The sequence below is a fragment of the Sceloporus undulatus genome, chromosome 4 (assembly GCF_019175285.1).
Source record: "Sceloporus undulatus isolate JIND9_A2432 ecotype Alabama chromosome 4, SceUnd_v1.1, whole genome shotgun sequence".
In the NCBI taxonomy this organism is placed as follows: Eukaryota; Metazoa; Chordata; class Lepidosauria; order Squamata; family Phrynosomatidae; genus Sceloporus; species Sceloporus undulatus.
Window position 1 is genome coordinate 32,396,570 of NC_056525.1, and position 71,744 is coordinate 32,468,313.

Below are 71,744 nucleotides of genomic sequence, written 5' to 3' on the forward strand. Positions count from 1 at the left end.
ACTCTTGTCCCACTCTTGTTCCTATCATTAATGTTATATCATGCTCTACACAAGACATGCACTTGACCTGGACTTGGAGGAGAAGAGGCATGGGTCTTCTGACAACTGCCTAGACCTGAGGTAGTATATCTGTGGCTACATGCTATATCTAATCTTTGGCCTAATTTTAGGAAGGCCTACTTTCATATGGCCTGCAGAGATGGATTGCAGAAAGAGAAACTGAGAGACAGACATGGAACTACTGTAGAAAGAATCTTACAAATACCCAGAAAACCCACAGAAAACTTGCAAATACCCTTCAATATTACAAGCTGGCTGCACCCAATACCAGCTTGTCCTGTCTAGCATCAGCTGAAAACCCAAAGGACTTTTCCCATTGGCGAATGCCCATCCTTAGATAGCCCATCTCCTACAAAGACAGCCAAGGTTCAGAGCAGGTGTGGAAATCATGCAGCCCTCCACATATTGTTCAACTACTTGTTCCAACAGTTCTAACCAGAATAACAGATAGTGAAAAGTCCTGGTGACACAGATACAGCCCACAAATGAAACAAACAAACAAATAAATAAATTTATATTTCCCCGCCTCTCCCTGCGGATTGAGGTGGGGTTACAGCCCGATAAAAACATACAAATCCAGTCAATAAAAAAGAATATATCCAATACAGTACATCATATCAACAATAATAATATCAATTAAAAGCTAACTTATCATGATGCAAAAATTTTATAACAGTAGAATTGTACAGAATCATCGTCAAGGATTGATGGATGGATATCTTAAACAGGATCAGATGGGTAGGCCTGCTGGAAGAGCTCCGTCTTGACTGCCTTCTTAAAAGCGTCAAAAGTGGTAATAAGATGGATCTCTTCTGGCAGCCCATTCCACAATTTAGGGGCGGAGGCAGTGAAAGTTTTTTGGGTGCTATCAGATCAAACTGAATACAACAACCACACAAAAACAATAATTTTAAAGGATTACAAGAATCCCATTAAGAGAAGGGAGAATAATTAAATGTAACCATTTAAACCTAGGATAAAATAATATGAGCATGAAAATAAAACTCAAAGCAATGAAATAAGTGGGATGTATTAGTCCTATAAAATATTTGAAATGATAAAATATGAGGCACCTTGGGGTATTCTTTCTTCTTTTCCAAGGCCTTCATATTCTTTTAGGTCATTCCACAAGAGCATCAGCAGTAGGTCCTGTAGTGCACTGTCAAGAAAGTGGGCTGCTCCCTCTGGCTCTGAGATGCTAGTGCCATTAGGGATGAGAGCCATCAGTAATGTTAAGCTACACAGATCCTGTGACATCATTTCTTTGTGACATCACAGCCCAGGTGCTAGTTATGACAAGGGAGCTGGGAAGTAAAGGGACTAAATAAGGGAGCAGTGCCAGCCCTACTGTTAGGCCAAGTGAGGAGGCTGCTTTAGGGGCAGGTTTAAATTGTCAGAAATGGCAGCAAATACATAATTAGTTAATCAGCAGCTGGAATCAAAGAGTTGGAAGAGACCTCAAGGGCCACCCAGTCCAACCCTCTGCCATGCAGGAATACACAATAAAAACAACAACAACAACAACAACAACAACAACACACACACACACACAAAATGGCCATCCAGACTCTATTTAAAAACCTCCAAAAAAGGGGACTCCATCACCTTCTGAGGCAGTGTTTCCATTGCTGATCAGCTCTTACTCTCAGGAAAGTCTTCCTAATGTTGAGGGGAGAGAGGCCTGGCCTGAAGACAAAGAGCCCTCCTCCTGGCCACATCTATGGAGGGGAGAGAAGGCCAGGCCGCAACAACAGGCCTCGCCTGGAAGACAACATTCCTCAATAATAATAAATATAATAATATAATAAATAATAATAATAATAATAATAAGTTTTATTTATAGACCGTATTCCGCGTTGATCATAGCGTGTACAAGTAAAAAATTGCAATGACAAATACAAAGTACAATCAAAAATTTTTAAAAAGAAAAATTGATATTAATTTAAAAAATATCAATTATTTCTTTTAAAATATTTGATTGTACTTTGTATTTGTCATGGCAATTTTTTACTTGTACACTGCTATGATCAACGCGGAATAGCGGTCATAAATAAAACTTATTATTATTATTAGTATTATTATTATTATTATTATTATTATTGAGGTGGATTCTCTTTTCCTGTAGTTTCAATCCATTGCTCCAGGTCTTAATTGCTGGAGCTGCAGAAAACAAACTTGCTCTATCTTCACTATGGCATTCCTTCAGATATTTAAACATGGCTATCATGTCCCCTCTTAACCTTCTCATCCCCAGGCTAAACATACCCAGTTCCCTAAGTCGCTCCTTATAGGGCATGGTTTTCATACCTTTCATAATTTTGGCTGTCCTCCTCTGGACATTTTGTCAGCTTGTTATTACTGTTTTACAATCAAGGATGGGGAGAGATGCTTATGGGATTTTTATTTTATTTTATTATAATAACATATACACTGGTACCCCGGGATACGAATGCGCCGCCTTACGAAATTTCCGGGTTACGAAAAAAATCCATTCAAAAAAACTGTTCCGGGTTACGAAGTTTATTTCGGGTTACGAAAATTTTTTTGGTGCTTTTCGGCGCTATTTCACATGAAATCGCGGCTTTTCCCCATTAGCGCCTATGGCTTTTTCAGCTTACGAAGTATTCCGGGTTACGAAAGCGGCGGCGGAACGAATTAATTTCGTAACCCGGGGTACCCCTGTATAACATTTATAATGACATCTATTGGAGATACTCGGTGCAGAGGAGAGCTTCTGGGGGTGGCGGCAGCAGCCTTGCCCCTCATGGCTTCATCGCCAGCCCAGCAACCTCCCTGGGGAAAGAGCCAGCCTGCCAATGAAGCCACAAGGGGTACGCTCACCCCTCAGCCACAGCAGGAGGAGGAGCTCACAAGGGTGTCACCCCTTCTGTAAAGTGTCACCTGGGGTGGCCTGCACCCACCCAGTGATGCCACTGGTCTAGCAAAACAGACTAACAACATTTAAAAAAATATGTCCAATAGGCAAAAATAAAAATGTTGTAAGGAAATCAGGTTTTTTTTTTCCATTTTTGTTTTGGCCACAAGGATCAGAAAATTCAGACTACTCTGGGTAGACAGGAGCTGTTCCAGTACAGCTGTAGGAAGAGCATGAACCTTCTGATGTTCTTTAACTTCAGTTCCCAGCAGTTCTCACCATTGTCTGTGGTGGCTACGGCTACCGGGAACTGCAATTCAACAACATCTAGAGCAGTGGTTCTCAGCCTGTGGGTCGAACAACCCTTTCAGAGGGGTCGCCTTAGACCATTGAAAAACACATACTTCCAATGGTCTTAGGAACTGAGACAGTGCTACTCAATGGTTGGGGGTTACCACAACATGAGGAACTGTATTAAAGGGTCACAGCATTAGGAAGGTTGAGAACCACTAATCTAGAGGGGTTGCACAGTTTCTAGCCCTGTTATATTGGGTGTGTGGGGATTATGATATAGGAACAATGGGGAGGAGAAAGAAGGGACCTCATTGGTACTCTGGTTTCCTAAGCACATCCTTATCCCAGCCACCCCAGAAGTGGACCTAAACATAGGCTATTCTTTTGTCTGAAACAAAGGCTCATGGTATACTCTACAAAAAAGAAAAATAATAGCATTTTAAGTTACAATGTGTTATGCAATCACCAAATCCTAACACATTGTAACTTAAAATGCTATTATTTTTCTTTTTTGTAGAGTATACCATGAGCCTTGGTTTCACACAAAAGAATAGCCCAGAAGTGTTTAGGTCCACTTCTGGGGTGGCTGGGATAAGGATGTGCTTAGAAAACCAGAGTACCAATAGTCATGCAGAGTTTTATTTTTGTTTCGTTCTTATTTATAGCATCCCTTCTGGAATTCAAAGGTATAGACACATTAGTCTGGAAAATCAGTATGCAAAAGGGTCTTGTAGCTCCTTTAGCCTCAGTACTACAAGTTCCCTTTGCATCCTTTCTGGAGTTGATCTCCTCCTTTCAGAGTATGGAGGAAGGAAAAGACAAACAACCAAGCAAATCAGACACAAACATGCACAAAATCAAATGAAGTCAGGTTTTATTTTCAAAATCAGAGCAGCTAGCCTCTGTAGGTACTTTGTGGTTCAGACTTCCTCTATGCACTTGGATGATATATAATATTTTTGTGACATTTTAGCAGTAAAATCTTGAGAGTACCTTCTGACCACGAAGGTATATATTTCAATTCAATCATTAATCAATCCCCAGTTAAAAGGCCAATCTGGAGAGGCAGAGTGAGTGACTGTTGCATATAAGAATGGATAGGGTGGAAAGGGAGGAGGTGATCAAACAGGAAGAGTCTTTGTTATATAAATTGATTGTATGATTAAAAACATTATTAAGTAGGCCAATGAGTAGACCTCAGCTGAAAATGCAGGGTACTTTTTTGTGTTTTGTCAGCAGGTGGCAATGTTGCACAGTTCAATGCCCTCACTGGAATCACTGGTAGGGAAGGGAAGAGAGGACCACATGGTTGTTTCTGTTTCCACAAAGTTGTCAATCAAAAGTAGTCCTTTTACTATCTGCTTTCAGTGTAGTGATCAATTTCTTTGTTAAAATAACAACTGTAATACCTCCCTGCCATTTATGCTCAAAGGACATTTGCAGAGCAATCATCGATATTTACTCAGACGTGAGTCTCACTGAGTTCAAGAGGATTCACTCCCAAGGTGGTTTTTATTGGTTTTATTTATTTATGCATTTATTTGCTTACTTATATATTTATACCCAGGTGGCCATTTTACTAAATACTCAAGGCAGCTTACAAATTACAGTGGACCCTTGACTTACGCGGGGGATCCATTCCGGACCACCCCGCGTAAGCTAAAAAACGCATATGCTCAAGCCCCATTCACTTGTGTTGATTTTCAGACACTTTGGGGTTAATAACCAATAACGCAACATTAACCCGAACAGAAACTCGACAAAGCCTGCTCCTTTTTACTTTTGGGATTTTCCAAAAGTAAAAAGGAGCGGGTTTTGTCTACTTTCCATTTGGGTTAATGTTGCGTTAATATTTAGTAACCCTTATGTTGTGTGAAAATTAACCCAGTTTTGTGGGTTTTGTCAACTTTCTGTTTGGATCAGCCCCTGACGTAATCTGAAAATCTACTCACTTATGTGGTTTTTTCCAGTGTAAATTTAGTTTTTGCACAGAATCTGTCCCACATGATAAACATAATAATAATAATAATAATAATAATAATAATAATAATAATAATAATTTATATTTCCTGCCTCTCCCTGCAGATCAAAAAGGGTAATTATTATGAGGGCACATTTGGCCATCATTGATTTCCACCAATAGCAATACATATGCCACTAGGAACACACACACACACACCAAAGCTGGGTGTGAGGATAACATTGGGGTCCCATTGTTTATCCCTCATCAACTGGTCTTCAAGGGCTCACTGCCTCTGAACCCCAAAGTCCCACACAGCCATTATAAGCCAGTTCCACTGATAGATATTACTAGGTTTGTCCTCCATGAATTTCTCTAATGTCCCTTGAAATGCTACCTAAGCCAGGAGCCTCCACTCCTTCATGTGGCAGCAAATTCTTCCAAAAATGTGTTTGTGTGTCACATGAAAACTCACTTTCTTTTTTCTTGCCTGTATCTACTGGCTAGAATCAGCTCGGGGCATTTTGCTGCCTGAGACAAAGGACAAAAAGGTGCCCTGCCCCACTCCATGTTCAGAAGCTGATTGGACAAGTAGTTGAATCCTCATCCTACTGGTAAGAGAACCCTAGTCTTTTACCAACCAAGGACTTTAAGGCCAGTTTAAGGGGTTCTGGTCAAGCCATATGGCATGCCACTGCTCCTTCTTCCAGGAGAGGGAATGGCTGGGGTGGAGTAGTGGAGCAGTGGAGTCTGAAGCACTCTCAATCCCCTTTTGTGTGTGCTGTTTGCCTTCAAGTAGTTTCTGAGGGGATTTGCCATTGCCATCCTCTGAAGCTGACTTGAGTTTTCATGGCCAAGATGGGATTCAAACTCTAATCTCCAGAGTCACTGTCCAATGCTCAAACCACTACACCACACTGGCTCTCATCTAGGGCTTTAGATTGTTCGCCATATGCAAGTTTTATTGTTTTGATGATTATGTAAAGCGCTATGTAACACTTATGGTGCGATATAAATAAACTTTAATAAAAAGAGCCAGAGTGGTGTAGTGGTTTGGGCATCAGACTACGACTCTAGAGACCAGGGTTTAAATCCCTGCTCAGCCATGAACATGTCATTGGTTGACCTTGGGTTAGTCACATGCCCTCAAAGAAAGGCAAAGGCAAACTCCCTCTGAACAGATCTTGCCAAGAATAAGAGAAGAGTTGACTTAGAGTCATCATAAATCATAAATTACTTGAAGGCACACAACAACGATGGGAACTCTCTGTGGCTTTGTAAAACTCCATCATTTCTCTCCTTAGTTATCTTCTCTCCTCACCAAAACTAAAAAGCCCTCCACATTTTACCATTGCTACACAAGAAAAGTGCTCCACCCTTCGGGCATTTGGGTTGTTTTTTCCTAACACTATTTCTAATTTTTATGATATCCTTTTTGAGCTGGGATGATCAAGATCAAAAACTATGGTTTGGGCTTCCAAATATGGGTATACAGTAAGTTTATTTAGAGGTAACATAGGCCTGGTACAGACTGCTGGAAAGTGGCAGTCTGGAGCTGATTTTAGGGCTCAGGATTGCGGAGCAACCGCATGGTTCTGAGCCCTAGTGCACGGAGGCGGTGCAGCACCATAACAGCAGCCTCCCATCCACATGGTGCACTCATGGCATCTGCTGCATGCACCAAAAAGAACCCGCTTTTAGTGGGTTCTTTTTGGTGTGGAGGGAGGGTACATGGTTTGGCTGCTGTGGTGTCCTTCAGAAGCAAAAATGGGTGGCTCCAGCCTGCCCTTTCAGAGCAGTCTGTCAAGCTCCATAAATTGCTTTATCTTTCAGTCTCTTTCCTACTGTCTCCAACATTTCCCTTGTTGCTATGCCTTGTGCTGTTGTTTTTATTATGCTATCCACCACAGCCCCATGAGTTATTTAGATATTCTCACGCAATTCAAATCCCCTCAGTGAATATCCTTGTCACTGAGATTTAATGGGGATAATGGGTTCTCATGACTAAAACCACAATGGCACAGATAGGCTAGACAACTTTACATGTGCACTTCTTTCACTGGAGGGATATGTACAAAATCATTACCATGCTTCACATCAGCATTTGTTTTGTCCTTTTAACCATAGCACAAAGAGAAAAGGAAACTATCCAGAGCCTGTATTGTGATGACACCTTTATAAGGACAACTATAAAAACACAAAAAGGTGTACATGCTTTCAAGATCTTTGGATCTCTTCATCAGGCAGGATGTTACTGAAAAGAAAACTGGCAAGAAGATGTATTCAACTGTAATGAGGACGGTACAGCAGACTCAAATGGGGTTAATCCAAGTGATATGGGGTTCATCCAAGTGATATGAACTAGTCTGATTTTATCCAGACTAGCAGCTATGCTTGCTGGGAAAAGGGAAAGCAATAATGTTTGATTCTCCATTTTGAAAACACAAAATTCTGGTATACTGTAAGTTCTAGTTTTACATTTACAGGAGATGATAGGAAATTACCTAAACTAGAGTCTATCTCATACCATATTTTATCATTGTCTGCGTGTTGGACTACCACTATGGAAACCAGGGTTCGATTTCCAGCTCAGCCATGAATCCCACTGGGGACCTTGGGCAAGTCACATGCTCTCAGCCTAAGGGGAGGGTAATGGCAAACCTCCTCTGAAGAACTGTTGCCAAGAAAAACCCATGATAGGTTCGCCTTAGGATCGCCATCAGTCAGAAATTGCTTGAAAGCACACAACACACATAGATGCACACTGCAGTGCTACAAATGATCATATTGCAGTATTCACCTTTATCTCGTGTCTATTTTTACAGCACCTACCTGGCTTTCAACTGCATTGATTAAATCTTGTCCCATAAGTAACCAAGTCCAGTGGACCTTTCTGGCTAACTAGATGAAGATGAAGATGTGAAGATGAAGAGGACAATGAGCAACATTGTCTACTTTGCAGCAAGCAACATCTTCATCCCTACTTGTCATTGTGCACATTGACGAAGACATGTTCACTTGACATAATTTCTGCTGTTTTAGGCACCAGCCAAAGTGAATCCTATTCTGCTTTTGCTTAACAGTGTTCCAAATTCTTTATGACTACAGGCCCCGGAATCTCCCTGTCAGCATGGACATAATGTTACTGCTTTTATTGACTCCTGAAAACTGCTAGGAAGGTATTCACATTGGACTCAAGATAAAAGCCTAAAAACTGGAAGTAGACAGAATGCAGCCCCCCAGACATCCATACTGCAACATCCCTGGACTGCACAGCCAATGATAAGAAATAATGGGAACAGCATTCCAGCATCATTTCAAGGGCTGCACTCTGCCCATCCCTATAATAATTTGAGCAAAGGAATCAGATAGGACAAGGGGGTTGCTCAAGGTTTCCCTTACTGACTATTTTTATTCCCCAAATCACATGCATCCTCCCACGAATTCCATTCTCCTTAGTTTGTTTATACTTTGTCCTTCTCCTTCTTCTCCTCCTCCTTTGTTTCAAGTCATCTTTGATTTATAGTGACCCTGTGAATGAAAGACCTCATAAAGCCCCAGTTATCTACAATTCTGCTCAGGTCTTGCAGACTTAGTGCTGTGGCTTCCTTGGCTGAATTTCTCCATCTGGCATTTATCAAACGGGGTTTTTCCAGCTCAGATTCAGGGCGAATGTGAATCAAGAGATGCAAATTTGATGTTAAAGTATTTTCACACCTGGTTCCGTTCAATGGGAGCTCTTTGTGCGGGGCTTCCATGGGGCTTCCGAACTGAACCCTTACTGGCTCCTCATTTTGGGGAGTCTGCTAAAAAGTGAGTTGACGGAATTCGCATTGAGGCTCAGTTCAAATTCACTGCTGATTGGGCTGGTGTGGAATTCCAATTTGCTTGTGCTCTGGAACACCACCGCAAAACCCCTGGGCTGCAAATTTCCCATTATGCTGTGCTGCAATTTTGCACCATTTGCTTCCGGTGCTCCCCCCTGAATGAATGCCTTCACATTTTAACATGGACAGGAGACATGCTGGCGAGGAGGGGGGATATTGGGGGGGAGAGGGGGGGAAAGAGAGTGGGGTTAGTAAAGTTTCTAAAGGACTCTTTGGGGGTGGGGGCAGGACGTCCTCCAAAGTGGGGCCAAGGTGGAGGCAGGATTTACTTCCAAGTGGAACTGCAGTTTCTACACTGATTATTTTGCAGTGAAAGAAATTTATTATTATTATTAATAATAATAAAATTCTTTCACTGCAAAATAATAATAACAATAACAATAATGTTGCCAGTGGGTGATACATTGGGATGAAGCAGGGGGCATTTAGAGATAGGTGACATTCCCTATCATTCACGTGAGCCTAGGGATGGAGAGTAGGTCCAGATGACAGATCTGAAGGGAAAGAAACAGGAGGCTGGAGGGAGAGATGGAACTCCCAGAATTCCATAGCCTTGAGCCAAGGACCCCACAACAAACTCCAAGTCCCATAATAATAATAATAATAATAATAATAATAATAATGTATTTTTAAAATAATAATAATTTATTATTTTAAAATAATAATAATAATAATAATAATAATAATAATAATAATTTAAGTTATTAGTTTGCTGAGGCACTAGAGCTCTCTGGCAGAGAAGGCTCAATGTCTCAGGACACTACAGTTCCCAGAATTCCATAGCACTGAGCCAGGACAGTTAAAGTGGAGTTAAACCAGATTATCTCCCCAGAGATAATCCCTAAGAGAAGGCAACTGTTACAAAGGGAAGGAGAGATGTAGATGAGGAGAATGACAAGAGGACAGATGTCGATGTGGCTGAAATGGATGGGGGCTCTGACACGGAGGACTCCTTTGAACTTGGCTGCCAGGGATGGGAAAATAGAAGGGAGGAAGAAAGGTGAAGCTGTCATTCACGTGAAAGTGGAGCCAGGCTCCCTTCTTCACCCCGGAAGTGCAAAGGTTCAGGATGCCTTCAGAGCCCCACTGAGCATGTGCAAGGGTCCCAATTCGAATCGATGAATCCGCATGGTATGTACCGGTGTGGTAATACAATTTGCACTCACTCCGCTTTGCTTGAATCCACATCAAGTGACTTGCCTTGGATTCGATTCCCCCTCAATTCAGAAGGGCAACCAGGTGTGATAAAACAGTCACGTTATAACGTCAATTCACATCATTCGACCCGCAGTCACCCCTGATCTTAGCTTCAATAACCTCAGTGTGATAAACGCCTCTGTAATATTGCTTTTTCTTTCTACTACTGCCTTTCATTTTACTAACTGTGATCTCTTTTGTTTAATGATCTGTCCAATGTATGATAGTCATTTTGACTTCTAGTTCAGGCTTGATTTGGCCTCCGATTAGTACCATTTATTCCTGGAAGTCCATAGTTTCTATAGAATTCTGCTCCAGCAGCGAATTTCACATGAATTGATCCTTCTCCTGTCAGCTTTCTTCTCTGTCCAGCTTTCATGTTGTTGCTGACAGCATGGAAAAGTGTTAACCCAACTTTCCTCAGCTTGACACCATCCAGATGTGCTGAACAGCTATTCCTATCACATCATCTTCCACCCCCACTGGGCTGGCTGGATGAGCATGATGGCAGATATACTCTAACACATTTGGAGAGAGCCAGGTTTACTACTGCTTTCTTTCAAGGGGAGTAATAGTACCACTCTGTTCTGTTGTAGACAGATCTCACCTGGAATATTGTGTTCACTGTTCAAGAAGGATATTGACAAGTGTCCAGAGGAGGGTGGCAAAATAGTGAAAATAATAATAATATTTATATCCCACTTAATCAAAAAAAGTCTGGAAACCATGCCCTATGAGGATGTTATGTTAGGGTATGTTAGGCCTGGGGAAAAGAAGGTTAGAAGGTGACATGATAGCCATGTTTAAATATTTGAAAGGATGTCATATTGAAGATGGCTGCAAGCTTGTTTTCTACTGCTCCAGACACTATGGTCGTTATCACATGACTGAAATTGGAAGTATAATCCAATCATGGGTATTCACGTTATTGCACTAAAGGTTATGAGACGCATTCAATGGCATTCCAAACACGCTCCAAACTCAATCATGCATCAATCCACACTTAAGTAAATTTGGTGAACTAGGAAATTCACAAATCCTATTCCCAGGCTACTTTGCATTCAGTGCGATGTAGTTTTGTGTGATATACTATACATGTCTGCTGTGGCCCTGGTATTCCCCCACCCCCCGCCCCACATCAATTCCCATGATCCTCTGTTTTGTTTTGGCTTCTGGGGCTCCTAGGTCTTCCTTGGCAGCCGGGAGGAAAAGCAGCTGTTTTTGACAGGAACGAGTGGCTCTCCATGAAGCGTCCTGCAAGCTCTCTCTTCCCAAAACGGGGGGCTTGGGGCTTGCCCTGCTTCTGGCCCCTTGTGCCCCTCAGGGACCTTTTTGCCACCCTCCCTCCAGGGCCAGGGAGGCTTCAAAAAGAGAGAAACCCCTCCCCTTTTGTATAAGCCCCAAAGAGTTCTTCTTCTTCCCCCATTCCTCCTCCTTTGGGGGAGGATGGAGTGGGGCAGCCTGGGGAATGGGGGGTCTTCTCAGGGGCATCGCTCTGGGCTCACAACCAACTCCAACTCCCAGAATTCCATAGCCTTGAACTACAAAGAGTTAAAGTGGTGCAACACTGGGTTATTTCTCCAGTGTGGATGTAGCCTTAGTCGCCAGCTCTGGTTCCTGCCCAGCTTCTCCTCCCCTTTCCCCCTTCTCCTTTGACTCATGCAAGATGGCAGCCCCATTGCCTTCAATGGGACCCCCAAATGAAAAGAGGACCCAGGCCCCCCACAACTTCACTGCAGCAAAGCTCTCCCAAATGAGAGGGACTCCTTCATTCTCCCCATAGCTGGAGACTTAAAGGCACACACACAACCATCTGGAGTCCCCCAGCCCGCTTTTTGGGTTTTTTTTGGCAGGTTTATTCAGATGGGGTTTGCCATTGCCATTTTCTGAGGAGGCTGAGAGAGTGTGACTTGCACCAGGTCACACAGTGGGATTCCATCCCTCCTTCTAAAGTCATAGTCCAATGCTCAAACCAAGTATAAGGTTGCTTTGGACTGATTTTGAGTTGGTGAATTGCCTAAATAATGTGAAATGAGGGGTAATGAATGCACAAATAAAGTGCATTGCCTAAATAACGTAAAATAAAGGGTTATGAATGAGTAAATAAGTAACATGAAATAAGGGTAATGAATAAGCAAGTAATGTGAATTGCATAATACCGTGAAATAAAGGGTAATGAATGAACAAATAACGTGAAACAAGGCAAAATCACAGGAACCGGAGGCAAGCCCCGCCGGAAGTGTTAAAAGGTCACGATCTGATTCTGCCCTCACTGCACATGTGCAGGGATGCTAATTCGAACTCTAGACTACAAAGGGTATGTACTCATATAACTTCTTTTGCATTCGCACTACTTTGGCTTTGGGGTGAGCGCTGTGTTCTTCTGTGCATTTGACAACCATTCGCATAATAGTGTTCATTTTCTAATTGGTCCTACTTTCTTTTTTCCCCCAAAATTGGGAGACATTCCTCCTGTCTGATATCATCCCATGATATGGAGCAATGGATTCAAGCTACAGGAAAAGAGATTCCACCTAAACACTAGAAAGAACTTTCTGATAGTAAGAGATGTTCAACAGTAGAATATGCTGCCTCAGAATGTGGTGGAGTCTCCTTCTTTGAAGGCTTTTCATCTGTTGGGAGTGCTTTGATTGTGAGTTCCTGCATGGCCGGGGAGTTGGAGTGAATGGCCTTTGTGGTCTCTTCCAACTCTATGATTCTATTCTATGATTCCTCCCACCTTGTTCTTCCTGCTTCTACACTGAGAATATATTTCTCCCCATTTGGTGTGTGTGTGTGTGTGTTTAGATAGGCATTCATCTACATATAGAATGTTTTCTCCCAAGGCAAAAGACCAGCCAGGCAGATCCTTTTTGCTGTTCCCTTTTCTGCCTTCACATTCTCCATAGATAGGGACATATATCTTTAGGCAGCTGGCCAGGGTTGCTACTCCCACACACACACCAAATCTACAGATAGAAAAATCACTAGTTTATCAAGCAAATTACATTAAAAGCATTGCCTGAATGAAATGGTGCAAATCAGTACCTTCAAGTCACCTGTCACCCTATGGCAACCCCATAAATTTCATAAGGTTTTCTTAGACAAGGAATACTCAGGGGTAGTTTTGCCATTTCCTTCCTCTGAAATATATCCTACATCACTTGATATGTATCGGTGGTCACCCGTCTAAGTACTAACCATAGCTGATCCTGTTTAGCTTCAAAGAACAGACAGGATATGGTGCCTTTGGTAAACAATAATCATTGTGAAATATCCAGCTGAAAGATCTTGATAGTGTGTTCAGAAACAGAAAGGTCAGAAAAGGAAAGAACCACCAGAGTAATTCACCTGGCCAAACAAGTTAACAATAAAATTACTGTAAATCATTAGGAAAACTGTATGTTTACAGTCATAATGAAACCATTTATCTTTACAAATCAGATTACTATCGGTAGAGGCATCAGCACTTGACCAATATAAAAAAAAATGTTTACATCAGCCTTTCAATTTCTTTGATAAAAAGCCACTCCAGGAAAAATCTAGTTTTGATTTGACCTTTGGAACCTGCAGTGGGGGCTGATGCTAACTGCTTTTCTTTCTTTAAAATGTTCCTTCTTGGCTAAGAGGAAGATTCTTGGCACGCTTCTCTGCAGGATTTCAAAAACAATCTCTCTGATTGCTTTGCATGTAAATTCAGTAAGACCAAAATAGGCCCAAACTGGATCAATCAGGAGATCCTCCTTCCTTCCTTAGATAGCTCTGCCCAGCCCTCTCACCACTGTATTGTCTGGATGTACTCATGGTTTCTCAGCATCTCCATTTTGTTCACTATGCTATAGACATATGTATACCATTGTGACACAGAGCCCTGCCAGTTAAGGCCAGTCTCTTATATCTCATCTTCGCTCAAGCTCCCCAAAGCCAAGAAATTGAGAGCTATATGACTGATGCCTAAGCAATGTGCCTTATGATCCAGGACAATGTTGTGCAATAAAACAAACTCTGGCGGGATACACACCGCCATATAGTACGTATTGTATACGTACTAGGGTTAGGAAGGGGCGGTGCTTCCGCAGCCCCCTAACCCTAGTACGTATACAATATGTACAAGATGGCGCCGGCCCTTCTACATGGCCGGCGCCATCTTTACATACTGGACGCATAGCGTCCAGACGTGTCGCAGCGCTAATGACGTAGCGAATGCGCCCTTGGCGCTTCGCTACGTCATCCGTGCACCGCAGAAAGAAGCTCCGAAATGGAGCTTCTTTTTTGCTCCGCGCGGGAGCCGCGCGGTTTGGATGCTGCAGCTCCCTCGCGGAGCAAATGGCGCCGGCAGGGGAACGCCACAAAGCGGCGGTTTGTATCCCGCCTCTGCTTGCTTAGAACTTACCTTCCATAATTCCTCATTTTCCTTGGATTTTCAGGCCCAAATTCAGATATATTGGATCAGCAAAGGCATATAAAGTTTTACTCATATGTAGAGGAGACCCACTGAAATCAATAAGACTTCATTGAGGAGTAGCCTACCCCATTGATTTCAGTGGTAACCTCCAATTATGACTGACTTGGAATGGATCCAACTCAGTGTCTCTAGATTATGGTGATGAATAAGGAGGAAGGAACAAGTCCACTGACACACAGAAGTTCAAAATCAGAGAGGCAGCATGAATTGAAAGTGACAGATAAGATGATAAGACAAGCAGGGCAGCTCGGGAAATATGCAGCCAAATAAGCAGGAGAAAGCTAGAAGAACTGTGGCCCCTCCAGCTATTGTTGAACACTAGCTGCCATCGCCTCATCCAGCATGACCAAGTCAGGGATGATAGGAGTTAGAATCCAGGTACATCTGAAGAGCCACAACTCACCGTGAGGTTCCCAGCCCCAGAGCAATGAAGCATCCATAACCTGATCTATCTGTCTGTGTGTGTTTGCATGAATGAGTGTGTGTGTGTAGCCAAGGGTCCGTTTAGGGGAATTTTATTATTGTTGTTATTAGCTCAAATATTGCAAGAGGAGGGCCTGCTACGACGGCCCTTGCAGAATCGTCTTCCGTTGTGTATACGGAGTAGACCAGGGGATCCCAATAAATGGAGCTGAGACAGACTTCTAGAATTAATAACCAATTTATTTATAATGGGGGAAAACACATACGATTTACTAGCATACACACACACATACAATGCTCAGGAAAAGCATAGGTTAGCATGGAATAAGATTTTAGGCATCACTGGGGTGATACATACCAGAATGTAGACTCCCTCCAGGAATCCAAATGGAATATGATGAGGATGGCATGAGGCTCAGCCATGGAATGACTGGCCAGGAGTCAGGGGCCAGGAGTCAGGTCAGGGTTCAAGGGGACACAGCTTCCCCCTGAAATCCAGACTGGCCCAGTGAACAGGCAAATCTGGGAGTATTTATAGACAAAATCTTGCTTCTGGCAAAGGTGCTTGATGGTGAGAACAAAGATGTTTAATTACTTTCTTTTCACCTGGATGTCCCTGTCTGATTGTCTTAGTGGTCTTAAGCTGCTCGAACAACAGATCCTGGGAGGGGGCAAGAGCCTCAGGCAAGGCAAACATTTGCTCTTCCTGGTCATATGATAATCCTCTTATGCGACTCCCTAGATATGATGATGTGGGTGCCCCTCAGGGGTGTGTGTCCTCATGCCTTGCTGGCAATGGTGGACAGGCTGTTAGAGTTCATCTAGGGGTCATTAAGGGCTATCATTTATACCAACATTTATATGGAGCAGCATGGGTAACACGCGCACACACACACACACACACACAAAGAGAGAGATCTCACAACAATGTATTGTTGGTTGAAATTTCATTTCCACTCCTCCACCACCTTCACTGAGACGAGGCTGGCATCTAAACTCAGAGGAGTCAGAGAAACCTGTGACATTGTCTCTTCTGAGAAAAATGTCCTAGCATTTTGACCCTGAAAGCTCTAGTTCCACTACAACACTTCTTGGGGGAAATGTTCTGCTACAGCACACCTCAGATTCTGGCAGCTTTCCCCTGTGTTGATATTGATCTTCTTCTTTTCTGACCTATTACTTACCCCCCAAGACCCTTTGTTCTGCTGCAGTTCCTCCTTTTTGTCTTTCCATTGCTTTGTGCTTTCTCCCTCTGGCCTCAGGTAGCCCTTAAAAAGCCAGCAGTGATTTATTCGAGCAGAAAAAAACTTGCTTTGGTTATGGAACAGCTGCAGCAATGGCTGGGGTTTATATAGTAAGATATGGAGTGCCATTGGCCTTCCACAGACACCTGCTTTTCTGGCTCAGTCCTTCAGTTTTCTAGCTGGCTTGTGTAACTTGCATCTCCCATTTCCTGATTAGCTGTATTGGCAGCATAAGAAGTGAGCAGCCAATGCCTGATTTTTGGCTGGAGTCCCACAGGGTGAAAGTGATGTGTGAATACATGCCAGACATTCAAAGTGACAACAGTATGGAAAGAGAGGAGGCAGAAAATGCGGAGAGCAAGATCAGGACAACATCAGCAACAGAAGTGTGCTAACCCAAGATATTTTGCTTTGTGGGGTGAAGGACAAGATAGTGCCCCCTCTTCATTTCTTATTTCTTATGTAATAAAAATAAAAATAATGCTTATTTATAACACCCTTACCACCAAAAGGTGGTACATCAAAACATATAGAATAAAAAGCGAACAATAAAACACTATAAAACACTATAAAATTCTAAAATACTAAAATAATATAATATGCTAAAACAAAACAAACAAAATTTTCCTCAGTCACTGCTCATCTCGGCCATGCTCAGCAACTTAATCCAGCAAGTCAAAGAGGAAGGTCTTCAACCCTTTACAAAAGTAGATCAGGTCCTCCTCCAGCTGGAGGTGCAAAGGAAAGCTGTTCCAAAAACATGGGGCCAGATCCTGAAAGGTTCACAGCCTTGACAGAGCTGTACGTTTTGGCGGGACAGCCAATAATCCTTTGTGTGAAGATCTTAAATTCATAGATGGTACATACCATGCTAGCCAAGCTGCCAAATATGGGGAGGAGGTTAAACCGCAGGGTCTTAAATACTGGGACCAAAAGCTTATAATGAGCCCTGGCCTGAACTAGAAGCCATTGCAGGGATCTACAAGAGGAAGAGACATGTGAGTATTTGGGGAGATTTAAAACAACCTGGATAGCACTGTTCTGGATTAAAACCAGAGGAGTAAGAAAGCAGGAAGGCGACCCTGCTGGTATGCTATTACAATAGTCCAGGCATGAAATAACCAAGGCCTGGACAAGCAAATGGGCAGTCTCGACAGTCAAAATCGACTGATCCTACAGATGTTCAGAAGATGGAAGTCACATGCCATAGCAGTTGCCCCAATAAAGGGGGATAGGGAGAAACAATCATGTAAATTGTACCTCCAGTTAATAAGGGAATATCTTCAACTGCACAATGGGCAGCATTCCTGTTTAGAGGATTCACAACAGGCCATATGCATGTGCAGATCTCTACAACATTTTGTGTCAGTTGCCTTCCTCTATCTAGTGGTATAACCAGCCCTAGTATTATGTGCCTCTCTCACACCTGGAGGTGGGCATGGTTACCCCATCCCCTTTCTGTTCTACAGCTTTGTTTGCTATTTAGTATTAAGATGATGGAAAGGGATGGAGCAGAGCCTGGAGAAGTTACTTTTTTATACCACAACTCCCTGAACAGTATCATGTTGTTCTCCCATATTTTGAGTTGTAGTCCAAAAAAGTAACTTTTTCTGGGAAATGTCTGGATGCAGTGCGTGTGTGTGTGTGTCTGTGTGTGTGTGTCTGTGTGTGTGTGTGAAAAATCTGCCTAGTCCTTTCATACTCAAGCTGAGCTAGCGCTAAGACAAATGGGGGATATTTTTATCTATTTTTTAAATAAAAAATACGTGATCTGAATGAGAAAGGAAGCACACTAAATGTGAAATCAGTTTCTCAATCCCTTTTAGCTGAATTTAGCTGTTGAGCTTTCATCTCATCAGGGGAGAAGAAGAGAGGGAAGTACTTCCATGGGCATGGTGGGGATCCAAGCATTCACTTCTCTTTATCTTTCCTCTCCCACACTTACACTCCCTCCCCAATTCCATCAGGCAGTCTAGTTTTGCTTTGGGGACACAGTGGAGGAGCATAAGCAGTGGTTTCTTGGCAGCTGTTAAGTCCATCTTTCCACTGGCTTTCCCAGTGAAACAGCCACAAACCCACTTGAACAACAGAGGTAGAAATGATAGGCATGGTGCAGGCAGAAGAAGGGCAGGAGTGAGTGGGTGGATTTATATTCTGCAACTGCTCTCTAGAATCAACATAAATCTTGGGATTATTATTATTATTATTATTATTATTATTATTATTATTATTATTATTAACCTTGATTTATGAAGCGCTGTAAATTTACACAGCGCTGTACATGAAATCTTTTTAGTTAGACGGTTGTTGCTTAGTGCCTTCAAGTTGTTTCTGATTTATGACTAACCTAAAGGGAACCTATCATGGGGTTTTCTCAGCAAGTTTCATTCAGAGGGGGTTTGCCATTGCCGTCCTCTGAAGCTGAGAAAGTGTGAGTTGCCCAAAGTCACCCAGTCAGTTCACATGGCTGAGTCCAGATAGGAACCCAGTTTTAGGTGAATAGACTGAGGCTTAAAAACCAACCAGGGATTGGGATCACAACCTGTTCTGTATGGGGTTGCTCTACCTCTGAAAGATCAGGTTTGTAGCTTGGGGATGTTTGTGGACCCAACACTGTTCCTGGAAAAGTGACCAGGAGCATCTTTGCCCAGCTTCAGTTGGTGTGCCAACTGCACCCTTTGTTGGGAAGACAGAACTGCACCCAGTGGTTCATGCCTTAGTTACCTCTCCATTAGAACACTGCAATACATTCTATGTAGGACTGTCCTTGAAAAGTGTTTCAAAGGTGCATCTAGTGCAACATACAGCAGACAGACTGGTGTCAGTGCCCTTTGTGTGTGTGTACATGCCTACAAGTTGCCTGTTGATGTATGGTGACCCCATGAATGTCACCATATAACACCAGCCCTACAAGAACTGCACTGCCTTCCAATTTGCTTCCAAGCTCAATTTAAGATGCTGGCTTTGACATTGTTGTTGTTCTGTGCCTCTAAGTTGTTTTAGACTTATGGCAACCCTAAGGCAACCCTATTATGCGGTTTTCTGCAGCTGAGAATGTGTGACTTGCCCAAGATCACTCAGTGGGTTTTCATGGCTTTCCACCTAAGTCCACCCTTCAATATTCCTTTTCTGTTTCTGTTGACAGCGTCTCTATTCGACTGGTCTAGGAAGCCTGCAGTCTTGGTTTCATTTTTTATTCTTCTCTGTCTGTCCCACAGATCCAGGCCACAGCCAAGGCCTGTAGATTCTGTCTTTACAATATTGCTAAAATCCGTCCATTTCTCTCGACATCCACTGCCAAGACCCTGGTCCACGCTCTAGTGGTCTCCCGACTAGATTATTGTAACCTCCTTCTGGCAGGACTTCCTCTCTCTCACCTCCATCCTTTAATTTCTGTCCAGCATTCATCTGCATGCATTATTACATCTGCTCGCCGCTTTGACCATGTTTCTCCTTTATTATCATCCCTTCACTGGCTCCCTTCCCCTTCCATATTCAGTATAAGCTTTTGTTGTTGACTTTTAAAGCCCTGCATGGGCTGGCCCCTCCTTATTTATCTGAACTTCTTTCTCCTCACATTCCCACTCATACCCTCTGTTCTAGTAGTCAGGGTCTGCTGTCCCAGCCTAGGATCTCCAATGCCCATCCCAGATTCGTCCCTTCTCAATTGCTGCCCCTCACTCCTGGAATCTCCTTCCCCCACGAACACGGGTCATCATTTCTTTGACCAGTTTTAAAACTGAGTTGAAGACCATACTGTTCAAGGAAGCGTTCCAAGGCATTGTGTGATTATTTATCTGATATTTGATTTGATATTTGATATTGATGTTTTTAATTGTTGCCTGATTATTTTATCTAATTCTATCTTGTACCATTACCTATTGTTTTATATGTATTTTGTAGAATGTATGCCATTGGCAAGTTTCATTTTCATCAATTTTATTATTTGTATGTACAGCGCTGTGTAAATCTACAGCACTATATAAATAAACAACAATAATAATAATAATAATAATAATAATAATAATAATAATAATAATGGCTGAGCTGAGAATCAAAGCCGGGTCTTCAGTGTTGTAGTCCAATGCTCAAACCACTATGCCATGCTGACTTCCAAGCCTTGAGATGCTCGTTCTGAATTCCGGGGAGTGTTTGCAATTGCAGCTTCCATTTTCACAGAGGCTTCTTCTCACAATGCATCACATATAACTCATGGCAGTCCTTTCCAATACATTTCAGAAGCATTTTATGTCTTGTGTTTTCTCTAGGAGAGCAGACTTGGTTCTCCTCTCTCTTGCATTTTAATCTCACAACATCCCTGTGAGGTAGGTCAGGCTCAGAGATGTTGGCTAAGCCGACTCAGCAACATTATGACTGAGTGAGAATAAGAACCTGGGTCTTCTCATTCCTGGTCTGACGTTACCACCACTATGTGGCATTGGCTCCCAATAGCTTTGGCCATTTGGCCTGGAATCAGAATACCCCAAGAAGTGATCCCACTTTTTGCAAGGGAAGGAGTAAATGAATGACTGTCAGGGACAAGGCTTGCTTGGTAGTGGCACCTTCACTATGGAACTCCCTTTCCCCAAACATGTTTATCTTCTGCCAACTTTAGCACAGGAAGTATGGAGGCCTGAGCCTTCCCATGCTGTCCAATGCCACCCTCAGCAGATGGTATCTAGTGGCATAATGCCTCTGGATAAGCAGATTCCATGGAGCCATGAGGAATAAAAGCCATTGATAGACTTATCCTTTATGCATTTGTCTAATCCCTTTTGAAAACCAGCTAAATTAGTGGCCATAACTAACCACATATCCTGTGGCACAAAATCCTATAAATTAATTATGCACAGTGTGCAAAAGCACTTCAGAAGAGTTAATAATAGAACAAAGCTGATCAAATCATTTCATAATAAATGCATTTTGGGAATAGGATGTCTACTATGGGAGTTCTCTGCACAGGAGAGGCATTAGATGGTAGATTATATAACAATAGATTCCCAGTGTTCTGAACAGCTGAAAATTTTGGCTGTAATATATAAACTGCTTAGAATCTTGCTTACAGTATCACCCTAATGCCCTGTACATTTTGAGCCACACTAAGAATTCATCATCAGTGTCATAATCACATTGGCAAAGTGACCTTGGTTTTGCCATTTCTACTGCAGTATGTGCCCTCCATGCCTGAGTGCCCTCTGTAATGAGGTGTGAAGGTAAAAGGTTAGCCCCTCTCTTCAACTCTTTTACAAATGCAGAAGAGATTACGGCATGGATTCCTTCTTTGCTGTGTTAACAGCTTTTTCCCAGTCTTGCTGGATCTATGAACAGATTGAATAAAAGAACAGAGGTTTACATATGCTGCATGCATCTATATCTATACTGCATGCTGAAAAAAAGGAAGTGAGGGCGAGGAACTAGTTTCAATTTGAGGTGAATAGAGGTCCTTTTCACATTGGGATTTTTTGAGCTCAGAAGTAGGGTGAGTGTGCATTGGCCGATGTGTATTCAAGTTATATCGCACTGTATTTTCACACCTGGTTGCTTTCCATGGGGACCCCTTGTGTCCTCCTTCTGCAGGGGTTCTCAATTGAAGCCAGCTGGCTCCTCGTTTTGGCAAGTCCACCAAATTAGTGGATTGACGGGATCCACATTGATGGTCAGTTCAAAACCTCTGCTGTTTGGGCTGGTGTGTAAATCCAATCTGCTGATCCTCCTGAAGACCAGCACAAGACCACCGGGTTACAAATTTCCCATGATGCTGCTCTGGAATTTCCTCTCAGTGGCCCTTTCTGCTTTCAGGAGAACCGCCGGGGCTGGGGAGCGATTTTTCCATTGGCCAAGATAAGGCTGAAATCTTTTGGGGGGGGGGGGGGGGAATAAGCATTTCGCGTTTTTATTATGTTATTATTGTCGCTTTATAACTCGAGCGCATATATATATATATATATATATATATGCGCTCTTTTCTGTTGTGTGCATGTGTGTGTGTGTGTGTGTGTGTGTGTGCAGCAATTCTCACGATATAATGCGCAAAACAGTGACCTCCTTCTTCACCCCGGAAGTTTAAAAGGCTGCGACCCGTTCAGAGCCCCACAGAGCATGTGCAAGGCTGCCGATGCGAATCGGTCAATACACATTGTATTGGGCTGGTGTGGTAATCCAATCTGCACTTGCCTCACTTTGCCTGAATACGCATCACGCTAATTACCCCCGATTCAGACCAACTCCGCAACCCCTCGATTTGGAAGGCAACCCAGGTGTGAAAATACAGCGCAATATAACGTGAATACGCATCAGCCAATGCGCACTCACCCTACTTCTGAGCTCAGTGTAAAAAGGCCCTTAGGCTTAATCCAGACAAGACAGAAGTTCAACTGGTCAGCTGGAAAACCAACCAGGGAGTGGGATCACAGCCTGTTTTGGATGTGGTTGCTCTACTTCTGAATGATCAAGTTTATAGCTTGGAGTGTTTTTTTTGGACCCAGCACTGCTCCTGGAAAATTAGGTTGCTGCAGTGACCAGGAGCATCTTTGCCCAGCTTCGGTTGGTGTGCAAGCTGCACCCTTTGTTGAGGAAGACAGAACTACCCCCAATGGCTCATACCTTAGTTACCTTTCCATTAGACTACTGCAATATGCTCTATGTGGGGCTGCCCTTGAAAAGTGTTTAAGCTGCCCCTAGTGCAAAATGCAGCAGCCAAACTGGTGTCAGCTGTGCCCTTTGTGTGTGTATACATGCCTACATGTTGCCTCTTGATGTATAGCGACCCCATGAATTTCATCATATAACACTAATCCTACAAGAACTATACTGGCTTACAATTTGCTTTTGAGCTCAATTTAAAATACTAGCCTTGTTGTTGTTGTTGTTGTTGTTGTTGTTGTTGTTGTTGTATGCCTCCAAGTTGTTTCAGACTTATGGTGACCCTGAGGCACCAAGGGGTTTTCTGAGGCCTAGAGTGTGTGACTTGTCCAAGATCACTCAGTGGGTTTCCATGGCTCTGCAAGGAATCAAATCCTGGTCTGCAGAGTTCTAGCCCAGTTCTCAAACCACTATACCATGCTAGCTGTCTATGAAGCCCTAAATGGCATGAAGCCAAGATTTCTGAAAGATTGCCTCCTTTCATATGGGCCTGCCAGACATTTGAGATCTTCAGAGGAAGCCCTGTTGTATACCCCAACACTCTTGCAGTTAGGTTGGTGGGTGCACACAAGAGGGCTTTCTCTGTTGTAGAGCCTTATTTGTGGAACTCCCTACCCAAGGAAGTTAGGCTGGCCCCATCTCTTTTAGCTTCTGACAAGCAGCCAAAACAGTACGGTACTGCATGACAGAGATTATCGCAATGGGGTTAAAACGTTCCCCAGTGCATTCTAACGGGGGCGAGCATGGAGCGTGATGGGAACCCGAAGGGGCCCAGAATTCTAGTTTACTGCACAGTGGAACGCCGCTACTGCCACCGAGCGTTCCCATCGGGTTCCCATCAGATTCCAGGGGACACCATTTCTGGGAACAGTTTCAAAGCGTCCCCAGAAATGGTGTCCCCTGGAGCCCGATGGGAACGCACGGCAGCGTTCCACTGTGCAGTAAACTAGCGTTCTGGGCCCCACTGGGTTCCCATCACACTCCGTGCTCACCCCCATTAGAACGCACTGGGGAACATTTTAACCCCAGTGCGATAATCTTCATTGTGTCTTGAAATTATTATTTTAACTGTTTCAAAACTGTTTCAAAAATTCCAAGATTGTTTTTAGACTGGTTTTAGGAGTTTTGTAAATAGCATTTTAATGTGTTTTTAAAACATTTCTATCTCAGAGTTGTTTTAATTGGCTTTTATTTGTTCATTGCCTTGGGAGCACTTGTAGGCTGGGTGGCGATAGAGAACTAACTAACTAAATAGTCCATTTACTTTCATTTCTCTGTTGGTGCATTAGAGGCTGTTTTATTTATACTATATAATCTTATATTTATTCTGTTTTATCCTTTTCCAAATAATAATAAGCAGAGCTTTGGTGAGATATTTTGCTGCTTAAAGCAAAGGAGCAGATCTTTACAATTCCCATGTGCACATATGGAGCAGACTGGCAGTTGAAACTTGATTCATCAGTCATTGTGAGATAGATTGGAAAGGTAAGCACTCACTGTATACCATTCAGTGCTCACTCTGAAGATCTTACTGCTTTGTTGTTGTTGTTGTGTGCTTCAAGTCGTTTCTGACTTATGGTGACCCTGAGGCAAACCTATCACAGGGTTTTCTTGGCAAGATTTGTTCAGAGGGGGTTTGGGCTTGCCTTCCTCTGAGATGTGACTTGCCCAAGATCACCCAGTAGGTTAGAGCAGTCAGGATTCAAACCCGGGTCTCTCAGTGTCCTGGTTCAACAGTCAAACCACTACACCACACTGGCTCTCTTACTGCTTTAGCTATGCATAAATCTGTATTTTACAGATATCCTAGAAAACATATTTTTGGAACTGTGGCCAGCTTATACCAATGTATATGCCTACTTCAATTTGCATGTTAAAAGTCTGGTTACAAGGAATAGAAACAGAAAGGAGAAGCAGGGAACAGAGAGAACTTGGAATATGTTGTACTTTCCCTTCCCTTCCCGTCTGTTTCTTTTCTTTGTAATCATACTTTAAAAATGCATTTATGATTTATGAGTAAAATTAGTGCAAAAAAAGAGAGCGTTGCTAAGAATTCTGTATGTTGTGAAATGAAGGAGGTCAACCAGGGGGGGGGGCACTATGAGTTACCGCAAAGGGTGACACCAACCCAAAGGACACCAGGGCACTATGGAATGTAGGACAGTCAAGGAAAATGGAGGACCACAAAAAAAGCTAAATGCACCCATATAAATAGAAATCCATGCTGCCATCTACCACCCTGGCCCAATTTAGGAAGGACCTCAAAACCTTCCTATTCAAGCAGGCATTCCCCGATTAAATATCCTGTGGGCCTCCCTCCTCTTCCGTGGCCATGAGGTTGGGCTAAGGGGCTTTTATTGTTGTTTTTTTAGATTATTGTTGTTGTTGTGTATATGTTTTTAACCTTTGTATTCTCCTTGCACTTGCTGCATCATTGTAAGCCGCCCTGATCGTTTGGAAGGGCGGGATACAAATAAAGATTTTATTATTTATTATTTATTATTATTAGTTCTGCTCAAAATGGAGGGCCTTTTGAATTTCCTCCTGGACAGAAGGTTGAAATGGAGAACATGTCTGGAAAAAGAAGGAGCTTTGAGGAGGGAGCAAACTTGTTTTGTGCTTCTCCAGAGAACAGGATCTGGAACAATGGATGCAAGCTCCAGGAACAGAGATTCCACCTCAACATTAGGAGGAACTTCCATCCTGACAGTAAGGGCTGTTCGACAGTGGAACACACTCCTTCCTTGGAGTGTAGTGGAGTCTCCCTCCTTGGAGGTCTTTAAACAGAGGCTGGATGGCCATCTGTCGGAGATGTTTTGATGGAGAGTTCCTGCATGGTAGAATGGGGTTGGACTGGGAGGCCCTTAGGGTCTATTCCAAGTCTACAATTCTGTGATCTCTTGATAAATTTTCCATTTATTTTTTGAAATAAAAATAAACATCCAGCTTCTGCCCAAAGGCAGGTGTTTGAGGAGCAGTGGTGTCACACACAGAGACACACACACTCAGCCCTTGAGGGTGTCACCCTGGTGTGGTCCGCACCCTCCTCCTTCTCCTCCTCCTCCTGCTCAGCCCTGGAGCTTGGCAGTGGTACAGCCTTTCCTCCCCTGCGGTTCCAGCACTTGGTACAGCTTTGCTTTTGCTTGGACTCCTCTGCCATCTGAGCCAGAAGAGAGACAGGCAGAGAGGGAGAGGCATCTCCTGGCCAGCCTGGGCTCTGGACCACTCCCTGGGCAGAAGAAGAAGATGGGGAGAAGGAGGGCTGCTGGCCTCTGAGGGGCTGATCCTTCGGGACAGAGGAAGACTCCCCTCTGGAGGCCATGTCCAGCCCTGCTGAAGCTCATGGTCACAGCAGGAGGCTGCCCTGTAAGTCTCCCCTTTGGTCAGGGATTGAGATCAGGGGAAGGGGGACCAGATCTGGATCTACTCCCGGGAGGGGGGGGTTAAAACCAGGCACATCCTCCTTTTCCAGGACCAGTCCTCTATTTTCAGCCTCCTGTCCAGGAGGAATCCCATCACCTTCTGAGTACCCCTAAGCAGCATGGGTTTGCCTGTATGATGTGAAGGTTTCCAGTTTTTAAAAAAATCTTGGCTCATATCCTCCCTTTTTCTGGAATGTCCTACAATTTTGCAGTGCCCCTGCCCTCCTTTGCAGTTAGGGCAGCTAGTCACTCTCGTCTCCATGGAAAAAAAAGGAAGGTAAGATCAGTAGAATCAGTTGATTTGTGGACGGATCGATTTGATTTCTATGTTATATAAGAAAAAGGAAATAAGAATGTGCATGAAAAAATAGTCACTCTGGTGCACAGCGAGCAGACGTCGTCCTTTTCCAGGACAGGTCCTACCTTCCAACCTTCTGCCCAGGAGGAATTCCATAATACTCTCCATTTGGAGTTGGGACATCTTAGGCGTCCTCCTTTTCCAGGACCTGCCCTCCATTTCAACCTCCTAGCCAGGAGGGATTCCATCATGTCCTCCATTTGGAGCAGGACTCAGAAGCATGGATATCTGTTTCTATTATGAGGATTTTGGAGCTTTTCTTTGCCCGTGTCATCCCTTTTTTCTGGAATGTCCTATCTTTCCGAGGTGCCTTGCCCTCCTTTGCAGGTAGGACATGTATCCTCTGTTTTCCAAGACCTGCCATCCATTTCAGTCTCCTGTCCAGGAGGGATTCCAAAAGGTCCTCCATTTGAAACAGGAGTAAGAAGCATGGATTTCTATTTCTATGAGGATTTGCAGCTTTTCTTTGGTCATGTTCCCCCCGTTTCTTGAATGTCCTACATTTTGCGGTGCTTGACCTCCTTGAAAGTGAGAACATCTGGTCACCCTGGCTCAGGGTAGCCACACGTCCTCCTTTTCCAGGACTTGTCCTACATTTCAACCACCTGTCCAGGAGGAAGTCCATAAGGTCTTCCATTTGGAGCAGGGCTAGGAAGAATGTATTTGCATTGATATGAGAGTTTTGAGGTTTCATGTGGTCATCTCCTATATTTTTCTTGTATGTCCTACATTTTGCAGGGCCTTGTCCTCCTTTGTGGTTAGGACATCTTGTCACCCTGTCCTAACTGCAAAAGAGGACAAGGCACTGCAAAATGTAGGGAATACTAAGAAAAATGGAGGACCTGACCAAAGAAAAGCTCAAAACACTCATAGAAATATAAATCATGCATCTTAGTGAGTCTTAAAATGGAGAACATTATGAATTTCCTCCTGGACAGAAGTTTGGAAGGTGGGACATGTCCTGGAAAAGGAGGGCATTTGCTTGCTCTGGACCAGAGTGACTAGATGTCCTAACCGCAAAAGTGGGCAAGGCACCCCGAAATGTAGGACATTCCAGAAAAAGGGAGAAAAGCTACAAACACTCATGGAAACGAAAATTCATGCTTCTTATTGATACTCAAAATAGAGGGCATTATAGGGATACCTCCTGGACAGGAGATTGGACTGCAGGACATGTCCTGGAAAAGGAGGACATCTCATCACCCTGGTTGGGACTCAAGAACAGCTGTTTGGATGGTGGGAGGGGGATAGGGCACAAACCTGCTTGTGTTTCCCCCTCCCTTCTTCCCTCCCTCCCTTCCTCAGTTTATTTCTGTGAAATGGGTTGAAGCGTTTACATTATCCACATCCACCAACTGATTGAGGAGGGGAGGCCCACGCGACTCTCAGGAGCACCACAACATGTAGGGCATTCTAGAACAATGTAGGAGATAACTAAATAAAAGCTAAAACACTCACAGAAATACAAATTAATGCTTCTGAGACATGCACAGAATGGAGGACCTTTTGGAATTCCTCTTGGACAGAAGGCTGAAATGTAGGATATGTCCTGGAAGAGGAGGAGGTCTGATCACCTGGAGAGGGAGCATCTTTCTAACCCCTCTCTGGATTTTCCCTCCTGCCCCATCTATGGATTGAACAGAACAGATGGGCCCTCCCAACACTCAGGTCCCACCTTGGACACTTGTGAGGGGCCTTTGCATCTGATTAGAATTCAAGTCATGCCAGCATCTCTCCATTGAAAACACACACACAGAGACAGACAACTGTATTATTTTAATCCCAGTCTAAATCATCACCTTCCTGATCTTGCTGAGGAGAAACATGGGCGAAGCAGCTGGAATATGGCGCTCACTTCAGCTACTGTGTAGAAGCTGCTCTAGGCAGAGCTCAGAGGCTTCACACCTCTTTGTAATGAGCAACAGCTGGGAACCATCCTCACCATTGTCTTGTAACTGGAGTCACCCCATTAGTATTGAATGTCATGCAAACAGCAGCCCACAGCATTCTTTTCTCTTGTCAAGTTGAACTGACTCAGAGGCCTGAATTCATGATCTCTCTCTCTCTCTTTTAAAAACATCTATTTTGTATGGCTTTACCTTACAAGCACACACCTGTCAGCTTTGCACTTCATTCCTTTTGTGTGTTGTGTATGTTCAGGTCATTTGTGACTTATGGCGACCCTACCCGACCCTATCATGGGGTTTTCTTGACAAGATTTGTTCAGAGGAGGTGTGCCACTGCCTTCCCCTAAGGCTGAGAAAGCGTGACTTGCCCAAGGCCACCCAGCAGGTTTCATGACCAAGCTGGGAATCGAACCCTGGCCTTCAGAGTCACAGTCCAGCATTCATATCACTACCCCACCTTTCTGTAATTAAATCTCGGTAAATCTCAGCAATTTCGCACCCCTCGTATATGTCTGTGAAGACTTACAGAGAAGCCTCTGCCTGCACCTGCATCTGTACAGTTTTGTCATTTCTTGGCAACATCCAGGGGACCAGCCCAAGATATTTTGACACCTGAGGCAAAAGACAAAATGGCACTCCTTCACCAATATAAAGATGCTAAATGATCTCTTGTTTAAATATTATTTCAACATTTGTGGGGAGATTGTGTTTTCTTTCCATCGTATTTGAGACAGCAGACTTGTTTTTGGGAGGCGGTGGCAGACTCATCCCTGTGGCAGATATATCTGTGTTTTCCAAGAAAAGAAAATAACTGCATACTTAGGAATCATGGAATCTTAGAGCTGTAAGAGACCAGAAGGTCCAACCCTTTGTTTGGTAGGAATTCACAACTAAAACATCCCATCCAAATTGTTTAAAGACCTCCAAAGATGGAGAGTCTGCCACCTTCCAAGGCTATTTATTCCACTGTTGAACAACTCTTGCAGGAGGAAAAGTGTGTGTGTGTTCCTGTCCCACCCACCATGTCCTACTTGAGGCATTTCAGTCACTTTGGCTAATGATAAGGCTGGCCATCACTGCCCTGTCACCATTAAAGCACATTTTGAAAGCATTTCCTTCCAGCAAGGGAAGGTCTATAGCTCTGACAATGTGGGAGAAGGTGGACCTTGGGATGTATGTATGTCTGGATTCACATGCACCAAGCTGTAGATCGCTATTTCCTTTAGGACAGTTCTTGAATCTTGATGAGGGAAAGGCAAGGAGGTTCTAAACAAGCTACACAAGTCCTACTCTCCATTTTAGCCAAACCATACTTTCTTCTACAACCCATCCCAGCACAAGACATGTTAGTGCCTGAAGCATGAACAAAATGGAATCTCCTCCATTCCAGGTAGAGAAGCCAGTGAGACCAGCAATTTACTCTTAATGTCAACACTCGCAGTGGGATAATATCTTCCACCACCTCAACTGGGGACAGCATGCTTGTGGAACAGGACATGTGGCACATACACCTCTGTCTTCCAAGAGAGGGAACTGGCCAGGGGGCTCCCACTACCACCTGATGCAGTTACCTTACTCTTCCTAATTTCAGAAATTTCAGCAGCTCAAAAAACAAAGGTTAAGGAGGTAGGCCCGTTCTGTTCTTGTTCTGCCTAATCCCCATAATTTATCTACATGTCTTTTCCCCTCCCAGCTTCCTCAAGATGACAAGAATTTTATGTTGCTCGGCTCTTGGTCTGTACAGAAGCTGTTGCCAGGGTCTGTTCTGGAGTGGTGCGGATTCCATTACCATCACCAAATAAATCCATTAACACTTAAATAAATACATATAAGTAAGTGGTGATGACAAGATGCTTGCCCACCCCCATGAAGAGATGACAGGTGGAATGAATGCTTTTCCATTTGCCTTGTGGACACTCTTTCTTCTGAACCATCACCTTTGCTTCATGTGCATTCTTTTATCAGTTCTGCCATATTCATATGGCTACCAGTGGCTGCATCCACACTGCAGAAATAATCCGCTTTAACTGGCTTGGCTCAATGCTATGGAATTCTGGGATTTCTGCTCTGGGGCCACCACCAGGTCCAGTTCCCAAAATTCCATAGCTTGAGCCAAATCAGTTAAGGCGGTGTCAAACCCAGATTATTTCTGCAGTGTGGATACAGTCATTCACACTGCACACAACATTTTGCTCATTGTCAACTTCCTTTGCCACAAGGAACCCATGCAATGCCTGTCTTCGTAAGTATGATATATTTCATTTCCTTCATTGATGCATCCCCCACATACACACTATCCCTGATACTAAATATTTTTGATATTTTTCCCCCAGGAAGAATATATCTGAATTGTCTATTTAACTGTTCGTAAAATCCAAAGATGCATTTAACAGCATTCTAGTTTGGCACTAGTCCACTGTGGCTGTTAAAGTAATATCTGAGAGATGAGCAGCCATTCTTTATTAACTGAAGTGGGATGGAATCTATGCTGACAGTTCTCTCTGTTCAGGTTTAAAGCCCTTTTCTTGAAGAATAGGTTATAAAGAGTAATACGGTAGCACTGATCCTGAGGAATCTAGTCTGTATTGTTCCTTAGAGAAACATGGCTGAGCAACAGTCTTCCTAAAAACTCTCCTCCTCCTCCTCCTCGGGAATGATGGAGAAGCAGATCATTAGATACAAAAGCCTCCAAGAATGAACTGGCCTGAAACCAGAGAGAGAGAGAATTCATCAAAAAGACTCCCATCGAAACGCTTCCCGCAGCCTTCCTTTGGGATATGAGGCTGCAGCAAAAGCATAAAATAATCCAAACCACCGTGAAAGGAACTGCATGAGGCATAGAAGCCAAGAGAGGCAGTGGTTTTGGCAGAGAGTTGGAAGGAAAAAGAACGGGGTGAGGAGGTGGCACCCTGTGACCCTCTCTCTGTCACAAATTCATAATAAAAGCTAGGCTAGCCAATCCTCAAATCCCTTGAGTCTCAGAGCTAAAAATATTTCCCCCCTCTCCCCAGCTCTCTCTCCCCAACAGAGACTACATCATAAGACCCTGCTATTTACAGGGCCAGGAGTTACTTTATATAGAATGACGAGTAGGATAAAACCACGAGCGCATTAGCAAGGATGAGGCGTGAGGGCAAGAGTCTCCCAGAACATCAAGGACAACAAACCAGGTCAGAGTCTGTGTGTTACGTTTTGTCCAGGCAGAGCAGAGTCATCACTATCCCTGCCTAGTTCAACCGTAAAAGGGCCGTGCTTCTCCCATGAACAATAAATCCATAAGGAATATTCAGGCCTTAGATGTGGATTAGAATTCCTTTTTGAACAAATTCCTTTTTGGGAGATATTTCCAGTATCTTGTTTCTCTCTTGAAGGTCTCCTACAGGGCACCGGAACAGCCTTACAGTGGATTAAACCAGTAGTCTAAATACAGTACTTAAAGAAAAAGGGTATCTGAGCCTAGATGGAAGCCGTGCCCTTTGGTGAGGAAAACTGTGCCATTTACTGTAAGTCCAAGTGCATATTTCAGGCAATGATGGGAGTGCATTCTGCATATTATCCGAGGAACTGGTCTTTCCAACTACCATCCAAGTGCAGAATAAAATCAAATGATATAAATTATGAACCCTGTGATGAAATTAACAACTGGAATTAAATGAGTTAAATAAACCTAGCCGAAGCTTTATAAGATGCTCCTCCAAGTGACAAATAACATTTGTACTGCTTAGATCAGGATTTCTCAGGCAGTGTTCCCTGAAACCTTAAGGTTCCTTGAGAGGTCACTAGGGCTTCTTCAAGAGATCGTAATTAAAACATATAAAAACTTTTCTTTGTTTCTTCTTCTTATTTTAAAAATAACTTGAAAATATTTTAATGTCTTGGACAGTTTTGGGAGCCTGAGGTAGGCCATAGCAATATTTCCACAGTTGCATGCTGGATCTTCAGTGTGTGGTTTAGCTCTTGCACCTCCTGATGAACAGCATAGATAGCCTAAATTTATGCAAAAGAAGAAGTCTGTGCAACACTTATATGTTACAGAATTTCTCTCTCCTTAGTACAGAATTTGCATATTGAACTCTTTTGCTTGTGCAGAACCATGGGAATACCACTTTCACAGTCTTTGGAAGGCAGAGATCCTAATCTCTGTATGATATTGTAGTATTAGAAGCTAAGAATATGAACTAAAAGCCTAAATTTCACCTTGGCTATGAACATGAAAAGTGACCATTAAACAAACTACTGTTGTTTCCATCAGTAGTATGGGAATAATAATCTATTTATAGGATAATTGTAAAGATTACTAAAGTGGAGTGTGTGGAGGTTTGTTTGTGTTTATTTATTTTTTAAAAAATTCCTTCAGAACTTGAAATCCACTGGCACACCTTTCTTAACCAGGTGTCCTCTGGATGCATTACAACTCCCAGTATCACTATCTATAATAGTTGGGGCTAGAAATGATGGGAGTTGTAGTTTAGGATATCTAGAGATTCTTAAATTGAGGAAGGCTTCATCAATGTATCACTAGACTCAGAACTGCAATCCTGTAAGGTTCATTCTGGCAATGTTGTTTTGGATGCTGTTATATCTACTGGTGCGAAAGGAAATCACGATTGTGCAATTTTCACGGGATAATTGGTGTTTAAACCCCCGATTTTCCCTATGTGATAAGGTCAGCAAATGGGTTTCCACAGCTGAGCAGGGATCTGAAGTGCCATTATGAGCAGCAAAGAGCATAAACAGTTTTGTTTTATGATGCTCCAAAAGGTTGCTCTGGCAACAGTAATGGAGCCTGAGAAATAGTTTGCTTTTGCACACATGCAACCATTTTGTTTTATACTGTGGCTGGGTGGGCAGCCTATGAACCATAGGCTAGATAGCCAAATGTGGTTCATCATTTTTCCTAACCAACCACAGAATCTGCAGCCATTGCAGCACCCAAAGTGTTATACCTCTGTTCTCTGTATCTGCACTTGGAACTCTTTCTTAGCCCCCAGGGCTCCTTCAGCATCGTTTGCCCTTTAAGCAGTTGGGAGCTTTAAGAGACCTTAAAAAGCCTTGAAAATGAAGAAAAGCCTTACCCTTCTTCTCTTGGATTTCTGCCTACATTAACAAGCCTCCCCCTCTGCCTCATTCTTTCATTCACACTGCCTGGTGCACAGAGGGTGTTTGTATTCAGGATCCAGCAGGACAAGGAAGAAATGACAAATGCTACCACTCCCAGCGGAAATGCAACCAGACAATCCTGTCAACCCTTGGCCAAAATAGGGCATTACTTACTGGTGTTAATGCTACACAAAGAATCTAGGCATCTCACTCACCCCCCTTGAACTCTGGGTTAATCCTGTTCTTTGTTCTTAGTACACTACTTCTGTACAGGTCTTCCCAACCCTCATTTCTGTTGTTGACTATTTTCTTCAGGAAGGGGAAGGGGGGAAATGTAGGGCTATAAGGCCCTGTGCTCAGGGTTACTTTTGAAAATAAAAAGTCATGATATCTCAAAAGAACCTCCTCCTTCAGAAGCACTAGGCTGCTGAAGATCAGTTCCTTTGCGGACAATAGCATTGGAAGGTGCATTTGCGTGGCCCTCTGTATGAAAGAAGAGCCTGACCTTTATAAGGCTAAGTATAATTTAGCAGAGTTTGGAAACATTTCTCTTGTCTGAGCTACCAGAATCTCCAGCCACCATGGGTAGTGGTCATGCTGGCTGAGGGAGTCTGGGATTTGTAGTACAAAAAGGAACATTTCTGAACTTTTGAATTTAGCATTCATATCAGGGATAAGGGATTTTGAGGGCTGAATCTGTACACTACTGGAAAGCCATCTTCATCCCTTTTACGATTTATATAGAACTTTTAATCTCTGTAAAGTGTCTTGCATAGATGGGCTTAGTGATTTTTACAACCTATAACCAACCAAGAGTGAATGGACATTTGAACTTGGCCCCAGGTGACTTCTAATCTTTGTTGCAAACCTTCCGTGTGTCATCATCTTCCTTTATAGGCCTTACCACGATATAGGCCTTATCCTAGTAAGTCATTGTTACTACTACTTTACAGATGGGAAACCAAGAGAAAAAATATTTTGTAGAACACAACCTATGCCTTAAGTGGGATTTGAACTTGTGTATCTAGCTCCATCCCTCTGTTCACTGAACCTTCCACAAGACAATATGCCATTTTGTTCTGCCTGGAATGTTAATGTAAAAAAAGCTGGTGATTCCATTTGTTTGGTGTATTTTAAATTGTGGGGAGTGTACCAAGCAGGGAAATGATGAAACCATCTTGAATGACTTATTATTAGTGATACATGATTGCCAGATAACAATAGCCAGATAACAAATTCAACGGCCTGTTACAGACTGCCAAAATAAAGCTGCTTCGGGTCTCTTTGGAGGCATGCTCTTTAAAAGATGCATGCATCCTAAGAATTCGGAAGCTGCACCAAAGCTGCACTCCAGTGCTTAGGAATAGAGTGTGGCTTTGGCGCGACCTCCAGACTCTTAGGACCCATGCATCATTTAAATAGCATACCTTCAAAGAGACCCGAAGTAGCTTTATTTTGGCAGTCTGTAACAGGCCCAAGAAAAACAACAAAGAGCTTTGTGAGGCCTTAAAAGGCCATCAGGTACTATTATACCATAAGCTTTTGTGGACAGTAGCCAACTTGATCAAATAAATTAACAACTTCCAGTTTTTAAAGGTTTGGGTCACCAGGGAGATCTGCATTCATAGTAAGAGTTCAATTCAGGGCTGGGGAACTCATGGCCTTCCTGCTGTTAATGAAGCCCTACTTCTGATTACCGCTGGCCAGGATGGGTGGGGCTGAGTGGAAATGCAGTCCAACAAAATATTGGAATGTCCTAACTGCTGTGGAGCCCAGTTATCTAACACTGGAGCTGGGAGGAGGTGCAGGCAATGGTTACTGTCCATTGTTGTTATGGTTGTGGTTAGTAGATTAGAAAAGGGCCAAAGAATCCTGGGATCAAATCTCCACTCCGCCATGAAACCCATCGAATGACCCCAGGCCAGTCCCACCATCCATCACCCTAGTCCACCTCACAGGACTGTTGTGAAGATAAAAGAAGCAAGGAGAAGATAAAAGAAGCAAGGATGTTGTAGTTGTGTTTCTTCCAGTTGTTTCTCACTTACAACAACCCTAAGACGGGGTTTCCTTGGTCAGATTTGTTCAGAGGGGATTTGCCATTGACCTCCTCTGAGGGTGAGAAAATGTAACTTGTAAGTCACTCTGTGGGTTTCCATGATTGACAAAGGCTTTGAATCCTGGTCTCCAGCATCATAGTCCAACACTCAAAGCACTGCACATACTGGCTCTCAATGGAATGGTAGGATTAAAATTGAATGAAACAAACAAGAAGCTGTGTATAGCACACATACACCCAGGAGTAAGATTATTTATTAAAAATGGTTGACACTGACCTTTCTGTTATCTGAGTTTGGTGCCCTTCTTCCCTTGAAAACAGGTGAAGCAGTTGTTCATGTCACCAGCTTTCATCTTTGTCCCCTTTGTAAATTTTTTGCAGGCAAACAATGAATCGAGGAATTAGAATCCAAAGGCCTCATTTCCAACCCTAGCCCTTGCAATTTCCTTGCTTACATTCAGACCCACACTTCAGTGTGTAATGGCTAATGAGTTAGGAGCAAAAGCTGGAAGGATTAACAGGCAGTAGGGAGCTTGGTGGCCATTTGATGCTCTTGGAATCCAAGTGGCTGCATGGTGGGATGTCAGCTCAAGGGAGAAGTGGTACTGCATTTCCCCCAGCTGTGTCAATGTACATGGGGCTGGGGCCCCATTGGTTGGAAGCCATGGGAAAGAAAATCCTAAGCAGCAGGTATTTCTGTCCCCTCCCCGCCTCTCCTTAAAGACAGATTTTAGCACACAAGGACCAGCATTGTACAGGAATGCGTAACAGTCGTGGGGAACATGCCATCCCAATGAGGCAATCGTAGCACCCGGTAGTGCAAGCGTAAGACCATAAGTCACACGGGGAGAAGGGGAATGGTACGCTCTCTTCTTTTCTGTTCCTGTCTCAGCAAAGATGAAATGTGCATCTACAGCCTCTGTGCTTCCCATCTGGCCCAAGATAAATGGCAAGGGTAGTAAACAAAAAAGAAGGGAAGTAGGAAGTGAGACGACACTGTCTCTGACCCTCACTGCAGTCATGGGGTAACTGGGACCCGTTGTCAGCTGTTCATCTAACCCTATGGTTATTTGCATGGGTTACATAATAGCAATTCAGTACTTATGGCCAGCTGCCCAGATGGCTAATGAAATCTCATCAGGGGAATTTATCAGCAGGCCAGTTAATTTATCTGGGGAAAAAATCCCAACACATCTTTTTGATTTCGGCTCCTAACATAAGATGTTTTGTGCAAGCTTTGGCATGTACTGACACAAACACGGTACCAACCAGTCCCATCTCTCTTTTTCCAGATGCCTCCCCTTTTCTATGGCCTGGAGTCTTGGTATGTTTCCTCAGTGGTTGGATTTGGTCTGCTAAGGACAAGGGACAGAAGGAGCAGCTCTGAGCTGTGTTGTGTGCTAATATAGGATTATCTAATCATGGAATAAGAGTTGGGATTAATTGCAGGTGCCAGGGTTGAAGTGTGTCTGGAAGCAATTGCTTCTGAGCTGAAACCCAGACTTTTAATCCTAGATTTGGAAAAAGGGTTAATATAAGTGGCTGTGGTTATTCAGCAGCGAAAGAGCAGTACTCTTAGGTTGCATTCCCACTTGCCTATAAAGCGGATCATGAAGCGAATTAAGAGGTGTCATTACCACTGATGCCCGAATTAGTTCCTCAATGCCCCGGAATCGTTTCCACTGTGATTTGATTCAAAATCGAATTATATTGTATAATTCAAATTAGACGCCTATAAACCGGTTTAAAAAAATTGTAGGTTATAACGTGGGTTATTTTTGAAAGCGGGGTACGATTCACGGTATCCAAATGGGAACGAAAGGGTGTCTGATTCGGGAACCTGGAGATGGGAAGAGCAGCGCTCAAGGGGCTGGCCAGGGAGTGTCACCCTTTTGTTCTCTTTCTGCATTGCCAGCGCCATTTTCTTCAATTCGCATAGACTTTCCCCTGGTGGATTGCAACCTCCCCTCTGCTCCACATTCATAGACCGAAGTGTGAGGAGGCCCATTGAACACCATTTTAAACTGTTCTTTTTTCACCTCTGCCTACCTGAGCGCCAGAGCAGCAGATGGGCTTTGCAGGACATGCCTGCTTGATCGCCCCCCCCAGACAGCCCAGGGAGCAATGGGGAAGGCAAAGTGATTTTGGGGAATGGAAAGCCTGGACGTCCAGGGTTCTGAGGGGGGGGGGATCGAGCCTTATCTTCTCTCTTTCCCAAAGATTCTCTCTCCAATAATAAAGCCCACTGCCTTCTCCTCCTTGATCCGATTTGCCAAGCCTCCTTCTAGTATGGGGAGACACAACAGAAGAGCCTTGGATGCAGCCAATTTTCATTGGCTGCCCTAAAAATAAAAATAAAAAACCTAGACTTGTGACGTCTGAAGCCTATGCACTTGACTGACAGCTTATGGACACAAATGGGAACGAGGAGCAAGTTAATCCGCTTTAAAATAAAGCGATTTAAAATAAATGGGAACGAAAACAGGGTCTAAATGAATTGAGGTAATTTGCCCCTTTTGGTAATGGAAACGATGGAAAAAATTCGAATTATTCCCGGAACATAATCCGAATCAGAATCGCACCAATATAATCCGTTTTATCTGCCAAGTGGGAACGCCCCTTACTGTACTTGTTGCAGGGATGAACCTGAGCATTTGATGTGCTAGGCTACTGTCCCATCTGAAACAACCTGTGGTGGATGATATCCAGCAATGTGTATGAAATCATGGGGGCTACTTCAGCAATGAACTCGGAGCTATTTTTAAAAAGTAATTAGTTAGAGTCACACACAGCCCCAGTTTCTAAATTCATGGGGTTGCCATGAATGATAACAGGTGGCTTGAAGGTGTGCACCTGAGTTACAGAATTATGGCAACATTTCTCTTCATGTTATTCAAAACATCCTTTTTATATTGTAGCTCACCTCAGTCCGTAGGGAGAGGTGGGCTAAAAATAAATATTATTATTATTAATAATAAATAAAATTAAAAGAAAGTAGATAGCTATAACTCTTTTTTTTACAATATCAGAATGCTGCAAGTTATCAGACTATTCCAGAAACATGTTTAAGTGTGAGGCCACAGTTACTCTGTAATTTTCAAAATAACTACAAATATAGTTACAGTTAAAAGAAGTGAAGTTTATCCCAAGTTACATTTCAGTTGTAACATAGGTGTGTTATTCCTTAGTAATTTCAAAGAATGAGCGAGCAAGATATAATGATTTGAGAATCCCTGCTCAGCTGAGCAAATCCACTGTGTGATCTTGGGCAAGGCACATACTCTCAGATTTAAAGGAAGGCATTGACAAACCTCCTCAGCCAAGCAAACCCTATTATAGAATCGTTATAAGTTGGAGTTGGCTTGGAAGCACATTAACAAGAAATTTCAGGAAAAAAATTATTTATGAGGAAGTAATAAAACAATCTAAGATATGCAGACGATGCCATACTACTAGCTGAAAACAACAAAGACTTGGAACAGTTATTAAAGAAAGTAAAAGAAGAAAGTACCAAGATGGGCTTAATGTTGAACATTAAGAAAACAAAAATAATCACAATGGAAAATTTACATAAATTCCATTTAGATGACAAAGAAACAGAAATAGTAAAAAAAAAAGTTCCCCTACCTTGCTAAATCATTCATCAGAACAGAGTTTGCAGTCAAGAAATTAGAAGACGACTGCCTGGGCAGGGCAACTATGCAGGAAGTAAACAAGATCATAAAGTGTAAAGACATAAAACTGAACAGTGAAGTTAGGATAGTTCAAGCAATTGTATTGCCCAGCATGTAAGGATGTGAGAGTTGGATGAAGAGGAAAGCTGACAAAAGGTGGATCAATTAACTGGAGATGTGATTCAGGAGAAGAGTACTGATGATACTGACAAATGGGTCCTAGAATGGATCAGGCCTGAACTTTCAGAGGGAGCCAAGATTACCAAATTGAGACTGTCATACTTCAGACATATCATGAGAAGGAATAACTCAGTAGAAAAGGCAAAAATGCTAGGAAAGGTGGAGGGCAGTAAAAAGAAAGGGTGTCCACATATCAGATGGATAGACTCAAAGAAGCCACAGTCCTGGGCCTGCAGGACCTGTGTAGAGCAGATAAGGACAGAGGTGTCTCACAGAGTCGCTATCAGTCAAAGTCAACTTGGGGGCAATTGGAAACAATTTTTTGTAATACATTACTTCCAACCTCTGTTGTGTCAGCCCTCCTTATCCATGGATTTCCACAGATCCAATCCATTCAATCCACTGCTTGAAAATATATATATATATATTAAAAAATCCACAAAGCAAACCTTGATTTTGCCATTTTGTATAAGGGACACCATTTTACTATCCCATAGTATATAATGGGACCTGATTTTTGTATCCATGGGGTGTTCTGGAAGCAAACCCTAGCAGATATCTAGGAACCATTGTATTTTTAAAACCATTCTGCATATTAATATAAAAACTTCAGTTTATATGCATAGATGTACAGGCATACGTAGAACACATTGCTCTAGTTTAAATGGTAATATAGTACATTGCAAGCAACCCAGCTGGAGATATCCAGATCCCTGTCTCCCTTCTTATGGTTTTGTTTTTTATCTTTGAAAGGCTCTCTGCTCTGAGAGGAGCTTAAATAGATTTAGAGAATACCTTCAAAGGGATCATTGTCCTTTGCAAAGTAGTGTGATGTGACCCAGTAACCTTCTGTGAGAGTGTGGCATATCCACATAGGTAATGTCAAATAAATAAAGAAAAAATAAGTATGGTTCTGAGACTAGGCAGCAGTTAGAATAAACAGAGTGGTTTTAAAATTAAGACATAATAAGAGTTTTGGGGAAAATGCTAGGCAGACAAACATTATCTTGGCATGCCCTGCTTTCAGAAAGGATTAGGAAAAAAAAGTCTCAGGAATTGTTAATTTCAGAATGGAGTATCTTTTTAATGGAATACTGTGTAGTTGTTGTCATTTATATTTTAAAAGGCAAGTTTCTAGTCCTTTCCACTACAAAGTTAATCTTACATCTGAAAGGTAGTGATGTCTGGTGATGTTTCTGAAGCCATGGATGTGGTCTATATTTTTTGGTTGTCTGGTGGGGAGGCTTTGGTGCCTTCATCTCACTTTGGGCCCATTCAGACTACCATTTAACCCGGTTCAGGATTCGAAATTTGCATGTGAAGTTCGTATTGGGCCCAATTCTTTCACAATCCATGTCGAGGCTTACACAAGGAAATGCCCCTTACCCCGAGGTATCCAGAATCAGGCTAAAATCTGTCTTTTCTGAAAAGACCTGGGTTCCGCAAAATATGAACTTGCCCTCAATCATGATCGGGGCAAATTCAGGAAGGGATTAGGGTCGGAGGGCAGGCAGAGGTCAGAGCATTCCCTCCCCTCATCTGAGGGGAGGGGGAGGAAGAGTAGGAGGAGGAAAGAGCTGAAAGACTGGAGGCTGAGAGGAGGCAAAAGGGGAAATTAGGGTGACTTTTGGGCTGCAAAGGGATGTAAGAAGGAGGACGGGGGGAAGTGGAGAAAGTGATGGAGGAGGAGGAGGAGGGAGGAGCCATGGGAAGAAGGGAGCCATGGAGGGCATTCTCTAATGGAGCAGGAGGAGGAGGATGAAGGAGCCAGGGCAGCTTGGGAGGGGAGGGGAGGGTCGGAAGGAAAGAGGAGGAGGAGGAATGCCAAGGGAAATGGGGCTGCGGGGCCAAGCCGGAGGAGGGATGCAGGGAAATCAGGCTGTAAAATCAGGCTTTTATTTTTGACAATTTATGCGCATGATTTTTTGGGTGACATGTGCTTGCTTGTGCTTTATTTCCTCTTGCTCCTGGATTGTTATTATTATTATTAGTGTATGAGGATGCTACAGTCAGAATGCCTGTGCTGCATTTCCCTTTTATTCCCAATTGATTCCATGGGTCAGTTGGAACTGACAGGTCACTCTCTCTCAGTCTCAGTGGAAGGCAATGGCAAAGCTCCTCTAGCAGGAGGAAAAGGGTCAGGTCAGGTCAGGTCAAAGGCAGGGCATGAACGGAGCTCCCATCAGGCACCTTCCCCCTTTTTTTATTTTTTAAAATTATTTTTGACAAAATATGCACATGTTTTTTTTTCTTGAGGCAGATATATAGATAGATAGAACATGGCTAGCTGCTTGTTCACTTTCCCTTCTATTTGCTGGCTTCCAGCAAAGGGGAAATGTTGCAAATGGGCTAGACTTTTTTCCTTTGCGAATCAATCCTACAATTCGAATGTTACATTTGTTGCTCTTGTAAATTTGGCAAAATAATACATGCTTTTGCTACTGTCTCTTCAGGGGTAGCCCTGAATTGCTTTTAAAAGCAAAAAAGAATGCATGACAATCGCATCCTTTTCTGGCATTTCCGAGCTGAGGAATTTAATATTATTGTTGTTGTTATTATTATTATTATTATTATTACATGTGTAAGAGGCATTCTGGGGTGGCAAGGAGTGGGGGATACAGGATGCATTAACTTGCATTTTGGGGTTGAAAATGGGGCCAAGGGCAGATCATAACCTGCACTGACCCAAATGCCCACAACACACACACACACACACACAAAAGAGATTTTAAATTTTGACAAAATGTGCGCACTTTGGGGCATTTTGTGCATGGCTCTTTAAAAAAAAGGATGGGGGAAGCACACTTCCGATGCCCCTGCAAATGTCACCTATGATGATCGCTTGATTGACAGCAGGCGCCTTCAAGTTAAACCCGATACGGTATTCGGGTTAAAATGCCCCTCAAATCTAGTGGGCACTTGCTAACGGAGAGATTCGGGGGAGGGGCATCTGGATCTACCCAGTTCCACCCACGTTAAATGGGCCAGTGGGAATGGAGCCTTTGTTTCTTTCCTCACAGCTGGTGGAAATGGAGTAAATTTTGCAAAATCTATGTGCCTTGTGCATTGCACAATCTAGCTTTTCTAGGGAAGAATTTCGGTTACCTTGGCTCAGATTATTTTTTCAAGAAAAAAAGAGAATATGCACCCAGCTGGGAAAAATTATAGGACTCCTCCCTGTCTGTCTCTCTCTCTCTCTCTTTTGGTCCAAACCATGAAACTACTCTGGAACTAGATCTCTGTGGGAAGTGAAAGGTTTTTTTAAAAAAATTATTATTATCTTTATCAACAGTTTTGGGACTAAAGCCACAAAAGAGACCTTGCTGGTTTTCATCATTTGATGGTTTTGTAAAATCAAACAACCCTACCAGTAATGTTTAGACTAGGGAAGCAGGACTGTTATCGAAGCAATCTAAATCCCCTTCGTCAACTTCTTTCATCATTTGTTTGCTCCTGCTTTTAATTGCTGGGCACTTTCTGTGAGAAAACTGGGCTAGGCAGCTGACTGGTCTGGCCTGTTAGTAATGGATTCCAGTGATCATCGGGGCTTTGCTGGAATGAAGAGAATCAGCGCTGGTTGGAGAGGCAGGAAACCATATCAGCTCACTACACTGAGCAATCCTGTCCATCATTGGTTGGAAGTAGAAATATAGGAGGAAGCCTTTACATTAGCTTGTTATTTTGTCACTTTAATTATTTTAGAACAGTTAATAATGCCAATTATTAAAATAATGATAACATTGAAAAAAAACCAATAACATGAAAAAACAATGAAGGAAGTAATTAAAAACTATTCATTAAAACCCAGTAATAATTGGCAATGCTAACCATCAGGAAGATAATCAGGAAAATGCTCAGGTGTGGCAAAAATGCCAAACATGGGGGCTGCTGCCACACTGAAGAATTAATGCAGTTTGGCACTGCATTAACTGCCATAGCTGCATCCTGTGGTATACTAGGATTTGTAGTTTGTTGTGACACCAGAACCCTTTGACAGAGACGGCTAAATACCACACAAAACTACAAATCCCAGAATTCCATAGCATTGAGCCATGGCAGTTGAAGTGGTGTCAAACTGCATTAATTCTGCAGTGTAGATGCACCCTGGGATCCTGCTTGATGGGAGATAATTCCACATGATAGATGATCCACTAGAGAAAGCTTTGCTTTGTACTGCAGCCACATGAATTTCACTAGTCCCAGGGGTGGGAGATCTTTGGCCTTACAGATATTTTGGACCATAGCCTGCTTATTCCTTGCCATTAGCCACACTACTATGGTTTTGGGGAGCTGAAATTTAAATTCCAACATGGAGGGGGGCAGAAAGAGTTCTCTTCCTCTGATTTAACCTATATTCCAAGAGTAAGTAGACTTCAGATTTGTAAGAACTACTTTTCTTTTCAATTAGCACTTTGAGATCCATAAACCAGAACCTGTTACCAAAGATAATTAAAACATTCTGAGTTCTTTTAAAAACCAAAACTTAATGAAACCCTGTTCTTCCACACACAAATCCATGCTTGGTAACCTAAGTATCATAAGTCAACAGGGAACTTGAAGGAACACACACACATACAGCCATGTTGTATACAGCCGTGTTGTAGAATCAATATGTAGAGAGATCCTGTAGCAGCTTTGACACTAAATGCATCTGAGGAAGTCTAAAAAAACTCATGCTGCTAACTTCTTTCTTTCAGTTACAGTAGTCTCAAAGGAGCTACAAGATCTCTCTACATACATAAACACAGAGTTTGGCAGGACAGGGGGCAGGAGAGGAGGTTCATTGTATTGCTGCTATTGTTAAACATTTGGAAGCCATAAATCACCATAAGGTTTATTAATACAGCCATATCTACCTTCTTCCAATCCTTAGTCTGTTTGGATTATTAGATGACCTGCTGTGTCTTGGAAATAAGTTTTTCCATCACTTGATATTTTTATAGTGAAGATACCAGAGACTAAGCTTGGGACCTTCTCCATGCAATTCATGCATTCTCTTACTGACCACACCATCATTATGTCCCATAATTTCTTGATTTGAAATATGCTGGATGTATTGCATGATATATGATTGCACATTATTACCAGAGCTTGGGAAAGTTCTTTTTTTGAACTACAGTTCCATGCCTCCTGGGGAATTCTAGGAGCGGCAATCCAAAAGAGTAAATTCCTGTTACTAGCTCTAGGAAACTAGAGTCTGAGAAAATAAGCAAGAGAGATTAAATTCTTTCTGTATCACATTTGTTCCACATGGTAGATGCTCTGCTGTTTCCACGGATTCATTATCCATGGATTCAGTCATCCACAGCTTGAAAATATTCAATAACAAATATAATTCCAAAAAGTAAATCTTGAGTTTTTTGTGGGTTTTTGGGGCTATATGGCCATGTTCTAGAAAAGTTTCTTCCTGATGTTTCGCCAGCATCTGTGGCTGGCATCTTCAGCGAATGAAGAGAAAACTCTTCTAGAACATGGCCACATAGCACGAAAACCCCACAAAAAACTATAGATGCTGGCCCTGAAAGCCTTTGAATCAACAGTAAATCTTGATTTTGCCATTTTGTATAAGGGACACCATTTTACAATGCCTTTTTATTTAATTGGACTAGAGTATTCACATATTTTGGTTTCCAAGGAGGGTCCTGGAACCAAATGCCATTTTTCCTTGTCCTCCTTGTTCACTTCATTCTTCTTGTTCCATTTTGCATTTTGAATTTAACTCATCCCCCTCCTGCTCACATATACCAGCTTTTTGCTTCTCTGCTCCATCTAATTTAGTACATATCTCGGTTTAAAATTTAGTACATGCCTCAGTTTTAAAAGTGGATGCATCCGTAAGCATTACCTCTTGAATAGAAAATATAGTACTAAAGGCAGAAATAACATGGAATGAATAGGGATAGGTTCCTGCACTACAAGGAAGAAGAGCAGTTCAGCATGTTTCAGCACAGTTTTTCTTCAAAAGTAACATTATACACATATAAAAGGAACAACTAGGTCAGGTAAGCCTTGCAGAAGTAAATATAAACATTTTGACCCTTCTAAAGACTGCTTGAAAGTTTCTTGCAAAATGCATCCAGGGATGGCTTCTTTCACCAGTCTCTTATTTTTCATATGGTTTCTGTGTATGGCCATACTTATACATCTCTGATTTTTAACATGCTGGAGGGAGTTTCTGAGGAAGGCATATCCACTCTTCCCTTTCCTCTGTTTTGCTGTTCACATGTTTATTAAGGGATTCTGTTGGCACCTGCTGTTTATCTTGTCTGTTGTAGGCAGGCACATGTGGCTGCAGTAAAATCAGACAGTGCAGAATCTCATTCTTTCCCAGCTCAGACTTTTTGTATGGTTTACTGTACCTGACACTAAAAGTCTGTTTTTCTGCAGCCCTCCTTCACTATCTACCCAGTGCTGATAATGCTGAAAAAAAATTCCAGCTAAATAGAGGATGAGGAAGAAAAGGTGGGAGCTGAACAGATGTAAAAACACTTTGTGAAAAAGCTTCTGTGTCAGAAGCTTTGTTAAGTGAGTTATGCCTCTATATATGGGAGACAACATGGTTTGAGCATTGGACTATGACTCTGGGTTCAAATTGTCATTCAGCCATAGAAAGTCACTGAGTGACCTTAGGCAAGTGACACTCTCTGAGCTTCAGAGGAAAGCAAGGACAAATCCCCTCTGAAAGTAATCTTGCCAAGAAAACCTGGAGATAGGTCACCTTAAGCCGGAAATTATTTGAAGGCACACAACAATGGCATGCTTGTATGTACCCTTGGTGTAGTTTCTGATATAGGAAAGTTGTATGATTGTTAGCTGACAGACTTGTATTAAGATAGCACAAGCCCTATCTGAGTCCAGTGGCTCAGTTAAGTAGCTGCTACATGATCTCCTGGATTCATTATGGAACCTGGAGTGAATAACTTGGTCCCAATAGAAAGACTCTGCTTTATCTATAATCTTGACTCTTGACTCCATGGCAGAAGGTTACCTTGAAGCAACAGACCAGCCTGCTCAGCTTGACACAGAAACAATTAGAATTTTCCCTGTTTGTTTGGTTTCCTTGGTTATGGCACTGCCCAGCTCAGTAATCACATTTTCCTTATACTAATTTCATTACTGAGTGGGAGGTGGTGAGGTGCTTTTGATGCCTAGAGCGCATTGTATTGTTTGTGGTCCAGGGGCTACTCTGTCTTGTTCCTCATTCTCCTCTGTTGCTTTGATCATTGCCTGGGGATCCACCTCCACTTCTGTCCCCATCCTATTCATTACAAACTGGGCTTGCCGTGCTTCCTGATGAAAACAGGTACTTTTCCATATTATGGCAATCTTGCAGTTCTGCCTTGTAGAAGGAATTTAAAAAATGCTTTAGAAAAGCAGGCAGAAACTTGGTTATCTATTTGCTTGTTCAAATGAGTGGACGGACTGTAGGACTTGAGGCAAATATGAATGGATTATTTTTCATTAAAAACCTAGGAAACAAGGAGACATGCCGGTCTTTCTATTTTATCCTAGGTATCCAAGGGTGGATCTCCATTTCCTTTGAAACTAAGTTGCTTAGTTTATTAATTATTTATTATAGTCAATTCCCAGAACATTTCAAAACTTTTCATCACTACTTAGAGCCATAGATGTTTATCACACTATGCTCTTAAAGAGCTACTATTCCAGTGTGACTCCTCTAGCAGCCTCCTGTTGCATGCTGGGATTGGCAGTTTTAAGGAGCTGAACTTCTCTGTCTGAGAATTCTAAATACCCCTCCTTAAAACTGCCAATCCCAGCATGCAACAGGAGGCAGCTAGAGGAGTCACACTGGAATAGTACCTCTTTAAGAGCTCGTCTGATAAACACCTTACATTGGTGGCAATAAGTTGTCTCTGGTGCTATGTCATAGTGAAAAGCTTTTCTGCACAGCTCAAGCTCCTGTGTAAGCTCAATTTGCTTACGGAGGAGATGACTCTTTGTTTTGATCAAGCAGTTTCATTCAGCATCTTAAGCCAAGCAGAATCTGAGTTGCTAGTTCCAAGCAGAACTCCTTAGAATAAATATCTCAGCAATGCTGCAAATTAATTAACAGAAACTTTGCTGAAGCAGAACGGAGATCAAAGGACTTGGAAAGAGATCTCATCAGATATCTGGCAATATTTAACTCTTCTGCTCAGCCTTGAAGCATGGCATGATTAAATGTTTTAATATTTCTTTACTTGTCTCTTTTTGGCATGCACTTCAGCATTGGAATGCAAATATTAAAATATCTACTACCGTTGTTTGCTTTTAGTTTCATGGGTTGGTCAATAGAGGTAGAAGGTGAGGCACTCATATTATGAGGGAAGAGATTAAATTTCTCTCACCTCTGGTAGGAAGGAGGTGCACTGTGCCAGTGGCATGACAGGGAGATGAGGGTGAATCTTATTGTCTGTTGATTCACAGGATGGCTTAGATGGGTGGACAACTGCAGCAAAACTCAGTTTCCACTGCCGCACACTCATAGCAGGCCACACCACTGCATTTTGGACACCCCCCCCTCAACAACAACAAAAACCCTGATGAAAATTACAGTCAGAGGTCATTCTCAGCAACTACACCAAGGGTATATATAAGCATGCTATTTCTGGGTTCATCCAGGCAATCTTTGAGGCTTTGAAGTAGAGTATGAAAAATATTTCTCATTTCTGGAGCCTTCTTAAATCAGAGACAGATCCTTTTCTGCTGATTAATCAACACTCCCCCCATCATCACCACCACAAATTTGGGTTTTTGGGAGCTTTGAGGGATCAGATAGCTAAGGGCCACAAAAGTGTGTTGCAAGCTACATCCAGCCTATATGCCATACTTTTCCTAGCCATCATCAGAGTGCCTCTAACACTGCTATAATCTTCTGTCTGCTCTATATGCTGCTTATACTATTTGTTCAAGAATGGAGGGTATCATTCTATTACATCTGTACCCGAGTAATCTTGTTCTGGATATGGACAATATGGATAGCTGCTGTCTGGACAAGCTATTATTGCTGCTTTGAAGAAACAATGGCATGATGAGGAAATCCTTGGATGCTTTCAGGAGGGCAGTTAAGACGGATCTCTTCCGGCAAGCTTACTGACCTGACCTAGTATAAAAAATATAATTCCACTTTTGACCAAGATTGTATATCTCTATTCCTCCCTTGCTTTCTGACAGAACCTGTTTTAAAGAAATTATTTGTAAATTGTTATTGTATTTTACTGTTGTGAATTGTATATTTTATCGGCTTGTAATCCAGCCTCGATCCATCTGGGAGAGGTGGGAAAATATGAATAAAATTTCTCTTTTTATTTTATTATGATACTTCCTTACAGATGGGAGAAAGCAATAGCATTTACATTTCTATACCACTTCATAGTGAACTCAGGACTCTCTAGGTGGTTTACAATCTGTAAGCCAATTCACCCCAACAAGCTGGGTACTCATTTTACTGACCTATGAAAGGATGGAAGTCTGACTCAACCTGGATCCCTCTGGGACTGAACTCAAAATGCTGTGGTTGCAGTACTGGCATTTAACCTCATTTAACCCCAAACATTTTAAAAAATCTATTAAAAGCACAACATAACAAAAAAGAAAAAAAGCACAACACATCACATTAAAAAACAATAACCACCTGCCACATGAGACAAGAGCTAAAGGTCTGGCTAAATAAAAAAAGTATTTCTCTGCTGGCTGAAAGAGCAGTGAAGGGGACAATTGAATCTCCTGTGGGAAGGATTTCCATAACCTAGGAGTAATAATATAATAATAATAATAATTTATTTATATCCCACTCCTCTACGTAATGCAATCGGGGTGGCTTACAACATTAAAATTGTACATTCCCAAGACCATCCATTCCCACCTCCCTTAAAACACAATTAAACAATATCAGAATTATAACTTACTTAATATTTTTTATCATAACAAAAGAAAACAGTGGTTGTTGTGAGGTCAAATCCAAGCTGGAATCCCTAGTTCAGTGGCCAGGGATTTACTCAGGAGTAGCCAGCAAGAAGGCTCTTTTCCATGTCCTTACCAGATGTGCCTTACCAAACATCCCTTTGAGAGAGAAAGCCCTCTCTCAATGATCTCAATGAGTTGTGCCAACTCATATAAGGAGATACAGTCTTTCAGAGAAGCTGAAAAGATGCTGATTCTGATTTCCTCTGTTCTCTGCCTAAACTTTTCTTTTCTCTGGTTCCTTTTGTAGCCGACATGGAAAATGGGCAGCGGGGACTCGATGCAGAGCAGCTGCAGCAACAACAGCTCAAACTACGTGAGAGGCAGAGATTCTTTGAGGAGGTTTTCCAGCATGATGTCGATTTCTTCTTCCCAGTATCCCATCTGCAGATAGAACACAGGAGACGTAAGTGATGCTAAAGGTACTATAGACCAAAGTGTATAAAGGTTACTCTTTTTTTGGACTACAGTCAGTTCTCCGTATCCATGGATTCTTTATCCACAGATTCAACCATCTACTGGTTGAAAATATTTTTTTTAAAAAAAAATTAATTCCAAAAAGAAAACCTTGATTTTGCTTTTTAATATAAGGGACATCATTTCACTACACCACTGTATTTAATGGGACTTTAGCATCCACAGATTTTGTCATCCACGGAGGGTTCTGGAACCAAGCCCCAGCAGATATCAAGATCCCATTGTACAAGTTTCAGAACTCATTACTCAGCATACCTGTTGGCAGATTCTGGGAGTTGTAATTAAAAAAAGTAACTGTCTCAGGCTCTGAAATACACAGTGCATGAGACTATGGGAAAGTTTTGTTCCACTTGCATGGCGGTTCTGTATTACTTTTGCATGCTTTTGAGGTTTTGTTTGTTTAGGAAATAGACACATGATAATCCAATTCTAGATTGGCAAGGGTAAATATTTATCACATGGACATCTGGTGTTGTATATTCTAGTAGGTAATGAATATTCATCTTGCTGCATGCCATTTGATGGTTTTCCTGTCTTTGCCAGCTCCCTTGGGCAGCATTTCCTCCATGGAGGTGAATGTGGACATGCTGGAACAGATGGAAATGATGGACCTCTCTGACCAAGACACTGTGGATGTGTTCCTTAGCTGTGGGACAGAGGACAACAACAATGTACCCACTCTTTTGCCAGGTATGAGCAATTCCCATATCCATTCCCATCAGCTTCTAGATACATCCAGATCTTTGTGGAACTTTGTGCAGTATAGCTCTTTATGAAAGAAAAGAGCTAGAAATCCCAACCAGGACTTGGCTAGACAGAAACTGAACACCTTTACTACTAGAATTACTGCCAAATGCCACCTTTAATTTCTATGCTTGTGATAGATCCTACCTGCATTCAGATTTTCTTCTCCAGCAATGAGCAAAGGCTAGAAACACAGGTAACCAAAATGTGCCTAATTTTAGATTATGACTGATGTGTTGCATGGATCAGATCCTCAAGTCTGTGGCACTGGTCTTTCTTCCATTTGTGTGACAGAGAAAAACAAAACCCCATGAAGAGCTTTATGTCTGGAACTGATGCTTGTATCTATGTATTGTATCCCTAGGTTTTCATCTGCACAAAAGACTATTTTGCTTGACAGCAAACTATGAATGCTCTATTCTGCTTTGTAGTGAAATGCTATGGCACAAAAAGAGTCAGACATTGATATTTCAAGTGAGATTGTTGTTGCCTCTTAGATGGATACGTAATGTAGGCAGAATAATCCTCGCTTGCAAGGCATATTATCAAATGACCAAGCAGAAGACAGAAGCCTTTATGAGTTGCATGTTAAAATGAAATCAATTGATTGGCTTTTGATATATAAGTTCTCATGTCTGGCTGAGAAATCCAAATGCCTGAAATCAATTACTTTAAACCCAGAAGCCATCACATGTCACTGTGTTAATTTAAAAACCAGCACATGATCAACTCACACTCTGCTACTAATACATAGCAATGCCACTTTCCCCTCCCTTTTCCTGTTGTTTTATCTCCATGCCTCACTTTATTTGGCTTGGATCACTTTGTGTTGCCTATCACTAGTCCTGTTCTCCCCAGTCCTTTTTTCCCTTTTCCAAATCCTTTCCATCCTAAGTTTGTTAAAAGTAACTCTTGTTCATTTCTGATGCTCTCCACACTGATTTGAACATATCTGAACAAGAACTGATGACAGACTAAGCACCAAATGTGATTGACTATTTCATCAGTGGATCATTCTGGTTGTTTATTCCAAACTTGGGTGTTGCAGATATTCCCATGGATCATTTTGTTTAATTAATTAATTAATTAAAAAGTAACATTTCAGGGCTATAGCTGCCAGAATGTCCAAGCCAGAATGGCCACATTATGGCTGGTGGATTATAGTGTTTTGCATGTCAGGTCTGCTTGTTCTTATGTACTTGAGCAGTGGGGAGCTATGTGTTAATGAATGGGTTTAAGGAACCATCACTTATACTCTTCTGAGCAAGTGAAAATGCCAGACTGGATGCAGTGGCCAGCGAAGAAGGGGAAGCATGGTTCCCATGCCATTGGCTCACCATTTGGTCTCTTAACAAAACATATTAATATTCTGAACAGTGGTGCAGTGGTATATTTTGAAGTGCAAGCACTCACCATGAAATTCTACATTGTCATAATGCAAGAAGAATCCAAAAATGAAAGATGTTTTCATCCATACCTTCAGACTAGTTCTTGTACTATTTCATCACCATGAACAGGTATTTTGTAAGCCTAATGGATCTTAGATGTACATTCAAGACCAAGCCACTGCCAAGATACATTACATTATAACAGTGATAGGTCACATTAGTGTATTGTTGGGGCAAATTCCATCTTCCTTTCATCATTACCCCCATTTAACATGAGGATTGCAACCAATTTCAGAGGGAACATAAAAGTCTGAAGGGAGAGATTTTTAATTATTATACAGTACTTATATTTATTTATATCCTGCGTTTTCCCCAAGCTTAGAACTTAAAGTGCCATGCAACAATTAGATAGCTAAAAAATCACCTCATTATAAATAAAGTTTAATAATAATAATAATACAAAAATTTAAAATGTAATTAATAAACTTAAAACTGAGCATAAGCATTACAATTAAAACCAAACATAAGCATTAAGAAGAAAACAACAAATAGAAAGTAGAGTACATTATGGAAGGCTCTTCCCCCTTCAACAATCAGTCTTCAAAGACCTGCCAGAATAAGTCTTTACCTGACACAAAAATAATGTCTTCATCTGCCACCTGCCCCCTCTCCAAACTGAATCCAGCCAAATCCCCCCTCTCTTTCTTCCTCCTCATCACATTGGGTTTGGGACTTTAACCTGAAGACCTCATGAAATTAGGACTAGGGCCACAGGTTGCCCATCTCTGGTGCACTGGGACCTCCTCTTGTCTCAGTATTTAATAGGTTTGTCATGGTCTCTGTGACTCAAATATGCCTGTGCAGTGCATCTTTAGAATCTTCTACAATAGCTAGGAAAGCTTTTTTGTGGAATATGCGCTACACAGATGCAGGATAACCCAATTGTGTGCGTTCAAAGATGACCAGTCAAAGAACTACGGTGAACAGGTATGCAACCTGCCCTTCCCTTCTTTGGAACCAGGAGTCTAGTTGCAGGGAACTGTAAGTGATGTTTCTTGCAACTTAGGCAGGAGGGGCACCATGATTGTTTCTGGAAAGGAGAGGAAATGCATTACCCACGTTTTAAAGAAAACACAGATTTGCATGTGCTAGTTTGCATGCCTGTGAAGAAATGCAACATATCTCACCATAGCAGAGCCCTGTGTGCCTTCTCAGTCTGATGTGCTAAGTGTGAATGGACAAATGCAAAGCTCTGTTTATCCTTCTTATAATGGAAATCACATGGAGTTTGCTGCCTAGCAACTATAAGCATATTACTAGACAGTGCTAGACAGTGATGCTTTCTTGTTACCTCCCCTTCTCCTCTCGAATAAACAGTGATGTAGAACATGGGGTGTTATTTTTATGAAGTTGTACATTAGCACTATCTGTTACTTTTTAATGAAGTAATGTGTTGCTAACACATATCTTTTCCATTTTTTACATAAATATATTTTTTAAAATAGAAAATTGGAATTCCCTCCCAAGTTTTTGAAGGAATGTGTTAATGTTACTTATTACACCTAAAATGGAAATAGAAAAGAAATAAAAATGCTATATATTATTACATTTTAGGTATGTATGTATGTATGTATGTACTGAATTTATATCCTGCCTTTTCCCCAAAATGGGATTCAAGGTGGCTTTGTGGTTCTTGTTGTTGTTGTTGTTGTTGTTGTGTGCCTTCAAGTCAACTCTGACTTATAGCTACCCTATCATTTTTAGAGTCTTTTTTGGCAAGATTTATTCAGAGGAGGTTTCGGATTGCCTTCCCAGTCTGAAAGAATGTGACTTGCACTAAGTAGCGAATTGAACCCTCATCGTCTTTTTCTTACTCTTCTCCCATAGTGCATTGTGTATAAATTTGTTAGTTGTAACACCTCCCTTCTAAACTCTGTAGAAATATATAGGACTTTCAGAAAAGGAGCAGCAATTAACTTTGATAGTGAGCATGGTGTAAGAGCTAGAGTGCTGGACTGAAACACTAGAGACTGCAGGTTTTAGCTTCTACATATCTATTAAATTCAGTGAAAGACCTTACTTAGGCCAACTACTCAGATGATGTTGTTGTCAGGATAAAGTGGGGAAGGAGAGCTAAGTAGAATGCCTGGTGCTCATTGAAGGGGGCTTCTAAATGTAACACATGAAATTAAAATAATTGTTGTAACAAAAAAGAGGAACAAAGAGTAGCCCTTCTGAGCCTCTCCTGGCCAGTGGTGAGTCCCCAGTTACCTGGCTACTGGTGATGGGCTTATAGCAAACAGTGTTCACTAGATTTCTTTTGTCTAACATTTTTGTGCCACTAATAATGCCGGGAAAACCCCGTGATATGTTGTTGTTGTTGTTGTTGTTTATATAGTGCTGTAGATTTGCACAGCGCTGTACATAATACAATAAATATATAAGAGTAAACCTGCCTATGGCGTACAATCTAAGAAATATTAGGATAATAAGTTTGCCTTAAGTCAGAAACTACTTGAGGGCACCCAACACACACATACATTACCAGATATTAGCAAGTGATAATGCTTAATTCCTGTGCCATGAAGAGTATAATCACCTTATGTCATACCAAACAAGCTCTAGTGTTTGGTACAAAAACAGGTGTTAGATTATTCTGTTCAATCATATCAGCAAGGTACTGGATTTTGTCTCCCTTTCCCTGAATTTACTAGTCTGTAAATATCAACTCTGTTTACTTCAAATCAAACTTATTCTTCAATAAGGAGAGACTCAGGTCATGTCTTCCATCACTTTGTGAACTCAGTTAATGTTACTGCATGGCATATGACTATCACTGCACAATGTTGGGCCAAACTGGGAAGAAAAGGCTAGAAATTCCACCCACTGAGTTAAAGGCACCACCTTTCGCACCACCCCAACCAAGAGAAAGGATGTTTGATCCCATAAAAAGAAAGCATTAAAATAACAATGAAATGCAAAGAAACAAAAGTACCATTCCATCATCTAGCCAGTGCTTATTACTTTGGACACATAAGTTGATACATTATCACTGGACATCCAGCATTACTACATGAATGTTTTGAATCTGTGCATGCTCTAAGATGTGCAAAAAGAGATATATGTAAGAACTTAAAACTTCATCCCCACTATGGTCATTCTTATTCTGGGAGGCTTGCTGCTGTGTCCAGGGAAAGGCCAACAGAAAAGCAAGAAAAGCCTGTTAGTGATTCAAGCTGAATGTGATTCAAATGCTTTACCAGAAGAGCCTCCTGCATTCCAGTTAAATAGCCTCACTGATGAGCTCTCCAAGCTGCGTTATTCACAAGCCATGCACAAAAAGCACCCGTTGCCAAACATGGAGAAAGAATGCAAGGCACGTGGTTTGTATAATGATATGAGGCCAGGGTTTCAAAAAGGGCATCTTCTGGCCAAAGAGGCAACCTTGCTCTTGGTGGAAGGGTTACTGGGTCATTTACTCAGCCTGCCCAATCTCAGTGGGTTACTGTGTCGCACAGGCAGTGCTTTCTGTTGCTAATGATTCATTAGCAGCCTGGATCATCAGCAACACAGGGGACAGTTATTACACAACATTTTGAGCTATATGCACCATATGGCACCTTGAGGTGGCATGTTCTGTGCCACGATAACATCAACACAACAGCTAAGAAGGAATATGTAAATTCAGTGAAATTCCATTGAACTTCATTCTCCTTTTCAAATGCAAATTTTCAAATATCTTTCTATTATTTTGGCAATGAGTGAAGTAAGAGAAGAAAAGAGTAGGGCTTTAGATTGTACATGGGGAAACAGGCTTGGAGCATAATAACTGTGGAGTGGGGATATCAAGGAGCTATGGAAACTATTGTAGAATCCCTTCTGGATCACTGGGTATGCAAACATTGTAGTGTGCAAGATATCCTGCACATATTTGGATATTATCCATCCATATCAGAAGGGCAGAAAATTGTTTTCTTTTCCTTCTTCTTGAGTTTGTTTTATACAGCTGAATTCTCTACACAGATGAGATTGTGTGGTATGCAGAAACCCCACAGACAAGTAATATATGTGTATAGAGCAGCAGACCCACCCACCCCCCTTTCCTTCTGTGCCTGTAGCTATGCCAAGATAGTCATGTAATAATCCTGTTACTACTTCTGCCAGTTCCATACCTGTAAATTGCACAGTGCAAAATGAAGTCAACCTGCTGAGCAAGACACTCTTAGAAATTTGACATGTCCTAGTAACTGGGACAGATAAAAGGGAAAAAATCACTAAGTTCTGAGCAATGGGTGGGCATGGGGGTAGGAGAAAACACAGAGGCCCAGATAGGGCTGCTTCTCTAATTACAATTTTCTGTGTATATTCTCTGTATAAAGAAGCTCTGTGCAGTGCAACATCTGGAAAAGATCTAAATATTTTTATAATATTTTAAATTAAGTCAGACATGGTCAGATAAATAAAGATACTACTATATATGACTCTTTTGATTAGACAAAGATTTATCCAGGCATCCATGTGAAAATGTGTTGCACCTCCATTTTATTCTTTGATGCTTAGATAGGTCCTCAAAATTTTGTACGGCAACTCCCATCTGCCCTAGCCAGCATAACCAATACTGGAAGAATGATGGAAGTTGCCATGCAGGATCATCCTTGAGGGCCACAAAGTGCTTACCCTCCTTTACATAGTGGCTTTAAGGAACAATAGTTTCAATACCTTTAATTGCACAACCTGTCTGATGTGTGCATCTGATCTTGGATGTGGATTACAGTTATCTGCGGGCTTGCCATCCATGGATTTGAGCATCCGTGGATTGCCCCACTACATTCACCCCAATGGCAGTGCATGTACATAGCTGTGTCACTACTGGGAACAATAGGACTTGAGGTCCCACATTTTTTGTTATCTGTAGGGGAGTCTGGAATGGAATCCCTGCATATATGAACAGCTAACTGTACAATGCCTTCTAATATATTATTATGTGGGCATCACCCGAAGCAGCCTTCTCCAACTTGGTGCCTTCCAGATTTTTTTTTTAAACATCAACACCCAATAACACCTGGCAGCATGACTTGTGGTCAGGAAAGCTGGGGGTTGTAGTCCAAAACATATGGTGGAACCAGCTTGGCAAATGATGTCCTAGAATGGACTATGGAATTCTTCTGTGATTGAATTAAGCTTTAGAAAAACTTCCATGACTGAATCACATTTGAACTAAAATGTCAACACAGGTGTGGCTATTTCTGCTGTGTTTAAGATAGCTTTGCAAGGAATGTGCATGCAAAAAATAATGAGAAAGTACAGGGATGGTGTGCATGTGGAACAGTACTACTTAGTGCTGCAATAACAGTAAAAAAAGTTGGAACATTAGCATTTTTTATTAATAGCATGATATATTTGTCGATTAACCACTTGCAGTTGCCAGCAGGGTCTAAGTACCATTGAAAAGCTGCAGCAGTGCTTACATTTCCTTCTGCAACATAATAGAAGGTGCAGGGATAGGACAGCCTAGCTTGGCTAACCAGTAGGTCATCGGAGCAGAAGGGGCAGCAAAGTGCTAGCATACTCATCAGATGTTTGTTCCCTTTCTTGCCTCTCTCCTTGGCCAGATTCCAACCATTACCAAGAAGAAATATCTCTGCAAGTGCCCAGTACTGGTGAGGTCAAATCCAGGATCTCGTCTACATCTTCAGCCTCTACAGACCTGAACAGCCTGGATACCAGTGAGGAAGGGGCCGAGACCCCCGTGGTACAATCAGATGAGGAAGAGCTACAGCAAGATGGCCCTGAAGAACAGGAGATCAAAAGCTAGCAGGACAAAGGGGTGTTATTCTTTGGCCATGCTCTGCATCTACCCCATCACATGGACCCTGCCAGCATGAGAATGCTGAGTGAAAATGTCTGGCTGGCTCTTTGACTCCCACTGAGTAAACCCCACTGAAGCTCCCTCTATCCCAATGGTTCTAGCTGGGGAGGATTAGAAAGAAGCCTTCCCCTCTGCAGAATAGTCAGTGCATGGGGAAAGCAAGAAGCAAGGGGAGAACAGGGTGAAGTAAGGGGACTGCAAAAAATTATATACACACAAATCTAACTCTTCAAGCTTTCATGGCTAACACTCCTGCTTCACTCACTCTGGTGGTTCAAGTTTGCTGTAGGCCCAGCTGCAGCTGTTTCATGCAAGATCTTCATGCAAACTTGCAGTCTCCTGAATCCCAAAACACACACACACACACACACACACACACACACACACACATACATATATACATACATGACAAATGTTTAACTGTAACATAATAGATAATTATATTCCTTTCCAAAACAAGCAACTGTGTTGCTGTGTTTTATTGAGAAAGAACCAATGAAGCCTTGGGGCTAGTAAGGATGAAGGCAAGATGGCTAAACTATATCACAGGCCTAGGAACTTGGGTTGGGGCAGTACTGGGAGTCGAGGAAAGATTTTGGTTTACTTGCTCTTTCATCTGATTCTGCATTATCACATTGCAAGCATGCAGTACATGTCAGGAAGGTACAAAACCTAAGAATGGCTTGATGAAAAGAAAAATGGATTTCAGTCAAGTGGTGCCATAGTAACATGTCTTTTTGGAAGGGACTTGTATTGCTTCTGACTCACCAAGTTGAATGCAATCCATATCAACTATGCCTCCTATCATCTCTCATGAAAATCGTGTGGTATAGTAGTTAGAAAGCTGGATTGGAACTTAGTAGATCCAGGTATAAGTCTCCTCTGAGGTGAAATGCTTTGGGTGACTTTGAGCTAGTAGCTCTCTCCTGGTCTGATCTGTCTTACAGCATTGTTTTGATGAGGGGAGAAGGATAACTATGGATGTTCTCAGAAGAAACGTGGAATATCACTATAACAAAAAAAATCAATATTGCTGTTGTCATCGGATCACTGAATAGATGGATCATCAACCCCCTTACAAGCTCTACATAGCATGTGGATTGCATTCAGCTTGGTAGATCACAAAGTTTGTATAGGACTGACAGGTTAATATTTTAGTAAAAGAATAGCTTTATATTGCCATCTGACAAGTTTTTAGCTGCCTAAACAGAAGTCCCTTTACTTATAGTGTAGTGGCCAAAAGTGTGGGATCAAGAGAATTTCTGGTGGAACTCACCTCTTTAGCATGAATTTATGGAGCAAGCGCCCATCTCTTCCCCTTAGCCTCCCTCTTCTACTGTCTGGCCACAGTAATACTGATCCATTTTATATGAATTTTGAAAGTATTTCTGAAACAATGTAAGTGAAGTTCTTTCAGCACTAATTGTAAACATTCTTACTTTCAAAGAGTTTTAAAATGTAAATGGTGAAATCTGATACTAATTCATGCAGAATGTTCATTAGGCACACATGAAGGGAAACATCATAAAGACATGGCAGTGTATGGAGGGGCTATAGCACTTTGGTAAAACAAATTGCATATCTTAAGGTACTATGTTCAATCAGCAGCAATGAGGATTTCCCAGATTCATTGCCAAACCAAGTAGTTTCTCTGTTTTTCTCACCATGCGGGGACTTGAAGATTTCTGCATTATAATATATGCCCCAGGATCTTTCTTGCCATCATGGAACATTGATGCCAATACTCAGATCCTCAAATGTCCATTTTCACCAAACAAGCAAAAGCACACCAACAAATAAAATCAAATCCAGGAAGGAAATGTGAGGAGGAGGAGTTGTATGCCTTCAAGTTGCTTTGGTCCAAATTGTGAGTTTTCTTGGCAACATTTGTTTTGAGGAGGTTTGCCATTGCCCTCCTCAGAGGCTGAGAGAGTATGATTTTCCCAAGGTCACCCAGTGGGTTCACATGGCTGAGCAGGGATTCAAATCTTGCTCTTCCAAAATTCTAGCCCAATACTCAAACCACACTAAACTATGATGGCTTGCATATGCGATGGAGACTATTAATCCAGGATTTGGGAGTCTGCAGCTCTCCAGGTGTTATTGGACTCTAACCCTCATTAGCCCCAGACAGCAGGGCCAGTGGTTGATGGGAGATGGAGAATTTTGTCATTCCTGTAATTGATTGGGTGTTTCCTGAAAGACAGCTTCCAGCACTAACAGTAAAAATTATATTACACAGTTGTTCCAATTCCCCCTTCATTTGAACTAGTAAGAAAGAAAATGGAAGAAGTCGTAGGAAAACATGAGAGGTCCACAAATGGAAAATGTTGTTGTCTGGAACTCTGTTCTGGTAACATTCTATGAATGAGCATGGCAATCAAACAGTAAAATCTTCATCGGAAAGTCTGAATATCTAATTGCTTTTATCTGTTGATAACCTCACTGTGAAATTGCTGTGGATGAAATACTGTCACTTACCTGCAGCTGTAACATTTATTGATCACTCAAACATTGAAACATAGTCAAAGTGCCCCAAATTAACCCTCCTCTGAATGGCATCTGGGTTGGCAACACTACTCGTTACATGTATAATTTGTTACATGTACAATTTGGCATGATCCTAATTAGTACAGCTGGCCCTCCATATCCACAGATTCAACCATCCATGGCTTGAAAATATTACAAAAATATTTAAATCCAAAAAGCAAACCTTGATCTTGCTATTTTATAGAAAGGACACAATTTCGCTAAACCATTGTATTTAATGGGACTTGAGCATCCATGGATTCTAATACTCTCAGGGGGTCCTGGAACCAAATTGCAGTTGATACTAATGCCCCAATGTGCATGCAGCACCAACTCCAAAAGGCAAGCCAAAGCCATGAACCTTAAAGTTAAGAAACTGCACCATAATTTAAGGTATTTAAAGCATAGATGGAAGCACCTAACCTATCCTAGAGAGAGATGATATAGGAACAGTGTCTTTGCAATACTGTATCAAAATAATCATTAACAGCACTCAACAAAATCTACTTTGTTCATAATCAAGTCAGCTTTGAGACATGAAATTATATCGGTTTATGGATATGTAACAGAGGGTGAGAGACACTGACTTTCTCCATCGTCTGTTATGATTCTAAGCCCAAGTCAGAGGCTGTTTTAACATGCACAAGCGTAAAACAGGGTAACTTCAAACACTACAAATTTATTAAGCAGAAAGCAAACTGTTTAGATCATGGCTAGGGAATGTATGGCCTTCCAGATGTTGAGATTACAATTTCCATCTAGTTCACAATAGCTAATTGTGAAGGAATGATGGGATGCAACCAAGACTTAAAGGACACATATTCCTCATGATGTAGATCATCATACATTTACTTTGCTGGGCTGGCCTGTGTTGGTAGCCATGACTGATTAAAATTTATGTGTGCATACAGGGGAAAACAGATGTAAACACAATTTTAATGCATGATACCAATGTAGTTTGTGTGCTTTCCCTCCCATACTGAAAAATTAGAAAGTGGTTCTTCTGAAAGCAGCCCTGGGGCTACTTGAAAACCTCCATTTTGTTTCAACCAGGCAGGTAGCAACACTATTTCAAATGGGGAAAAAAAAATTTGTGACAGAAAGAGTGGAATAACCTCAAGAAAAATAAAATAAAATAAAAGGAACCAGGTTTATAAATAATTTTGGGCCGGCCCTGTTCCTGGGAAGCTCCCTGGCATAGCCACTGACTCAACACATCAATCCGCCCTCTTTGGTCCCGGCTGCAAACTCTAGCATCAGTGCTTCCATCCAGGTGCAAATGAGTCATGCTCTTTCCCAGTCTGCTTGCAAACACAGCAATAGTAAATTGCTTTCCAGTGAAAGGTTGAACAGAAAAAGCAGGACTGAAAAAAAGGAAGTGACTCAGGGGACTAACAGGTGGGTGGGGAAGGAGTTCAGAGAGAGAGATTTGGCAGCCAGGGAGACAACCCACCCTAAACAATGAGGAAGCCAGTGGAAAAATACAAGTGCGAAAAGGATCAACTGCTGCACTGCAAAGAAAAGAAAACAGTCTGGATTTGCATCAGAGCTTTTATAACAGGAACTTCATTTAAGCATTTAGCCTGCTGTCCCCCGTCCCCCCCCCCCCCCATAGGAAAGTAACAGGGCCTTGTAGAATCACAAAGACAAATACATTTATTTGTCAGGATGTAAACTTTCATGAGGTAGTGTCCACCTGTTCTGATGCATAAAATGCTATTCTCTGTTAGACAGCTCTATATAGTGCATGGTTAAAAAGTTGGGTCAAATGGCAGTGATGTACAGGAAAAAAATAAGTAACTGTTTGTAAGAGTAGTAATTGGCAATACCATTACACAAGTGCTGCTAAGAGATCCAGCATGGTGTAGTGGTTTGAACATTGGATTAGGACTCTGGAAACCAGGGTTCAAATTTGGGCTCAGCCACATAAACCCACTGAGTGACCTTGGGTCACATGCTCACTGCCTTAGGGTTGCCATGAGTCAGAAATGACTTGAAAGCACACAACAACAATGGCTGCTAAGAGCTAAAGTTGACTTGGTGCTAAATTAAAGTGGCCATATGCATGGGAGATGGACACCTGCTGAAATTCCTTCTTCCACATTACTATGAATGGTGCATCATTTTATGATCCCAAGGGATATCTAGCCTAGCCCTTTGTTAGTGCTAGAATCTAGCACTAAAGCATCCCTGAGAGATAGTCATGTAACATCTGTTTTAAAATCTAACAAAGACCTCATTCCCACTACATTTTAAACTGGTTCGCAAATCGATTTGAAGCAGTTTAAATGACCCTGGTTCACACTTGAACCGAATCACTGAAGCGATTCGGGGAGGGAGGCCATGGGCTAGACCCATTTAACCTGTGTCTTTTTGATGCTGATTTTTTCTGCATCTTTTTGGATAAATCGATTCTGCCCAAGTGTGAACCAGATGTGGATCGGAATTGATTTAAATTTGCCCTTTGGTCGGCTGGAGCGGGTCCATTTTGAATTGGTTCATTCATCAATGTGAACCACAAATGGGTTATTTTATTTTACTTTGCAGCAAGAAAATGCAATGGGGCAAATCACACTCTGCTGCTGAACTGATCCATTGATTTGGATCACAAAGTGATTTATTTGTAAGTGGGAATGTGGCCAACAAAGAGTCCACTATCTTTGGAGGTGGTCAGTTCTAATGTTACTATTACACTTACTATTAGGAAGTTTTTCCTTATGTTTATTTGGATTCTTCTTTCTTGAGAAGGAACCCTGTCCTCTTGTGCATCTGGTTATCAGAAGAGTAACAATTAACAATCAGATTAGTGCAGAAGGGAAATTTAAACTCTTCTATTCTTACCAGAGTCCTGAGAAAAATATTTACTGTAAAGGTGGTGAGTTCGTTGGGAGAATATCCCATATATGGAAGAGAGTTTTTCATCAGAATGATGAGAGTGGAGGATTGCAGAGGAGGAAGAGAGAAGGCTAACAGGTTTTGGGGATGTGGTTGTAGCTCAGTGATGGTGCTTTGCATGCAAAAGGATCTAAGTAAAATCCCTGGCATTTTAAGGGGAAAAGTTTCCTGCTTGAAATCCTGGAGAGATACAGCTAGACAGTATAGACTAAGTATAACACCTTGTTGGCTGGCAACTTCCATCATCCCGTACCACTGACAGTACTGCCTATGGTTAATGAGGGTTGTGTACAACTAGTGTAATGGTTTTTAGAGCAGCCTGCACAAGTAGAATCAAAGTACTGCATTTTACCCTTCTAAAAGGATGAAAATTCATGATAGAAGCTATGCGTTATCATAATAACATCACTGGATATAAATGAGAGCACAGGGCAGGAAAATAAAAGTTGGCACAGCAAACAGAAGATCAATATAGATATCATTCTAAACATATGGTTGTTGCACACTACATACCACTTGGTAGAACCTATGCGTTTCCTGACATCATGATAGCCTGCATTCCCTTACACCATCAGAAGAGATGTAATGGAATGAAGGTGGGATGTATACAACACTGTAACATCAAGACATAGGTAAGTCCTTCTGAGGAGATTCTAGATGACAGGCTTTGGCTTTGGTGACCACTGTTTTGTCTAGCCTAGCCCAAAGATAAGAGTGGAAGAAACATTTTCTGATACTAGGGGTATAAACCCTGTGGATTAGGGCCCAGTCAAAAGAAATCTGTGCTTGCTAGAACAGTAAAGTGCAAAGTCTGCAAAACCTTCTGGAGAAATTTTTTGAACTGGGAAAACCACTCATGACAGCATCAGATTTTGTCAACAAAAATTAATTAATAAAGTACACTTGTTCGGTCTGTATTTCCGTTTAATGATGTTATGGCTATAATGAGACTATCCAGAAAGACTGTACACTGTATAATCTAGATTTTTGCAGATACAGTCAGCCCTTCATATCTACAGGGGTTCTATTTCACACCTCTCTTAGCAAAAAGAACAGCCGTCTTATCATGTAGCTGGTCTGGTGGTCTCCCCCCATTTTGACATAAAGGAAATAGTACATTTTAAAGACAAGTGCTCTCCCATGGGACCATTAAGTCAATCATCTAAAATATCTATGTGCACCACTGTGGAAAGCTTGGCTACTTCAAATGAAGGCTGCTATGCTTACGTATGTAACATAAAACTAGTTTGATGCACTGTTGAACATTTAATTACAGTACAGGTCTAAACTGAGATCTACAAGATGGTCATGCTTGCCCTCTAGTGGGGGGAAAAATTAAGTAAAAATCCACATTTGGGCAATACTTTAGATTAGCCAGAATACCACAAAACATGTGCAAGATTTCAAAGGCCCAGAACAGACCACGGGCTTCTGGCAGCCTGGGGCCAATTTTAGGATTCCAGAGTGCGCAGCGTCTGCATGCTCCAGAACCTAACAAGTATGCCTGGTGCCATCTTTACATGGCACCATCCATGTGCCATGCTTGCGTCATGGACATGTTACAGGTTTTTCTGGGTTCTTTTTGGTCTGGAGGGATCCTGCACAGTTTGGCTGCTACAGCATCCCTCCAGAGGGTAAGTAGGCACCTCCAGCCCATCCCTTTGGGCCTTGGGGCAGTCTGAGAGCCCCAAACTCTCCAGGATTTTCTAACAGGCTATGTAGTACCAAAAACAAAGGTCTGGATAACTTATACACCTGCACATTTTTCTGAACTTTCTTTTTTGTCCTGATAAAGGTATTGCTGAACTGTAGATTTTCCCTTTCTTTTCTCATAATCCAGCATGACTGTGTTTTCTTTTGTTTTAATAAATTGTGGAGAACTGGAAAGCACACTCACAGCAGAGGTCTTTCTTAACATCTAAGCAAATGGTCTAGATTTAACCCTAGGGTGAAGAATGTGTGGCTCTCCAGATGTTGTTGGACTGTAAGTTAGTAAGTTATAGGAGTTTATCAAATAGTAGGCTAAGTACCCAAATCCCGTGCAGAAACTGGATTTAAGTTCCAGCAATATTCCACAAAAGCAGGATTGTTTTCAGACACATTGGGGTCATTGAGCATTAATCCGACATTAACCCGCACAGAAAGTGGACAAAATCGGCCGCTTTTTACTTTCAGGATTTTCCCGAAAGTAAAAAGTGGCCGATTTTATCCACTTTCTGTGTGAGTTAATGTAGGATTAATGCTCAATGCATTTGAAAAGGATCCTGCTTTTGTGGATTTAAATCCCATTTCTGCATGGGATTTGGCTGATTCCCTCCCATGTGATAAACTTGTAGGCAGTATGGCCCATGGCCATAGCTGAAGAGAGAGGTAGTTGAAATGGAATGACTCCTGCTTTATATCCAACCCTTGCTTTAAGGCTTAAGCTAATTCAAATCGTGCCTGCGTGGGTCAGAATACTTTGGGAGCAGCTCAGAGTATTCTGCTCTGACATTTCTGTTACAGTGAGCAATCTGTTGCAAGGCTGGGCTGTTCACATGCATGTCCCGCTGTACTGTCTGTTGCTACTGCTGTGGTGCAAGTCACTTGCTCTGAGGTCAGAATGAGGCACCCAGTGTCAATCACATGGCTGAGCACCTCAAAGCATGCCACCTGCAGCAGCAGCAGCAGCAGGATCTTCCGGGAGGATCCAGGGTAAAAGGTTATTTTTTTTAAGAAACAAAATGTTTTAAGGGTTTTAAACCTTGGGTATGGTGTTGAACTGGCCAAATGTTGTCTGGATATTTTGCACCAGAACTAGGGTTTCACCCCTGCATTGTCCGGACTGGTTGCCATGGGAACAGGGCAAGGACATTTTATTGGCCTGTGAGGACAGGACCAAAGGCTGCAGTGCTACATAAACTCCACTGAAACCAATAGAATGCTTTGTAAATATATTTAGAATTGCATCCATATCTTCTAACTCTCCCAGTTTAAGGCTGTGGGTATGCAAGGACAAAATTAGCACATATCTAGAACTATTTGGATGCATTTGTTCTCAATGTTCTCAAATTCTGTTTAACCATTCAGTCTGAGTACTCTGTGTTACTCAAAACTTTGCATATTTGTTCCCAACACTGGAATCCCAAACACTGAAAAGGTGTTTCTTTTGTTATCCTGAATCAGTGATGGTGAACCTTTTAGAGGCCAAGTGCACAAACTGCAACCCAAAACCCATTTATTTATTGCAAAGTGCTGTGTCCCTCTGGCTTTTTAGTAACAAACTCTAGCAAACTCTGTGCTGGGGCGATGGCACATGTGCCCACAGAGAGGGCTCTGACTGCCTCCTTTGGCACGTGTGCCATAAGTTCGCCATCACTGTCCTGAATCTTCGCATCTCTTCTCTTTTTCTCTGGATTAACATGAGTTCCTGACTTCATTTTCTTGTTCATTCTTTCAATCACATGGGACACCTCTGACCTACCTTAGTGTACCTCATGTTATATCCACTTCTTTCAGGCATAGATTCTCCAGCCTGGATCCATCACAGATAAACATTTGCTATTGCCAGGAAAAGACTTTCCAAAATTATAAACTATTCTGTGTATTTGACCCTGGATGTCTTTGGCAAGTCTCATAGTGTCACTTGAGCAGCCTTGGAACCACCTGTTGTACTACTCAAGAGAACCTGGGTACTCTTAGTTAAATGCATGTCCTAGAGAGGTCTGCTAAGATAATATATCAGCCTGGCACATAAATGTTACCAACAGAGAGAAAATAATTTTTTAAAAGTGCTGATGAAGACATGTTCCCGGTTTGGCACTCTTGACTCGACAGAAATCTAAGGACTTTATCACACAGGGGGAAAAGAAGGAAGAAAAAGGCATAATCCTGACTAAATCGCACAAGTGCAAGGAAGATTTTCACACAACATTGCACACAATCACCAGTGAATAACCCGCAATGCTCCAACAACAAACCTTTCACGGGGAACTCGATAGCAGGAATGAAGCGCAATTTTGATAGTGTGAAAGTTAATTGCACTTCATTACTGCTATTGCAAAAGCAACTAGGGATACCAAGAATGCATTGAGGTGGTCGCAATCTATTCTCATTGCCAGGATTAGTTTTGCAGTGGATTTCAGTCTTTTCTTGAGCTATGGAGCAAACAATTTAGTTAACACTGGATTAAAACACTGTGCTGAAGTATTAAATTTTATTTTGCGGTCTTCTTTCTGTGCGGCTGGGAAGAGGATTTGCGAAACCACGCATGCGCAAAATGATCACTTGCGATATACTAACAACTCATTTATGGATGTGTGTGAAACACCATTGCACTATTATTTTTAACTGTGTGATTGCGTGGCTATGTGAAACTATAGAGACACTACAGCACTATTGTTGCTTTTTATTTTCATTGCCGCAATTAATGCTGAATTGGCCATCATGTGTTCAACTCCTAAGGTTTTACAAAGCCTTTCCTTGGGGCCAAGAAGTGTTTGCCTGGAACAGGGATCTGATTTGGAGCATCAGCTGTTAAACACAAAGTGAAGTGCTGCAATGGTTTCTTACCAGTTTGTTTCTGGGCACAGGCACCACTTTAACTGGCCTGGCTCAAGGCTATGGAATTCTGGGAGTTGGAGTTGGTTGTGGGCCCAGAGCGGAGCTTTGCTCCAACTCCCAGAATTCCATAGCCTTGAGTCAGGCCAGTTAAAGCAGTGCCAAACCGGGTTTATTTCTCCAGTGTGGACGCTGCCGAAGAGGGGACTCATGCCATCTTTCTAAACCTAAGCGTATTTGCAGGTGCATTTCACAAGCCCTATCTATCTGCCTTGTAAACAAGGTGTACATCCTCATGGGCCTTGTTCCTACTACTACAGATAATAGGCCAGAACACCTGTTCTTTTACCAGAGACAAGATGCATGAAATGTGCATCCCTTGCTTCCAAGATTAAAAGTTTGCCCCCCAAGGCTAGCATCCTACAGGCTTCACCTGCACTGCAGAAATAATCCCATTTGACACTGCTTTAACTGCCCTGGCTCACTGCTATGGAGTTCTGGGAACTGTGGTTGGCTGTGGCACCAGAGCTCTCTGACAGAGAAGGCTAAATATCTCACAAAACATCAGTTCCCAGAATTCCAAAGGAGAGCTCTAGTGCCACAATGCACTACAATTTCCAGAATTCCACAGAAGAGCTCTGGTGTCACACCACAGTACAATTCCCAGAATTCCTCAGCAAAGCTCTGGTACACAACACACTACAACTCCCAGAATTCCACTGAAGAATTCTGGTGCCACAACAGTTCCATGGCACTGAGTTGAAACGGTATCAAACTGGATTGTTTCCTCAGTGAAGATAACCTCTTCAGTCTTTCACCAATGACTTCTCCACTATGGACCCGGAATATTCCTATCCAGAGATGGAGATATTCGTCTACATTTTCTTATCTCTGGCGGCTCCGATTGACTCTCAGGAAAAGCCCCTTCCCATTGGCTGTTGGGAGAGCAGAGGCGGGGCTTAAGGGGGTTCGGTCCGCTTTGTTCTCGTCCGCCATTGGCTAGCAGGAGCCGGTGGTGGGCGGAGCTTGGGCACAGGAAGATGGAGGCGGCCAAGGCGACGCTGCTGCTGCTGGTTTCAGTTCTGAGGGTCCTGGAGGCGGCTTCCCCGGATTCCCTGCGAGAGGAGCTGCTGCTCAGCCCGCTTCCCTCCGGGGATCTGGCCGCCACCTTCCAGTTCCGGACTCGCTGGGACTCGGACCTGCAGCGCGAGGGCGGTGAGCGTCCACACCGCGCAGTTATAGCGCTATGATTCCGCTTTACTAGATTAGAAAGCTGGGCCAAAACTAACAAAATGAACTTCGACAGGAAGAAATGTAAGATACTTAGGAAGAAAACATGAAATGCACAGATATAGGACGGGCGACACCTGGCTGAACGAGACACGGCTCTGGGAGCCCAAGTGGACCACAAGTGGAACATGAGTCAGCAGTGCGATGCTGCAGCTAAAAAGACCAATGCGATGTTAGGCTGCATCAATAGAAGTATAGTGTCTAGATCAAGGGAAATAATAGTGCCACTGTATTCTGCTCTGGTCAGGCCCCACCTGGAGTATTGTGTCCAGATCTGGGCCCCACAATTCAAAAAGAATGTTGAGAAACTGGAGCATGTCCAAAGGAGGGCGACAAAAATGGTGAAGGGTCTGGAAACCTTGCCCTATGAAGAACGACTCAGGGAGCTGGGGATGTTTAGCCTAGAGAAGAGAAGGTTAAGAGGTGATATGATAGCCCTGTTTAAATATTTGAAGGGATGTCATATTGAGGAGGGAGCAAGCTTGTTTTCTGCTGCTCCAGAGAATAGAGCCCAGAGCAATGGATTCAAAGCTCCAGGAAAGAGATTCCACCTCAACATTAGGAGGAACCTTTTGACAGTAAGAGCTGTTTTACAGTGGAACACACTCCCTTAGAAAGTGGTAGAGCCTCCTTACTTGGAGGTCTTTAAACAGCGGCTGGATGGCCATTTTGATTGTGATTTCCTGCATGGCAGAGTGGGGTTGGACTGGATGGCCCTTGTGGTCTCTTCCAACTCTATCATTCTGTGGTTCAAGGTTATCCAATGGGTTTCATGGCCAAGCTGGTATTTGAACCCGGGTCTCCACTCCCCAAACTGCAAATCCAGACCTAAATAACCTAAAGGCACTAAATCCCCTTTGACCTTGTAAGCTAAGGAGAGTCAGTCAGTTAGTATGTGGATGGGAGACCGCCAATGAATGCCAAGTGCTGTAGGCTATATTTCAGAGGAGGAACTGGTGAAAACACCTGTGATTCCTTGCCTAAGAAAACCCTGTTCATGGGGTCACCATAAGTCAACAGGTGACTTGAAGGCACACAAGGCATAGACTGCAAATTCAAGGATTTCACAGGATGCAGCCACTGGAATCAGAATGCTATAATGGCTTAGTGTGAAAGGGCCCTTGGGATTTGTAATTCGGGGGCACTGGAGCCCTCTGGCTAAGACCTGTATATGCCGCTCCTTAAACTGCCAGTCACAGGATCCCGTAGTGTGGAACCATGCCTATTAAAGTGGAATAATAGTGCTGTAACACTGTAATGTGAATGAGTTGGTGGAGCATACAGCTATTGTGCAGCAGACTTATTGTGGGAAACGGGGTGTCATTCTTGCACTTGCTAAACTAAAACCTTTTGCTTTATTTCAGTGAGTTCACAACAACCCCATGAGATAGATTCACCTAAAGCAGAATAACATCCAAAATCATACAAATCAATTTTAGCAGAGGCTTGAAGCTGGCTCCCCCCAAATTCCTGTTTAAAACTCACCAACACACTTCTGTCATTCTCATATGTTTTGTTAAGGGAAGGGAAGTTTCTCTCTGTATGGAGCTTTAACTTGAATAAATAGGGGAATGTTGGGCTTAAGTTCCTCCTTGCCTTCTGTCTGTGGTCAGAAGAGACTTAAATACACACACACACACACACACACACACACACACACACACGGAAATAGCCACAGACATGTCCGCAATAAAAAGATCATCGTTCTTTAACCTGGTTTCCTCCAACAGGGGATGATGGGAATTCAGAGCCAGTCCACATGGAAGCCAACAGGTTATTAAAACCTGTCATATGGTGAGGTGGATGATGGATGGACATGGGCAGCATTATCACTGTTAATCATGTTGATGGGTATTGGTTCCAACAACATCTGATGGTTGATAGGTTTCTTAACTGTGTGTTGTGTGCCTTCAAGTCGTTTCAGACTTTTGGGGACCCTAAGGTGAACCTGTCATGACGTTTTCTTGGCAAGTTTCTTCAGAGGAGGTTTGCGATGGCCTTCTCTGGAGGCTGAGAGAGTGTTACTTGCCCATGGCCACCCAGTGGGTTTATGACCGAGCTGGGAATTGAACCCTGCTCTCCAGAGTCATAGCCCAATACTCAAACCACTGTGCCATGCTGGCACTCTTACCTGGAGGCATTTCTGTGCAGTCTATGGAAGTCTTCACATTGGCATGCTTGGGAATAAGTCTGAAACAACTTAATATTTAAGCCTCCCTGAGTCTCAATTTTGGAAGAAAGGTGGGATAATAATAATAATAATAATAATAATAATAATAATAATAATAATAATAATAATAATAATA

At 42.2% G+C, this 71,744-nt stretch overlaps 3 protein-coding genes across 7 annotated transcripts in view; 2 read left to right on the forward strand and 1 right to left on the reverse strand.

Annotated features, from left to right (window-relative positions):
- The window catches only part of TP53TG5 (TP53 target 5), an 8,354-nt gene extending 7,097 nt beyond the window's left edge, over nucleotides 1-1,257 (reverse strand). For both annotated transcript variants that reach the window (XM_042461838.1, XM_042461837.1), the window contains exon 1: nucleotides 1,134-1,257. In XM_042461838.1, the coding sequence (XP_042317772.1) occupies nucleotides 1,134-1,169 (36 nt within the window). In that variant the 5' untranslated portion in view covers nucleotides 1,170-1,257. The remainder of the gene's footprint in view (nucleotides 1-1,133) is intronic.
- A 24,900-nt stretch (nucleotides 1,258-26,157) lies between these two features.
- Nucleotides 26,158-60,594, forward strand: DBNDD2 (dysbindin domain containing 2). Of its 3 annotated transcripts, none has more exons than XM_042465604.1 (4): nucleotides 26,158-26,413; nucleotides 49,958-50,113; nucleotides 50,728-50,874; nucleotides 57,929-60,594. In XM_042465604.1, exons 1-4 carry the CDS (start codon nucleotides 26,368-26,370, stop codon nucleotides 58,129-58,131), a joined length of 552 nt encoding a protein of 183 aa, XP_042321538.1. In that variant the 5' UTR covers nucleotides 26,158-26,367; the 3' UTR covers nucleotides 58,132-60,594. The 3 variants fall into 3 exon arrangements, with proteins under 3 accessions (XP_042321538.1, XP_042321540.1, XP_042321539.1); XM_042465606.1 differs by lacking the exon at nucleotides 26,158-26,413 and adding an exon at nucleotides 31,755-31,904; XM_042465605.1 differs by lacking the exon at nucleotides 26,158-26,413 and adding an exon at nucleotides 46,911-47,047.
- Nucleotides 60,595-69,172: 8,578 nt separating this feature from the next.
- PIGT (phosphatidylinositol glycan anchor biosynthesis class T) overlaps nucleotides 69,173-71,744 on the forward strand; it is a 14,239-nt gene continuing 11,667 nt past the window's right edge. For both annotated transcript variants that reach the window (XM_042465335.1, XM_042465336.1), the window contains exon 1: nucleotides 69,173-69,363. In XM_042465335.1, coding sequence (XP_042321269.1) covers nucleotides 69,189-69,363 — 175 coding nt within the window. In that variant the 5' untranslated portion in view covers nucleotides 69,173-69,188. The remainder of the gene's footprint in view (nucleotides 69,364-71,744) is intronic.

What these genes read in the sequence shown, in the direction of transcription:
- DBNDD2 (XM_042465604.1), top strand. Translation starts at nt 26,368, where the DNA reads ATGTCCAGCCCTGCTGAAGCTCATGGTCACAGCAGGAGGCTGCCCT. An exon ending in TCACAGCAGGAGGCTGCCCT is followed by an intron (nt 26,414 to 49,957) that starts GTAAGTCTCCCC and finishes TTCCTTTTGTAG; the next exon opens with CCGACATGGAAAATGGGCAG. An exon ending in TGTACCCACTCTTTTGCCAG is followed by an intron (nt 50,875 to 57,928) that starts GTATGAGCAATT and finishes CTCCTTGGCCAG; the next exon opens with ATTCCAACCATTACCAAGAA.